At 47.4% G+C, this 71,177-nt stretch overlaps 5 protein-coding genes across 5 annotated transcripts; 1 reads left to right on the forward strand and 4 right to left on the reverse strand.

The window, feature by feature from the left end:
• Window positions 1-31,514: 31,514 nt before the first annotated feature.
• Window positions 31,515-32,109, reverse strand: LOC125549109 (defensin-like protein 81). The gene is made up of 2 exons (XM_048712596.1): window positions 31,970-32,109; window positions 31,515-31,888 (listed from the first exon to the last, which is right to left on the reverse strand). Exons 1-2 carry the CDS (start codon window positions 32,085-32,087, stop codon window positions 31,683-31,685), a joined length of 324 nt encoding a protein of 107 aa, XP_048568553.1. The 5' UTR covers window positions 32,088-32,109; the 3' UTR covers window positions 31,515-31,682.
• A 17,559-nt stretch (window positions 32,110-49,668) lies between these two features.
• Window positions 49,669-52,463, forward strand: LOC125545903 (psbP domain-containing protein 7, chloroplastic). The gene is made up of 3 exons (XM_048709961.1): window positions 49,669-50,316; window positions 51,539-51,761; window positions 51,991-52,463. The coding sequence occupies exons 1-3, from the start codon at window positions 49,995-49,997 to the stop codon at window positions 52,307-52,309; spliced, it is 864 nt and encodes a 287-aa protein (XP_048565918.1). The 5' UTR covers window positions 49,669-49,994; the 3' UTR covers window positions 52,310-52,463.
• Window positions 52,413-53,675, reverse strand: LOC125545901 (probable esterase PIR7A). Its single transcript, XM_048709960.1, has 2 exons — window positions 53,090-53,675; window positions 52,413-53,011 (listed from the first exon to the last, which is right to left on the reverse strand). Exons 1-2 carry the CDS (start codon window positions 53,618-53,620, stop codon window positions 52,583-52,585), a joined length of 960 nt encoding a protein of 319 aa, XP_048565917.1. The 5' UTR covers window positions 53,621-53,675; the 3' UTR covers window positions 52,413-52,582.
• Window positions 53,589-54,759, reverse strand: LOC125545900 (probable esterase PIR7A). The gene is made up of 2 exons (XM_048709959.1): window positions 54,239-54,759; window positions 53,589-54,132 (listed from the first exon to the last, which is right to left on the reverse strand). The coding sequence occupies exons 1-2, from the start codon at window positions 54,737-54,739 to the stop codon at window positions 53,722-53,724; spliced, it is 912 nt and encodes a 303-aa protein (XP_048565916.1). The 5' UTR covers window positions 54,740-54,759; the 3' UTR covers window positions 53,589-53,721.
• Window positions 54,760-61,164: 6,405 nt separating this feature from the next.
• Window positions 61,165-62,020, reverse strand: LOC125547155. Its single transcript, XM_048711145.1, has 2 exons — window positions 61,864-62,020; window positions 61,165-61,822 (listed from the first exon to the last, which is right to left on the reverse strand). Exons 1-2 carry the CDS (start codon window positions 62,018-62,020, stop codon window positions 61,230-61,232), a joined length of 750 nt encoding a protein of 249 aa, XP_048567102.1. The 3' UTR covers window positions 61,165-61,229.
• Window positions 62,021-71,177: the final 9,157 nt, after the last annotated feature.

A 71,177-nucleotide genomic window follows, 5' to 3' on the forward strand; every position in this document is an offset into this window, starting at 1 on the left:
GGATACCGATATTTTCCGTAAGTTTAGCACTAAATATGGACTTGACTCTGAGATAGTAGCTTCTTTCTGTGAATCTTTTGCTACTTATGTTGATCTCCCTAAGGAGAAGTGGTTTAAATATCATCCTCCCATATAAGTAAAAGTAGCTACACCTATTAAAGTTGAAGAAAAGACTGTCACTTATAATGATCCTATTGTTCCTACTTCTTATGTTGAGAAACCACCTTTCCCTGTTAGAGTAAAGGATCATGCTAAAGCTTCAACTGTTGTTCGTAAAAGCAATATTAGAACTTATACGCCTCCTGAGCAAGTTAAAGTAGAACCTAATATTGCTATTGTTAAAGATCTCTTGTCTGATAATATTGATGGGCATGTTATTCAGTTCGAAGGTGAAACTGCTAGAATTGCTAAACCTTGTGCTAAGGATAAACATAGACCTGTGGTAGGCGTGCCTGTTATTTCTGTTAAAATAGGAGATCATTGTTATCATGGCTTATGTGATATGGGTGCGAGTGCTAGTGTTATACCGCATACTTTATACGAAGAAATTAAGAATGAAATTGCACCTGCTGAGTTAGAAGGTATTGATGTCACAATTAAACTTGCCAATAGAGATACTGTTTCACCAATTGGAATTGTTAGAGATGTTGAAGTCTTGTGTGGGAAAACTAAATATCCTGCTGATTTTCTTGTTCTTACTTCTCCACAAGATAGCTTTTGTCCCATTATATTTGGTAGACCCTTCTTGAACACTGTTAATGCTAGTATAGGTTGCGAAAAGAATGTTGTTACTATTGGCTTGGATGATATGGTTCATGAGTTTAATTTCTCTAAATTTAGTAAACAACATCGTGAGGAAGAATTACCTAGTAAGGATGAAATTATTGGTCTTGTTCTATTGTCGTACCTCCTAGTGATCCTTTAGAACACTATTTGCTAGACCATGAAAATGATATGTTCATGAATGAAAGAAGGGAAATATATGAAGTATTCTTTAAACAGGAACCTATTCTGCAACACAATTTTCCTGTTGAAATTTTAGGGGATCCTCCTCCACCCAATGGTGATCCCGTGTTTGAGCTTAAACCGTTGCCTGATAATCTTAAATATGCTTATCTTGATGAAAAGAAGATATATCATATTATTATTAGTGCTAACCTTTCAGAGCATGAAGAAGAAAGATTATTGAAAACTCTGAAGAAGCATCGTGCTGCTATTGGATATACTCTTGATGATCTTAAGGGCCTTAGTCCCACTCTATGTCAACATAAAATAAATTTGGAAGCAGATGCCAAACCAGTTCGTGATCCTCAACGACGTTTGAATCCTAAAATCAAAGAAGTGGTAAGAAAATAAATACTCAAGCTTCTGGAGGCAGGTATAATTTATCCCGTTGCTGATAGTCAGTGGGTAAGTCCTGTCCATTGTGTCCCTAAGAAGGGAGGTATTACTGTTGTTCCTAATGATAAAGATGAACTGATTCCACAAAGAATTATCACAGGTAATAGGATGGTAATTGATTTCCGCAAATTAAATAAGGTTACTAAGAAAGATCATTACCCCTTACCTTTTATTGATCAAATGCTAGAAAGATTATGCAGACATACACATTACTGCTTTCTAGATGGTTATTCTGGTTTCTCTCAAATACCTGTGTCGGCTAGAGATCAATCAAAGACTACTTTTACATGCCCTTTTGGTACTTTTTCTTATAGACGTATGCCTTTTGGTTTATGTAATGCACCTGCTACCTTTCAAAGATGCATGATGGCTATATTCTCTGACTTTTGTGAAAAGATTTGTGAGGTTTTCATGGACGATTTTTCCGTCTATGGTTCCTCTTTTGATGATTGCTTGAGCAATCTTGATCGAGTTTTGCAGAGATGTGAAGAAACTAATCTTGTATTAAATTGGGAAAAGTGCCACTTTATGGTTAATGAAGGTATTGTCTTGGGGCATAAAGTTTCTGAAAGAGGTATTGAAGTTGATAATGCCAAGGTCGATGCTATTGAAAAGATTCCATGTCCCAAGGACATCAAAGGTATAAGAAGTTTCCTTGGTCACGCCGGATTTTATAGGAGGTTCATTAAGGACTTCTCAAAAATTTCTCGGCCTCTGACTAATTTATTGCAACAAGATATAACATTTGTCTTTGATGATGATTGTGTAGAAGCATTTGAAATACTTAAGAAAGCATTAGTCTCTGCACCTGTTGTTCAACCACCTGATTGGAATTTACCCTTTGAAATTATGTGTGATGCTAGTGATTATGTTGTAGGTGCTGTTCTAGGGCAAAGAGTTGATAAGAAATTAAATGTTATTTATTATGCTAGTAAGACTCTAGACAATGCTCAAATAAATTATGCTACTACTGAAAAAGAGCTTTTAGCAGTTGTATTTGCTTGTGATAAGTTCAGACCTTATATTGTTGATTCTAAAGTAACTATTCACATTGATCATGCTGCTATTAAATACCTTATGGAAAAGAAAGATGCTAAACCTAGACTTATTAGATGGGTTCTCTTGCTACAAGAATTTGATTTGCATATTGTTGATAGAAAGGGAGCTGAGAACCCCGTTGCAGACAACTTGTCTAGGTTAGAGAATGTTCTTGATGACCCACTACCTATTAATGATAGCTTTCCTGATGAAAAATTAAATGTTATAAGTACTTCTCGTAGTACTCCATGGTATGCTGATTATGCTAATTATATTGTTGCTAAGTTTATACCACCTAGCTTCACATACCAGCAAAAGAAAAAGTTTTTCTATGACTTGAGACATTACTTTTGGGATGACCCACATCTTTGTAAAGAAGGAGTAGATGGTGTTATTAGACGTTGTGTACCTGAGCATGAACAGGAATAGATCCTACGCAAGTGTCATTCCGAGGCTTATAGAGGACACCACGCTGGAGATAGAATTGCACATAAGGTATTGCAGTCTGGATTTTATTAGCCTACTCTCTTCAAGGATGCCCGTAAGTTTGTCTTGTCTTGTGATGAATGTCAAAGAATTGGTAATATTAGTAGACGTCAAGAAATGCTTATGAATTATTCACTTGTTACTGAACCATTTGATGTTTGGGGCTTTGATTATATGGGACCTTTTCCTGCCACTAATGGATATACTCATATTTTAGTTGTTGTTGATTACGTTACTAAGTGGGTAGAAGCTATTCCAACTAGTAGTGCTGATCATAACACTTCTATTAAAATGCTTAAAGAAGTTATTTTTCCGAGGTTTGGAGTCCCTAGATATTTAATGACTGATGGTGGTTCAGACTTTATTCATGGTGCTTTCCGTAAAATGCTTGCTAAGTATGATGTTAATCATAGAATTGCATCTCCTTATCACCCACAGTCTAGTGGTCAAGTAGAGTTGAGCAATAGAGAGCTCAAATTAATTTTGCAAAAGACTGTTAATAGGTCTAGAAAGAATTGGTCCAAGAAACTTGATGATGCATTATGGGCTTATAGAACTGCATACAAAAATCCAATGGGTATGTCTCCGTTAAAATGGTTTATGGAAAAGCATGTCACTTACCTCTCGAACTAGAAGATAAGGCATATTGGGCTATTAAAGAGCTCAACTATGATTTCAAACTTGCCGGTGAAAAGAGGTTATTTGATATTAGCTCACTTGATGAATGGAGAACCCAAGCTTATGAAAATGCCAAGTTGTTTAAAGAAAAAGTTAAAAGATGGCATGACAAAAGGATACAAAAGCGTGAGTTTAATGTAGGTGATTATGTATTGCTATACAACTCTCGTTTAAGATTTTTTGCAGGAAAACTTCTCTCTAAATGGGAAGGACCCTACGTTATCGAGGAGGTCTATCGTTTTGGTGCCATAAAAATCAACAACTTTGAAGGCACAAATCCGAAGGTGGTAAACGGTTAAAGAATTAAACATTATATCTCAGGTAATCCCATAAATGTTGAAACCAATATTATTGAAACCATAACCCCGGAGGAATACATAAGGGACACTTTCCGGAACGTTTCAGACTCCGAAAAGGAATAGGTATGTGGTACGGTAAGTAAACCGACTCCAAAACAATTTTTAAGGCAATATTTCTCCGTTTTGGAATATTTAGAAAAATAGAAAAATAAGTAGCAGTCCGGGAAGGACACGAGGGCCCCACGAGGGTGGTGGGTGCGCCCTACCCCTCTGGGCGCCCCCCCCTACCTCGTGAGCACCTCGTGTGCCTTCCGGACTCCGTTCTCTTTCACGTTACGTCTTTTGGTCGGTAAAAATTCTCTATATAACCTCCCGAAGGTTTTGACTCCCGTATCACGCAAATTACCTCTGTTCTTGTTTCGAGCTGTTTTTCTGACAGATGTAGGTTATCATGACGGCCCCAAGCGCTTCCAAGGTCAAGTTCTTCGAGAAGGTCATCAACCCTTACCTCGCGGAGGTGCTGCGACACCCTCAAACCATTGAGTTGCGTGATGGGTTGCTGCACATCCGCGATGAAGAGGGACCAAAGGGGACCGGAAGCATGGAGACAAGGCTCGAAGTAGTGGAGCAACAAGTTTTCAAGTGCCAAGGGATGGTGGAACGGGGACTCAACTCTCACCACATGATGATCGCGAAGTTCACTAGCAACCACAAGTTGGATGCTGACAACATCGGGGAGACTATCTTCAAGCTTCATGAGAAAATCGAGCACCTCCAAGCCCAAACCTATGACCTGCAAAAACCAAAACTGTGAGTATGAATATAGATTCAAAAGGATGAGTTTGGCTGCAGATTTGAGGACCCCGGAGACTCGATCATCTTTCTATGATGGAGAACCTATGCCTTGGAAGATGGACGCAAGGCCCGCATCATCTACAACACCTCCACCTTCTTCACCGACAAAGGAGATATAATCACATGGGTATGGGCACTCCCCTTGGCAACTGCCAAGCTTGGGGGAGGTGCCCCGGTATCGTATCACACTACTAGGAAAAGGGCTATAGATAGGATTGATACTAATAGCGCACCATGGAAGCAGTGCGCCACTACTATATACTAATGGCGCACCGGTTGGTGATGCGCCATTAGTGTGGAAGACACTAATGGCGCACCAGAAACAGGGTGCGCCACTAGTATTAAATTAACTTTTTTTTCCATTTTTCCATACATACTAATGGCGCATCAGGTCGAAGTGCGCCATTACTAGTTCTAAGTAGTAATGGCGCACCAAGCAGACAGTGCGCCATTACTGTAAAAAAAAATTTATTCTTTTTTTTGCAAAACTACTAATGGCGCATCGTTTCACAGTGCGCCATTACTAGTTTAAACTAGTAATGGCGCACTATTACCCGGTGTGCCATTAGTATATATATATATATATATATATATATATTTACTTTTTTGCAAAACTACTAATGGCGCACCACCTGCAGGTGCGCCATTAGTAACCAGGGTTACTAATGGCGCATTTGCTGGTGGTGCGCCATTAGTAACCTGGGACCCCAACAAGATATTTTGGATAGCCCCACACCTACCCACTCACTTTCCCCAGTTCATTCCCTCCACCTCCTTCTCCAAGCTTTCGGCCATCTCCTCCTCCTCACCTCATTTCCACCATAGATTCATCAAAATTAAGTGGTGAAATTACCTTTTTTTGATAGGTAAGTAAGGGGAAAGCTATATTCATGATGTAGATCTACTTCTTTTCTCCCTAGCTCGCTCCAACAACGTGCACTTTTTGGGGCCTAGCTAGATCTATGTATGTTTTTGGTGTTGCATGTGTTTGTGGTGTTGCATATATGTTTGTGTTTGAAGGTGCCGGTATTTGAAATGCGATAGTTGCCAATATTTTGCCGGAATGTTTTGTTTCATTTCCGTTTCGGCGAGAATTTTGGCACTATGCATTCTTTTTGGTCCTATTTTTAGGGAAGGTCATGCCAATTTTTTTCTTGGTTCTAAAATATCGTTTTGCTCTACACCGCAGGCGACCATGGTGCGCACGATGACTGAAGGCATCGTGAATAGGTTTTTGAGCTCCGCGAAGGCCGAGATGCTTCAAAAGAACGAGACAGAGATAAGATGTCCGTGTCGAAGATGCAAGCTGAAGAGCCTTATTGCGGACCCGGATTACGGGCAGGTGTGGGACCACCTGCTCTTGCGTGGTTTCATGGATGGCTATCGGTGGCAAGGTGATGAAGATGACTATGAAGTCGTCCATGGGGGCCGGGCAAGAAATGAGGAAGGGCAACAAGACAAGTACCACGGCGGCGAGGGCGGGCAAGAAGACGAAGAATCTCCAGGACATGATCACGACGGTGATGCTGTACACAGTCATCATGTAGAAGATGTCATACATGATGATGAGGAAGATCAAGACGAAGGGCATGATCATGAAGATGAAGATGCCGGAGCAGACGACGATGGAGGCTGGGTGCAGGACCCTCATATTCAAGAGCTGCTTCTCAAGCAGACGGATAACGCAGGAGCTGCCGCCCGAGAGAAAGCCAAGCTGGATCAACTGGAGATAGACGTGGTTACTCCATTGTATGAAGGATGCAGGACCGAGGATACCCGCCTGAAAGTAACGCTCATGGCTCTGGAGATGAAGGTAAAACAAAAAATGAGCGACGCATGCTTCGACGACAACATGTCATTCTGGCACGAATGTCTTCCGAAGGGGAACAAGTGCCAGACCAGTTTCGAGGAGGCGAAGAAAATCATGTGTCCTCTGGATTTACCGCACGTGAAATACCATGTGTGCATGAACAATTGTATCATTTATCGGGACGAGCACGCGGAGTCTACCATATGTCCGGTGTGCGGCGTCACTCGATACAAGAAGAGGAAGAAAGCTCCTCGAAAATCGGTGCGGTACTTTCTGATCACTCCTCATCTGCAGCGGTATTTCCCGGACCCTAAGGTAGCAAAGCTCCTGCGTTGGCACGCGGATAGGGAGGAGAAGAAGCGGGAAGATGACGGAAATGATCCGGAGATAAATAAAAAAGACAAGATGCTGAGTCACCCTAAGGATGCGAGCCAGTGACAAGCGTTGAACTTCGAATACCCAGAATTTGGGAAGGATCCAAGGAACATCGTGCTGGGCGCGAGCACCGATGGAGTCAATCCGTTTGGCAGCCAGAGAAGCACACATAGCACCTGGCCTGTGTTTGTGTGGATCTACAACCTTCCCCCCTGGTTGTGCATGAAGAGGAAGTACATTCACATGAGTATGCTAATTGAAGGGCCGAAACAACCAGGGAACGACATCAATCTGTATCTGGGGCTGCTGAAGGAGGAGCTAGACACGCTGTGGAAAACGCCAGCCAATACGTGGGACGCCGCAGAGAAAGAATATTTCCCTATGAGAGCCGCACTGCTCACGACGGTGCACGACTATCTCGGTTACGGATATCTCGCGGGGCAGGTAGTCCACGGATTTTCTGGATGCGTAAGGTGCATGGATGACACAACGTATCGCCAGCTAGATAGAGATCCGGGGTCTTCGAAAACCGTGTTCATGGGACATCGAAGGTGGCTTCGCGACGATGACCCGTGGAGGAAACGCAAGGATCTGTTCGATGGTGAAACCGAACCCCGAAAACACCCGTGTACGAGGAGCGGCGAGGAAATAGATGAGCTGTTGAAAAATTGGAAAGACTGCCCACTGCCGGGAAAGAAGCAAAAGGCGCCAGAGCCGGGAAAGAAGCGAAAGGCGCCAGAGCCGCTGCTGAAGGTATGGAAAACGAGGTCTGTTTTCTGGGACTTGCCGTACTGGAAGATCCACCGTGTGCCTCACATCCTTGATGTCATGCATATCACGAAGAACGTGTGCGAGAGTCTGCTTGGTACCCTGCTCAACATGCCAGAGAGGACCAAAGATGGGCCGAAAGCAAGGGCAGACTTGAAATCAATGGGCATCAGGTAGGAACTTCACACTAATGATGATGATGATGATGAGGCGAAGCAGGACATAGAAAGTCGTCGCAAAGGCAAAAAGGCCAAGAAGACCGGAAATGACTACCCTCCCGTGTGCTTCAGTCTAAGTCAGGAGGAGATCGAGCAGTTTTTCACCTGCCTCCTAGGAGTAAAACTTCCTTACGGTTACGCGGGGAAGATAAGTAGATACCTAGACCCAGCGAAGCAGAAGTTCAACGGGATGAAGTCTCACGACTGTCACGTGCTGATGACGCAGATACTTCCAGTTGCAATCCATGGGATCATGGACGCGCACGTCCGTGAAACGCTATTTGGCCTATGCAACTTTTTCGACGGCATCTCTCGGAAGTCGATTGGCGTGAGGCAACTCAGAAGGCTACAGGAAGAGATCGTGGTGATACTATGTGAGCTTGAGATGTACTTCCCGCCCGCATTCTTCGACGTTATGGTGCATCTGCTGGTCCATATCGTAGAGGATATCATCCAACTCGGGCCGACGTTCCTGCACAGCATGATGCCGTTCGAAAGGATGAATGGTGTCATCAAAGGATACGTTCGCAACATGTCACGTCCAGAGGGAAGTATAGCCAGGGGCTTTCTGACCGAAGAGTGCATCTCCTACTGCACTAATTATCTAGGCATCGAGAACCCCATTGGTCTGCCCGTCAACAGGCACCTCGGCAGGCTCGCTGGATGGGGTCACCGTGAGGGTCGCCGTGAAATGCATGTCGACTTCGAGCGTCGACTCGCCGACTTTGAAAGAGCAAACCTAGTCGCGCTACAACACATAGACGTGGTCGATCCTTGGGTGGTAGAGCACAAAACCTTTATTGAGAAGACGTACAATGACCGAGGCCAACAGAGGACGGACGGAGATATACTCAAAGAGCACAACTCATGTTTCACGCGTTGGTTCAAGCAGAAGCTTCTGTCGTACCCTTTACATGAAGATTCTTCCGCGGAAGAACAACTCATATTCGCCTTGTCACAGGGCGCCGAGCACAACCTGATGACCTATGAGGCGTACGATATCAACGGCTACACATTCTACACCGAGGAAAAGTACATGAAGAGCGATGGTTATCAGTACTCCGGGGTAACAATGGAATCCTACACTGGTAACGACAAGGACAGATACTACGGAAGGATCGAGGAGATCTGGGAGCTGAGCTACGCTGGAGAGAAGGTCCCGATGTTCCGTGTCAGATGGGCCAAGAGCGTCCTAAAAGAAGACCGGTATTTCACCACCATGGTTATACCCGAAGCCAAATCCAAGACCGCGGGCGCAAACGTCACCGCGAAAAATGAGCCATGGGTACTAGCTTCCCAAGTGGACCAATGCTTCTTCATTACCGACCTGTCAAAGCCTAGTCGTGTTGTCGTGAGGAGAGGCAAAAGGAAGATCATCGGAATGGATGGAGTAGCCAATGAGCAAGACTTCGACAAGTACGGCGACCCGAAGATCGAACATGACGACGACGATGAAGTAGCAGCATACACCACAAGAAGAAGCAGGACCACCCTACCTAAAGGATGTCCGTTCCACAGAAGAACTCCATTTGCAAAAAAGAAGGGCAAGAAGATTGTGAACAGATAGCTAGCTAGCTAAGATCGATTGTATTTAAATCGTAGTCTTCATTTCTCGATTGTATTACATGGGCATTTTTTGAACTCATGAATATTTTTAAATTTCATGGGCACTTTTCGAATTCATGAATATTTTTTCAAATTTGATGAATATTTTTAAATCTCGATCGCTATCCCTCTTCATCTCGATCTCGATCCCCCCCCCCCCGCACCCTCCCCCGCTAGCTCCACTGCCGCCGACAACCCACCGCACCCTCCCCGGCCCGCTCCACCGCCGCCGAACACCCCCACACCCTCCCCCGCTAGCTCCACCGCCGCCGACGACCCACCGCACCCTCCCCCGCTCCACCGTCGCCGCCGACCCACCGCACCCTCCCCGGCCCGCTCCACCGCCGCCGAGCACCCCCATTTGATGATATTTTTTTCATATTCATAAAAAATTATTACTATTTTTATAAAAAAATATTAAAAAATAGCAACAAATAATAATAATAATAATAAACATACTAATGGCGCACCGCTCGTGTAGTGCGCCATTGCTATCTAAAAAAACATTCTAATGGCGCACCGCTCTGGTAGTGCGCCATTGCTATATAAAAAACATTCTAATGGCGCACTGCTCTGGGATGCACCATTGCTATCTAGAAAAAACATTCTAATGGCGCACCGCTCGGGGGTGCGCCATTAGTAATCTTCCCCCCTAGCTCTACCTAGCCCGACCCCTTCGTCCCTCCCTCTCGCCAGATCTAGCCCCCCCCCCCCCGTGCGCTGCCCCGCCCCACGTTGCCGCCGCCCCTGCGTGCGCCGCCACCCCCACGCCCCCCACCAATGCAGCTCCGCCATAGCCGACGCCTCTGCGACCTTGCCGTCGCCGACAGCCTCCCTGCGTCGCCCCCTGCCCTACGCCGCCTCTACCTCAGTCCGGGAACGGGGTGCAGGACGACGACCGTGGCCGCCGGCCTCCCCACGACCAACCGAGGCGCCCAGGAGGCCTCCCCGACGACCAATCGAGCCATCCCTTCGACGCCGCCGCTGCCAACCCCAACCCTGACCCCAACCCCTCCGGCGACCGGCCGCGCCCACCCAGGTACCTCTCCTCCTTCCTCCTTCCTCCCTCTCCACCCTTCCTCCCCATTCCATCCCTCCCTCCCCTCAACTGTGTCTGTTATCTTCTGATGATATTTGACAGCTTATGGATAGAAATGCATATTTCAGTGTTTATAGCTATTAACACTTGCAAGTTACTGCACTGCTAGCTAAATTCTGGTTAGTAAGTCTGTATCCGCCTCCTGTTGAAATTTGGTGATGTGTGTGGCTGTCTAAGTACCTACACAAAATTCCCCATGGAGAAAATGATATAGCTCCTCCTACAACATGTATAGATCAATCAGTTCAGTTCTAGTGCTGCTGGACTTTTGCACCATACAAAAATGTACTACTAGTTGAAAATCTTTACTTGAGAGAGCTTCATAAGTAGAAGGTTCCAAAGAATAAAAACCAATACTAGCACACTAGCACAGTAGTACTGCCACCTCCCAGTAAACAGCAGGGTCTCTGATCAGCAATGTAGTTAATTAGTCAGGGCCTGAAAGCCTGCAAATGCATGTACACACAGGTAGGGAATGTAAGATGAAGCATGTACTTTACCAACTAATCTAATGGGCTGGCACAAAGTGAAAACCAAAACAATAGTTAATCAAGCAGAGGTAGATTAGATTAGATGGCAAAAAGCACAAATGTCCCTGCCTATCCATTTTTTTCTCAAGTTGAGCTGGTAAGTTTCAGATGTTCAATGATGTTGTACGAAAAAATTGGATGAAGAAAGATGTGTGTGGCTGCCTGAGAGAAGTATTTGCACAAACAAATTATAATTAATGTGTTGATGAAATTTTGGGTTTTCAAATTGGAACCAAAAACCAACCCATACCTTTAGACTCTTTTGGAATTTCCCGAACATTTTTTTGTTTGTTCCCTTTCACTGTTTGGGGACTTTTGACTTCAGAATGAACCTTACTAAGATTCAATTAAGACTAATTAACTGCATTTGATGTCACTATATTCTATGAATAACTTCAGTTATGATCTGTACTGGAAAACTTCAGTTAAAACTCATTTTTCAGTTAACTCCTTACAGTTCAGATCATATTTTGATTGTCAATAATAGTGGACTTTTAAGGCTTTCTTAGAGGCAATACTAGTGGATTTTAGGCTTTTTTACATGCAATAATAGTGGAATTTTAGGCTTTTTTGGAGGAGTGTGTTTCATGCCGGCCTACAGTGATGAATTAGTCAGAGGATTGTGCCTTAGGATTGTGCCAAAGCTACCCATTGTATCTATTTGCTTGTCCTTCAAATAGGGGCAAGACTATTACAGAAAAATTACTTGCAAGCATATTGTGATTTACTTGCAAGCATATTGTGCCTTAGTTACAGAAAAATTACTTGCAAGCATATTGTAACTATTTTCACTCTGTCCTGAAGGTTTTTGACTACAGAATCTGTGGTGACCCACACTCTGTTGGTTCACACTCATTGAGTTCGCTCGTGAAGGGCCGCTGCTGCTTGAGGCCCTTGAGAGGCCCTTCGTGTCGTGATGATTTTGCAGGTACCCCGAGAGGCCCTTGAGTTTGCCGGAATGTCGATTAACTTCCGTTCCGGCAAATTCGGGTACTCCATATGTCCTATTTTCAGCAAAGGTCATGCTGAAATTTTCCGTGAATTTTAGCATGACTTTGCTAAAAATCGGACATATGAGGTACTTGCTACTAATGCATGGGCCGGGGTATCTTAGTACTTAATTAAGTAGGATCAACTGCCCCTTTATTCTTGCTGTATTAAACCATAGGTGGCAATAGAGCCAAGTGATTAGTGCCAAGTGATTAGGCCCAACCTAGGGTGCCTCAGCATCGATAAACCCTAAATGATGAAAACTTAACTTGGCTGCCCCGGATGCCTCGGTGTCAATGAGAACCTAAATGATGTACGCTTAGGCTTTTAGGGTGCCTCGGCATCGACAAACCCTAAATGATGAAAGCTTAGGATTTTTGGGTGCCTCGGTGTCGACAAACCCTAAATGATGAGACCATGATCTTGTTCCTTGACAATAACCAACTTTTTGACCAAACTTTTTTCCTATTTAGAGCGAAACATGGCCCACAACGATGAGGCCGGTGGTTCGGGCAGCAAGCAATTCTGGGAGCTGTCCCAGGAGATGGAGGAACAACCTCACCGCTATGAGGACGCCACGGAAGACACCGATCCTGATTACACAACCCCTAGTGGCGTCGGGGATGACACCACTGATGATGGCGGCGCACACACAGATGGCAGCCAACCGAAGAAGCAAAGGAAGGACCGGCGCCCGAATGCGCTCCACACCGTCAAGGAGGAATTCACTCAAGTGGACTCCGACGGGAATCCAACGGAGCCCAAACATATAGTCAAGGGGTACTCGGTTCAGCTCGGGTGCATTCTCCGGAGGACCGGGGGAATTTGCGCAACCTCCTCTTCACGAAGCTGCACGAACGATACAATTTCCCCGCCGAATTTGAAAACACACGCCTCTCAGGGAATAAAGTGAACAGTGCCGCCCTCACGAAGATGAGCACGGCCCTGTCTACTTGGAAAAGCACGGTGAAGAGAATGATTGATAAAGATGATAGTTATGAGAAGATCAAGGCGAAATATCCTTTGATGAGCGAAGATGAGTACAAGGAGTTCAAGATCAAGTGCGAGAGCAGTGCAACCTCCGAATCAAGTCAGTGGGGGAAAGAAATGCGGTAGTTGAACTTAGGGGAACACAAACTCGGTCCCGGCAGTTACAGAGTGGCGGAGCCTATATGGGACAAGGAGGACGTGGAGCGTGACGAACAAGGCCTACCGCCCCGCTTCGAGAAATACAGCGGTGACAAGCAGACTAGGAACTATGTCAGGGCCCGGTACAAGGAGGACCCGATAACAAAGGAGCTTACCACGGATCCGAGGACCAGGGCGCTTGAGCTTCTTCTGGTAAGGAATACACCCCCGCGTAATTAGCTCCATATGGTTGCACTCTAATTAATCCCCAATATTTCTAAATGGTTCACGTTCCTTTCGCAGGACACTGAAAGCAGTAGCGCCGGGTCGTCTAAGAGCTCCCCTTTCGACACCCCTTTAAATAGGGCGTTGAACGTAATGAAAAACAAGGATAAGCTCACTAAGCCGACGTCAGCTGGTCGTGTGGCCAGCAAAGGCTTGTCCACAAAATTGGGGTCATACTATACCGCTGGTGTGCGGAAGGAGAAAAAGACCAGCTCGGAAAGCCAGACGCACGAGGTTGAAGAACTCAAGGCACAAGTGGCGCGGATTCCAGAGCTTGTCCAAGAGAAAGTGCAACAACAACTTGGAACGACGCTCAACGCCATGGTGCCTACGTTGATTCATGGGCTGACGACGTGGATTGCGGGCGGCCAACAGGGGCCTCCCCCGGTTCCCAGCTTCACGGCCAGCAACTCGCACAGCGCGCAGGCGGCTCCATTGGTGTCTCCTACGGCGGCACCATTGGTGTCTCCGGGGGAGGCGGTATTCGTTTCTCCGGCGCCGGCACGGGCATTGGAGCTTAATGCACCAGGGTGTACGCCGGCCGGCACCTCTCCAGCAAGCGCCCTCTCCGTCAGTTGCACGCCCGCCGTTGGCGGTGCCTCGACATTAGCCGAGCTCGACGGCATCATGGTAACTAAGCCTCTCGGCCGATGACTTCATCTCCTTGCCTTTGACTGGGCATCCCTGACGCCCTGTACATGTTTTCGCAGGGCACCGCCGACGTTCCTTGCACTCTTCTGCACTTCGTGGGCGCCGAGTTGGTCGATGTCGCCAAGGGAAGAATCGTTCAACCGGGCAACCCCATGTTCCACGGTAATCCGATGCCACCCACAATGTATAGGGTTGAAGTGGTTCGGGTGCTGCCAGGCTGCGACGAGCTGTTACCTCCGATTCGACCCGCTGGGGCCGACGAAGAAGATGAGATGACCCTCAGCACCTGCGTAAACTGGCCCCTGCTTTGGCCGAAGAGCCAGATTCGTTTGGGGCGGGGGACACCACCCCATAGACAAGACCGCCAGTCGTGCCGGCGCCAAGCCATGGCAAGAATGCCGCAACGCTACCGGACCTGCCGAACATCCCTATGGCACAGGATCCGGACGGCGACGACAACGCCGACGGTACATTTACCAAAGTTGATAAGTACTTTGCCGAACATGGGTACGCTGATGAGTTCTGCGGGCCTCTTTCTCAAGAACCCAACCAAGACGACCGTGATCTAGCTGGTACGGCGGAGAAATCCAATTGCAATAGGCGTCGTCTGGTGTTTAGTTCTCAGGACATGCCTCCAGCTCGCGCCTTCACCGAGCCTCAGATAGCTGAGGTGCGAAATATTATCAGCCCCAACACGCTCAAGAAGGCGGTCTGTGAGCAGAACTCGGTCCCATTACAAGAGATCAATAAGAAGGGACAGAAACGAAAGACTAACAAGGGCGCTGGTGCGAGCCAGCCGGCACCGAGTTCGATCCGTGCTCAGCACGGGCCACCTTCACCTAAGGATATCTCGAGGAGGGTGCATGTGGCGGGTAGGGTGATGCTACCACCAAATATGCTGAATGCTGCAACCGGTGCTATGCGGAGTCTGCACGATAGTGTTCTTTCTTTGGAGAAGCGGCGTCTCAGAGAGAAAGATGTGGCATACCCGGTTTTCGTGGCCAAGGTGCCAGAGGGCAAGGGCTTTGTGGATGGCGACATCAGGGGTACGATCGTCCTGCGGTTTGATGACATCTTTGCTATGTTTAACCTTCATCCGCTACACTACACCTTCGTTCGGCTGTTTTCGCTGAGTATGGAGATGCGGATCATTAGAGACAAGACCCCGAACATCGTGATAGTCGACCCCTTCTACATGCGTGCCAAGCACTTGAGCAGCGCTGGGGACCGCCAAGTTGCGAGTTCACACCTCGAAGGCGTCATTCTGGCAAACCCAGATAAGGATAACTTCCGTGTGGCTTACTTTCCCGAGTAAGTCATCCCTTAACCGCCCCGTAACATATGATTTCTTAGATTTCGATCGTTCTTTTTTTTTCTAACATTCCGTGTTCTGTGCAGTGACACACATTGCACACTCATCCTCTTAAGCCCGAAATATTCCATGGCCACGTATTTAGACCCGAACCGTAACTCCAAGATAGACTACACAAATGTCAAGAAAGTTCTTGATGATGTTCTCCCCGCCTACGCCAAATCTGGAGGCACCTTCACCAGGGTAGTTCGTAAGTACGGCATGTTGGGGAACGTAGTAATTTCAAAAAAATTCCTACGCACACGCAAGATCATGGTGATGCATAGCAACGAGAGGGGAGAGTGTGATCTACGTACCCTTGTAGACCGACAGCGGAAGCGTTAGCACAACGCGGTTGATGTAGTCCTACGTCTTCACGGCCCAACCGATCAAGCACCGAAACTACGGCACCTCCGAGTTTTAGCACACGTTCAGCTCGATGACGATCCCCGGACTCCGATCCAGCAAAGTGTCGGGGAAGAGTTCCGTCAGCACGACGGCGTGGTGACGATCTTGATGTTCTACTGTCGCTGGGCTTCACCTAAGCACCGCTACAATATTATCAAGGATTATGGTGGAAGGGGGCACCGCACACGGCTAAGACTATGATCACGTGGATCAACTTGTGTCTATGGGGTGCCCCCTGCCTCCGTATATAAAGGATCAAGGGGGAGTGCGGCCGGCCAGGAGGAGGGCGCGCCAGGAGGAGTCCTACTCCCACCGGGAGTAGGATTCCCCCCCTTTCCTAGTTGGAATAGGATTCGGGAAGGGGGAAAGGAGAGAGAGAGAGAAGGAAGGGGGGCGCCGGCCCCCTCTCCTTGTCCTATTCGGACTAGGGGGGAGGGGCGCGCAGCCCAGCCCTGGCCACCTCTCCTCTCTTCCACTAAAGCCCACTAAGGCCCATATACCTCCCGGGGGGTTCCGGTAACCTCCCGGTACTCCGGTAAAATCCTGATTTCACTCGGAACACTTCTGATATCCAAATATAGGCTTCCAATATATCAATCTTTATGTCTCGACCATTTCAATACTCCTCGTCATGTCCGTGATCACATCCGGGACTCCGAACAAACTTCGGTACATCAAAATGCATAAACTCATAATATAACTGTCATCAAAACCTTAAGCGTGCGGACCCTACGGGTTCGAGAACAATGTAGACATGACCGAGACACGTCTCCGGTCAATAACCAATAGCGGAACCTGGATGCTCATATTGGCTCCCACATATTCTACGAAGATCTTTATCGGTCAGACCGCATAACAACATACGTTGTTCCCTTTGTCATCGGTATGTTACTTGCCCGAGACTCGATCGTCGGTATCTCAATACCTAGTTCAATCTCGTTACCGGCAAGTCTCTTTACTCGTTTCGTAATACATCATCTTGCAACTAACTCATTAGTTGTAATGCTTGCAAGGCTTATGTGATGTGCATTGCCGAGAGGGCCCAGAGATACCTCTCCGACATTCGGAGTGACAAATCCTAATCTCGAAATACGCCAACCCAACATGTACCTTTGGAGACACCTGTAGAGCACCTTTATAATCACCCATTTACGTTGTGACGTTTGGTAGCACACAAAGTGTTCCTCCGGCAAACGGGAGTTGCATAATCTCATAGTCATAGGAACATGTATAAGTCATGAAGAAAGCAATAGCAACATACTAAAGATCGGGTGCTAAGCTAATGGAATGGGTCATGTCAATCAGATCATTCACCTAATGATGTGATCCCGTTAATCAAATAACAACACTTTGTCCATGGTTAGGAAACATAACCATCTTTGATTAACGAGCTAGTCAAGTAGAGGCATACTAGTGACACTCTATTTGTCTATGTATTCACACATGTATTATGTTTCCGGTTAATACAATTCTAGCATGAATAATAAACATTTATCATGATATAAGGAAATAAATAATAACTTTATTATTGCCTCTAGGGCATATTTCCTTCATGGCAAGCACATGTTATCACACAATACGAAGTTCTGCTGCGTCAAGCAGCCGCTTGGCGGTCAGAAGGAAGCCTACTACGCCCTCCATCACATGCGGGCGATCGTAAGGGACCATCATCAACTTCTGCTACCAGATAATCTCAAAGATTGGGCCGCGAGCTTGTCGGCAGTCCAGGACGCGGACCTCAGACAAGAATTCTTTCGCATCTAGTCGGAGTTTGCGGACATCATCCATCAAGATGTCCTTCATACCTCGGGGCAGTTCTTCCTCAGATATCAACCGTCCAACAGTGAGATATATGAAATGCTACAAATGCAGGGTGACAACGACCGTGATTTCATGACCATCACGACAGACGGCGGCTTCATCCACGTTCCTGTCCGATGAGTCGAGTCGAAAGTAGTGATGTGTGGTTCTGAAACATTGATTGGCTCATGTTGTAATTATACTTTAATGAATTCGTATGTCTCTTTTGTTTGGACATTCGTTCAACTTAGATGTAATCGATGCTATTTATTAGTAGGACCATGAATCGTGCTATTAATGTCTTGCTTTTCTCTTCCGATCCTTTTGTTGCATACTTACATATTGCTTATGTATTGTCTGTTGTTTGGCTTGTGCATAGAGATGCCGTCGTATGTCGTGTACAAGGGTAAGGTTCCCGGAGTCTACGACGACTGGGAGGAGTGTCGGAGACAGGTTCACCGTTTCAGTGGTAATAGTTACAAAGGGTACACCACTAGGGCGGAGGCCGAATGTAGATACGCCCGCTATCTAGAGGGAGAGAGGAGGGAGCGTTGGAGGAACCGGATGAAGACCAGTTTGATCACGATGATGCTCATCGTGATGACCACAGCTCTCTTCTATGTGATGGTAGTTTAGATGGTCGATATCGACTTGTAATGTGAAGGCAAACTCGATACTCGCGGTCTTGAGACTTGTAATGTTTTATCTTTGTTCGGTCTTTTGAATTCGGAGACTAATATGATGAATTGTATTCGGAGACTAATCTTCTATTGTATTCGATGAATCTGATGTTGCTGTGTGCTGCTGTCTATATTCTGTCCAATAATATATTTTGTAACCTGTGCAAAAATTAGAAAAGCAAAAAAAATAAAACCTAATATTCATACTAATGGCGCACCACACAAGACACTAATGGCGCACTGTGATCATCACACTAATGGTGCATTAACTGCTGGTGCGCCATTAGAATGCCAAAGCACATGGGTGCATATGGCCCCCTGGGAGGCATTCTAATGGCGCACTGCAGGCTATACTAATGGCGCACTACGTGGTGCGCCATTAGAACACCAGATGCTAATGGCGCACCGGTGGTGCGCCATTAGAATTTAATTCTAATGGCGTGATGCCAGTGGCGCACCGGTAGTGCGCCATTAGAAGGCAAATTCGGTGCGCCACTAGCATGCCTTGTCCTAGTAGTGTCACCATCACAACTCCTATCTTTATCATTTTTCTTAGTTCGATCTTATTAGTAGTATCTTGATCTAGTAGAATAAAGTTTATGGCATGGTCTAGTTTTGAGTTTGCTTTATGATGTCTCTTTGTAATCGAGTCCATGAGCTATATATAATAAAGATTAGTGTTGAGTCAAGGGCTTGATTATTTTGCCATGATCTTGCGTGAATAAAAGAAAAGAGAAAAAGAATAAAAAGAAACAAAAAGCCCATATTGATCTTATTGAGAGTAATGACTTCACATAGAAAGAGTATGATGATTAAAAGTTGTTGGGAGTTGGCAGACATAGCTTTGGTCATTGTTGCAATTAATAGGAAGTAATAAGGAAAGAGAGGTTTTCACATATAGATATATTATCATTGACATCTTTTATGATTGGGAGCACTCATTAAAATATGACATGCTAAAGAGTTGATGTTGGACAAGGAAGACAACGTAATGAGTTATGTCTTTCTTATATCTGAGATAAAGTATGTTGTCATGGATCCTCTAACTTGTTGAGGTTGCCTTTCCCCCTCATGCTAGCCAAATTCTCAGCACCAAGTAGAAATACTACTTGTGCTTCCAAATACCCTTAAACCAGTTTTGCCATGAGAGTCCACCATATCTACCTATGGATTAAGTAAGATCCTTCAAGTAAGTTGTCATCAGTGCAAAGCAATAAAAATTGTTCTAAATATGTATGATTGATTGGTGTGGGAGAAATAAGCTTTATACGATCTTGTGATGTGGAAGTAATAAAAGCGACAGCCTGAATAATAAAGGTTCATATCACAAGGGGCAATATAAATTGACGTTCTTTCGCATTGAGATTTTGTGCATCCAACCGTAAAAGCGCATGGAAACCTCTGCTTCCCTCTGCGAAGGGCCTATATTTTATTAGTATCGTCTACCTTATGCAAGAGTCATGGTGATCTTCACCTTTTCTTTTTCATTTTATCCTTTGGCAAGCTCAGCATGTTGGAAAGAACATGATATATATATATATATATATATATCTAATTGGATGTAGGGGAGCATGAACCATTATTGTTGACATTACCCTTGAGGTATAAGGTTGTGGGGCAAAACTATAAGCCCCTATCTTTCTATGTGTCCGATTAAAACTTCATAACCACAAGTATTGCGTGAGTGTTAGCAATTATGAAGGACTAAATGATAGTTGAGTATGTGGACTTGCTTTTTAGCTCTGACATAGACTCTTTCCGATGTTATGATAAATTGAAATTGCTTCAATGACTGAGATTATAGTTTGTCGGAGCCCAATAAGGTTTATGATTTATACTTTTGCATTGTGAATAGATCATCACTTCAACATAAGTAATCATATGACAAAATCTATATATGTTGTTGTTATGAGAATAATCATGATGCCTTCATGTCCGTATTTTATTTTTATCGACGCCTCTACCTCTAAACATGAGGACATATTTATTGTTATCGGCTTTCCGCTTGAGGACAAGCGAGGTCTAAGCTTGGGGGAGTTGATACGTCCATTTTGCATCATGCTTTTATATCGATATTTATTGCATTATGGACTGTTATTTCACTTTATGTCACAATACTTATGGCTATTCTCTCTTATTTTACAAGGTTTACACAAGGAGGGAGAATGCCGGCAGCTAGAATTCTGGGCTGGAAAAGGAGCAAATATTAGAGACCTATTCTGCGCAACTCCAAAATTCCTGAAACTCCATGGAACATCTTAAAATAAATAAAGAAAAATCCTCGCCAAAGATGAAGGCCAGGGGGCCCACACCCTGCTCACGAGGGTGGGGGCGCCCCCCTAGGGCGCGCCCCCTACCTTCTAGGCCCCCTGGTGGCTCTCAGACGTCCATCTTTTGCTATATGAAGTCTTTCAATGAGAAAAAATCGGAAGGAACCTTTCGGGATGAGACTCCGCCGCCACGAGGCGGAACCTTGGCGGAACCAATCTAGAGCTCCGGCAGAGCTGTTCTACCGGGGATACTTCCCTCTGGGAGGGGGAAATCATCACCGTCGTCATCACCAACGCTCCTCTCATCGGGAGAGGGCAATCTCCATCAACATCTTCACCAGCACCATCTCATCTCCAAACCCTAGTTCATCTCTTGTATCCAATTCTTGTCTCAAAGTCCGGGATTGGTGCTAGTAGGTTGCTAGTAGTGTTGATTACTCCTTGTAGTTGATGCTAGTTGGTTTATTTGGTGGAAGATCATATGTTTAGATCCTATATGCATATTATTACCCCTCTGATTATGAACATGAATATGCTTTGTGAGTAATTACGTTTGTTCCTGAGGACAAGGGAGAAGTCTTGCTATTAGTAGTCATGTGAATTTGGTATTCGTTTGATATTTTGATAAGATGTATGTTGTCTAGCCTCAAGTGGCGTTATGTGAACGTCGACTACATAACACTTCACCTTTATTTGGGCCTAGAGGAAGGCATTGGGAAGTAATAAGTAGATGATGGGTTGCTAGAGTGACAGAAGCTTAAACCCTAGTTTATGCGTTGCTTCGTAAGGGGCTGATTTGGATCCACATGTTTCATGCTATGGTTAGGTTTACCTTAATACTTTCGTTGTAGTTGTGGATGCTTGCAATAGAGGTTAATCATAAGTGAGATGCTTGTTCAAGTAAGAACAACACCCAAGCACCGGTCCACCCACATATCAAATTATCAAAGTATCGAACGTGAATCATATGAACGTGATGAAAACTAGCTTGACGATATTCCCATGTGTCCTCGGGAGCGCTTTTTCTATTATAAGAGTTTGTTCCGGCTTGTCCTTTGCTATAAAAAGGATTGGGCCACCTTGCTGCACTTTATTTACTTTTGTTACTTGTTGCTCATTACAATTTATCTTATCACAAAACTATCTATTACCACTTATTTCAGTACTTGCAGAGAATACCTTGCTGAAAACCGCTTATCATTTCCTTCTGCTCCTCGTTGGGTTCGACACTCTTACTTATCGAAAGGACTATGATAGATCCCCTATACTTGTGGGTCATCAACGAGGCGGAGAAGGAGTAGGCTGGCTGCTCGGGCGTGCCGGCGCAGGCGAAGAAGGAGGCGGAGTGCCACCACGCGCCGAAGAAGGAGGCTGAGTGCCCTGATCACTCACCGGAGGAGGAGGCGGAGTACCCTGACTCGCTGGAGGAGGAGGAGGAGGTGGATGCGTCCAGTTCGGAAGGTTGATGAGCTCCTTCCGCCATAGGCATGGAGTCTTCAGTGAAGAACCCAGTCGAGTCTCCCCTTCACCGGTAGGGTGGTCAAGCTCGAGGTCCTCAAATCCGTCCGTTATTTCATCCACCATCACCCTAGCATATCCTTCTGGAATCGGCCGGCAGTGAAAAGTTGCGCCAGGTTCAGGAAGTGCAACAGAGCCAACAGCCTCCTTGACTTTCAAATTCTTCCATTGCGTCATAAGGTGTCAATTTTGAGACTCCGTGATTAAGTCCACAGGGTAGCTAGCAGGAGCCGTGAAGACATGCTCCAGCTGCTGCATCTCGGTGGAAGCCACGCTGCTTCTCCGCTGAGATGGCGGGTTAGCTTCGGGGGAAGCTTCGGCGGGTCGGTTGTTGCGATCTACTTCTCGTTGCTCCATCGCTTGTACCCTTGCGTGCAGCGCCTGAGTTTGGATCTGCTCCACTTTCTTCCTCCTCTCCTGGCATTTGTAACCGCCTGCGTCCGGAAACCCAGCCTTCCACAAAACGAAGCCTGGCGTGCCTCGTGTTCGTCCAGGGTGCTCAGGATTCCCGAGGGCCATTGTGAGCTTGTCGTTCTCTCTGTCTGGAACGAACGTCCCCTCTTGCGCTGCGGCGATATACTCCTGAAGCTTCGTGAAGGCTATTCGCAGTTGCTCGTTCGTCCAAACGCACTTCCCTGTTACAGGGTCCAAGCTTCCGCCAACCCCGAAGAACCAAGTACGGCAACGGTCTGGCCAGTGCAATGTCTCTGGTTCGACCCCTTTATCAAGCAGGTCATTCTCACCCTTGGCCCACAATGGTCGGGCTTTGAGGTAGCCACCTGACCCCGTGCGATGGTGATGCTTCTTCTTCGTAGCATTTTTCTTGTTTTTCACTAACATCTTCTTAATCTTGTCTGATGTCTTGTGGGCCACAAATGCGGGCCAGTGATCTCTGATCTTCTCATACCGGCCGGTGAATTCTGGTGTCTTGTCGTTGTCGACAAACGATGTTTTCAGCTCATTCTTCCACCTCCTGAATAGTTCTGCCATCTTCTTAAGAACATGAGACTTGATCAATTGCTCTTTAACTGGCTTCTCCGGATCCTCCTCTGTCGGTAGGGTGAAATTTGCCTTCAGCGCAGTCCAAAGATCATCTTTCTACATATCAGAGACATAAGACACCTCAGGGTCTTCATTCTTAGGCTTTAACCATTGGTGGATACTGATCGGGATCTTGTCCCTAACAAGAACCCCGCACTGAGCAGCAAATGCTTCCTTTGTCCAGATGGGTTCAATCGGCATGCCATCACGCGCGATTGCTGTGATCTCAAACCTTTCATCTGAGCAGAACTTTTTCTTCGGGCCTCATCTCTTTATCGAAGTTGTGCTCGATCCAGAGGGCTAGAAAAAAGAACAAAGACAAGAGTTAATTAATATGTGTACATATACCAAAACAATGAATGCATCAATTAGCTAGTCAGCACAGGCTTAACTAATATTTATACCTGGCCGGACTCGGTTCGGTCACCAGAGCCGTCATCACGGTCTCCTTCTTGCACCGACATTGGGTCACCGGAGCCGTCATCATGGTCTCCTTCTTGCACCGGCATTGTGTCACCGGAGCCATCATAATCATAGCCTGCTTCTTCACCCTGTCCTTCCAGACCATCGGTTTCGTTGAGAAACGACATGACGGCATCACTTCCTTCTGCGATTATGTCCCCCAACACCGCTTCTGTTGCTTCGTCTCGGGGGTGCAACATAGTTTCTGCAAATATTTACAACATGGCAATTATTATTCAAACATGACAGATGGATATATTGGTGGCAAACGTAGAACTAGCTAGCTAATCACAATAAGGAATCATATTAGTGGCCTCGACGCTGCTTCTATAGGGTTTGAGGTGGCCTCGGCAATGCTTCAAGGGTTTGGGGTGGCCTCGACGACAACACTCTTTTAACTTGGTAAGTTTAGGTGTCCTCAAGAGATTTTGTCGGGTAGGGGCCCGGCGGGAGGGGGTAGGATACCGACATCGTTTTTTTCTAGGGTTTGGGTGTCCTTGAGATTTTTGGTCGAGCGAGAGGGCCGGGGGTAAGAAATAAAATGAGGAGAAGCTCGAAGAAAAAAAGAAAAAAAAGAGGAGAAGAAGAAAGGAATAGAGGAGAAGAAGAAAAAATAGAAAAATATTATATTCTATTTTTTCTTCTTCTCCTTTATTCATTTCTTCTTCTCCTCTTTTTTTCCTGTTTTCCTCTTCTTATTTATTTCTCCTCTTCTTCCTCTCCTCTCCTTCTCATTTTCCTTTTCCGTCTTCCTAAACTAAACATAAACTAAAATAATACTAAAACTAAACAAAGTTATCGGGACGGGGTATATCGACAACGACATACCCGATAAAAAATAAGAAGACGAAGAAGAAATAAAAAGAGGAGAAGAAGAAAGGAATAGAGGAGAAGATCGAAGAAAAATCTATTTTCTCTTCTTCTCCTCTATTCCTTTCTTCTTCTCCTCTTTTTTCCCTTTTTTCCTCTTATTATTTATTTCTCCTCTTCTTCCTCTCCTCTTATTCTCCTTTTTCTTTTCCTTCTTCCTAAACTAAACATAAACTAAAATAAATCCTAAAACTAAACGAAGTTATCGGGGCGGGCACACGCATGGGCATGTGGAGCAGCAGGTGTGCTCACAGGGGGTGGCAGGGCACGACGGCCGGCGTCGGGGCAGTTGGTGTCGAGGGCGTCGGCGGCGGCGAAGTTGGCGGCGTCGGGCGGCGTCGGGGCGGAGGACGGGCGGCGGGCGGCGGCAGGGCCAGGTGCGGCGTCGGCGACGGCGACGAGAGGAGCGGCCTGGCGGCGTCGGGGGAGAATGGGAGCAGTTGGGCAAATTTTTCTAAGTGTGGGCTTATATAGTCACACCTTTTGTCCCGGTTCATAGCACCAACCAGGACCAATACCCCCCTTTGGTCCCGGTTCGTGCCACCAACCGGGACCAAAGGTCTCTTTTCAGCAGCCCAAAGGGCGGGAAGCGGAGGCCTTTGGTCCCGGTTGGTGGCACCAACCGGTACCAAAGGGGGCATTCGATGCCCCCCTTTGGTACCGGTTGGTGCCACATGCCCCCCTTTGGTACCGGTTGGTGCCACCAACCGGGACCAAAGGCCTCATGCTCCCCGTGGCCAAAACTTTAGTCCCACCTCGCTAGTTGAGAGGGGCGCGGAGTGGTTTATAAGCCCCACTGCCGCACCCCTCTCGAGCTCCTCTCGATTGCAGGCTTATGGGCCTAATTGTCACTGCTATGCCTGATGGGCCTACTGGGCCTTCTGCGGGCCTAAATCCTGGCCCATCATAGGGTTTCTAGTCGTATTCAGGCCATGGTGGCCCAGTAGTTGGCACTTTTTTATTTTTTTTGTTCCTTTATTTATTTTATTTTCTTTCTACTTACAACAAAAAACTTACTGTTGCTATTTTTATTTATTTTATTAAAGTTTATTTATTTTACTTTTATAAAGTTTATTTTGTTTCTACTTCTTTATTTTATATTATTTTATTTATTTTGTTTCTACTTATTTATTGTATTAAATTTTAATTTGTTTTATTTTGTTTCTACTTATTTATTTTATTAAATTTTATTTTATTTTATTTCTACTTATTTATTTTATTAAATTTCAATTTATTTAATTTTGTTTCTACTTATTTATTAAAGTTTATTTTGTTTCTTTCTACTTTTCATTTTTTGAACAGAAAATACTTTGATAATTTCCGTGGCATGAATTTTATATAATTTTAGTTTAAAAAATACTAGAGGTTTATAAAAGCTTTTTAGATCATTCCTTTTTCTATTAGAGTTTTATAAAAAAATTTAGTTAATTTTATTTTTGCATGGTATCATCATTTCATCCTGATAGCATGTGCAAGAAAATAGAGAGGGTTACGGCAAAAACTGGATGCACTTCGTGTACAAAACGAACAATCTCTTTCGAAGTATAAGGGTTTCATACGGAAGCCCGTGTGTTACAAAGGGATTTCATTTTTTTGAACTTATTTGAACTTCAGACTTTTTCTGTGTTCAAAATGCACCATTCAAAGCCACATCATCAATTTTCAACCCTTTCTGACTTCATTTGTTATTTTTCATTCATTTACTGATTATTTTGAGCTATAAGACCCTGAAATTAAAAAGCATTTCAAATGAAATCTGAGAAGGTTGAAAGTTGGCATGGTATCATAATTTCACCCACATAGCATGTGCAAGAAAGTAGATAGGGTTACGGCAAAAACTGGATGCACTTCATGTACAAAACAGACAATCTCTTTCGAAGTATGAGGGTTTCATACAGAAACTCGTCTGTTACAAAGGGATTTCATTTTTTGAACTTGTTTGAACTCCATAGTTTTTCTGTGTTCAAAATACACCATTCAAAGCCACATCATCAATTTTCAACCCTTTCTGACTTCATTTGTTATTTTTCATGCATTTACTGATTATTTTAAGCTATGAGACCCTGAAATTGAAAAGAATTTCAAATGAACTCTGAAAAGGTTGAAAGTTGGCATGGTATCATCATTTCACCCACATATCATGTGCAAGAAAGTAGAGAGGGTTACGGCAAAAATTGGATGCACTTCGTGTACAAAACGGACAATCTCTTTCGAAGTATGAGGGTTTCATACGGAAACTCGTCTGTTACAAAGGGATTTTGTTTTTTTGAACTTATTTGAACTCCAGACTTTTTCTGTGTTCAAAATGCACCATTCAAAGCCACATCATCCATTTTCAACCCTTTCTGACTTCATTTGTTATTTTTCATGCATTTACTGATTATTTTGAGCTATAAGACCCTGAAATTGAAAAGCATTTCAAATGAACTCTGAAAAGGTTCAAAGTTGGCATGGTATCATCATTTCATCCACATAGCATGTGCAAGAAAGTAGAGAGGGTTACAGCAAAAACTGGATGCACTTCGTGTACAAAACGGACAATCTCTTTCGAAGTATGGGGTTTCATACGGAAACTCATCTGTTACAAAGGGATTTCATTTTTTAACTTATTTTCCATAGTTTTTCTGTGTTCAAAATGCACCATTCAAAGCCACATCATCAATTTAGTACATATAGCTCTCATGAATAGATAAGTGACCAAATTAATAGAAGTTCATCATCACATTAAAAACAAAGTACATACATAGTTCTCATTGAACAACATATAGCTCTCTAGAGCATATAGTTAAATCATACATTGAAACTATGTAAAACCTTTCAATGCAAAAACAGATGCGATCATAATCACAACCAAGGTAAAAATTGATCCAACGGCATAATGATACCAAGCCTTGGTATGAATGGCATATTTTCTAATCTTTCTAATCTTCAACTGCATTGCATCCATCTTGGTCTTGTGATCATCGATGACATCCGCAACATGCAACTCCAATATCATCTTCTCCTCCTCATTTTTTTTTATTTTTTCCTTCAAGTAATTGTTTTCTTCTTCAACTAAATTTAACCTCTCGACAATAGGGTCGGTTGGAATTTCCGGTTCAACTACCTCCTACATAAATAAAATCTATGTCAACTTGATGGGCATAATTGTCATAAATAATAAATGAACCAAATAGTTATAAAAGTTAAGATATACCACATCTGAATCATAGCCAGGACGAGGGCCTACGGGGGCGGATACCAAAACCATCGCACTATATAATAACAAGCAATAATAAAAGTAAGAAAATTAGACAAGTATCTATCTAAAGTAAGAATTTTTTTTCCTTTCAAAAGAAGATAAGAAAGAGGCTCACCATGATGGTGCAGGCGATGAGATCGGCGCGGGCAATCGATGGCGGTGAAGACGGGGACGGGACGTGACGGACCGCTAAACCTAGACAAATCTCGGGGAAAATGGAGCTTGGAGGTCGAGCTTCGAGAGGAGAAAGCTTAACTAGCGTGGCTCGGGCATTTCATCGAACACCTCATGTGCATAGGAGGTGAGCTAGAGCACCCAAATGCCCTCTCCTCGTCGGCCAGAAAAAACAGAGCACTGTGGAGTGCTCTTCTGCGGCGGCGGGGTATATATAGGCAACTCATTTGTCCCAGTTCATGGCTGGAACTGGGACTAAAGCCTAGCCTTCTGTCCCGGTTCGAGCCAAGAACCGGGACCAATGTTTGTGGCCAGGAGCGAGGCCCATTGGTCCCGGTTCGTGCCTAGAACCGGGACAAATGGGTCCATACGAACCGGGACCAATGCCCACGAGGCCCCGGCCGGCCCCCTGGGCTAAAGAACCGGGATGAATGCCCCCATGGGTCCCAGTTCGTGACTGAACTGGGACTAATGGGCTTGCCCTCCCCGAACCAAAGCCCTATTTTCTACTAGTGTATGTTCACCACCGACCAGGAGGTCCAACTTGATTGCACTCTAAAAAGTAGGCTACCATGTTTTAACAAATGTGAAAGAGGTGGGGTAATGTATAAACATGAAAAGCAACACCATGCTTCAGATCTATTCATCAAACATAATATTATTAAAAGAAATAAAAGTAATAGAAATTGCACGAAAGTCCATAGAGCATCTAGCGAGGATTAGAGTCATTTTGGAGCAACACGAAGGTGCACCGCCATCATCGCCCCCACCCCCACCAGAGCCGGACAAACCTTGTTGTAGTAGAATTATATATTCAAAATAAAAGAAAGGACATGTGGCTCTCTCTCTCGCATGGTTCAAATAAAAAAGAATTGTTTGCTCAAGGCAAGATATAGCCTACCAAAACGTTATATATTTATAGCTAGGGGAGGGAGTAGTATAGGGCGTGTTTGGTTCCAGTTTGCTACAGTTCTTGCATAGCATGTCCATCTCCAGCCAGCCAGGTTCTTGAAATGCAGCAGATGCAACCTATTTGGTTGCCTATATCGCATGAAGGGGCACTTACCCCCTACTGTTTGGTTGCTGTTTTTGTGCTTAGGGTGTGAGCAGATGCAAACTCCAGCTGTTTGGTTGCAAACAACGTTTGCGTTCTGCTCACCCTATTCAAATGTGGTGGCCTTACCACCACATGATCAGCACAACAACAAGCACATATGTGATCAAACAAAGGAAGCAACCAAATGAAATCAAACAAAGCAAGCAAGGAAATGACAGCAAACTACTTAAGATTAACAGCAGGGGCATCCTCCTTCCCTGCTCCACGCCAGGGTGCTGCTCCTGGACAAAATATGAACAAGTTCCCAGCACAAGTACCATAAGTCTAGCCACACACCATAAAAGTTCAACACTAACACCTTACTTAACTTAACTACATAGCATGCTCAATGTCACCAACGCAGTTGTGCTTGCTGCAACGAAACCTGCACATGACCGAGGAGTCGTGGTTGTAGATCTGAACCTTCAGTCTGAGTCCTGAGATGCGCACAACGACGAGGTCGCCGGGGACGATCCGGTGGCGGCGGCAGAAGTAGTTCCAGCCCCGGCCAAGCACCATGTGCCCCTTGAAGTTCTGGACCTGCACCCAGAACACGCACCGCTTGTTCGCCGACAGCCTGACCACGCGCGAAAGCTGCTTGATGACCAGCCATGTGTTCATCACCTCCACGAACTTGCGAGGGACGACAAGCATGGCGGGGTCCTCGTTGTCCTTGATCTGCTGGTAGAAGCACAGCGGCTCCCAGGCCCCTCCTCGTGGCCCTGCCTTGGAGAGCGTCCCCTTGAACGAGGCAGGCTCATGAAGGTGATCCTGCCAGGCAGGTCCACCGTCCTGAGCCACCTGTTCATGGGGATGAAATCCTCGGCGCCCTCAGCTCCGGCCACCACCTGAGCTCCTCCACCAGCCACATCCCAGTCATTCTTAAATATCTTGTCAGGTAAGATGACAAGTATTAGTGCACAAACTCTTTGCCAAATGCCACCGATTAGTTGCACTAGCACTACAACAAATGGCACTGATTGGAAACATTTTCCCAAGAGCAAATGACACGGATCAGTGCACAAACTCTTTGCCAAATGCCACTTATCAATGGCACTTGCTCTTGGGAAAATTCCACTGATCAGTGTCACTGATCAGGAGACTTTCCCAACAGCAAGTGCCACTGATTAGGAGACTTGTCCAACAGTAAGTGCCACTGACCAGTGCCACTTGCCCATGAGCAAATGGCACTGATCAGTGCACTATCCTAAGCATGGAAACATCTAAAAAGAGCACTCATTAGTGCACTATCCTAAGCATGTTAACATCTATCTGTCTGTCTTATTAGTGAAGCCTCATACGCCCGGGCGGGTCATCCGGTCACGATTTTTTGACCCAAACGGGCCTCTCAAACGGCCCTCATACGCTTGGGCTGACCGGCACCCCCCTTATCCAGCCCAAACATGGGGCGGATATGGGGGCGCCTGGGCCCGCCCGTCACATCGGACTGGGGTCCCAACCAGAAACGCCCTCAAACCCGGTGGTCCGAAGCTCATCTCCTCCGTCGGACCGGTGGCGCCGCATGGCGCCGCTCCGGTGGGCCACGTAATGCATTGCCCGGCTATTTAAGTCGACCGGCGACACCGAAACCCTACCATCGATCCACATTTCCCCCTCCTATCCGTTGCCGTCGCCACTTTCCACTCCACCTGTCCGCCTACTAGCCACGCCCCCACGCCGCCAGGTAAGGAGCGATCCCTTTCTGACGCATGAGCACCGGCTCGAGCTCCTTGAGCAGAACCGGGCTAGGCGCGAAGCCCGGAATCGCCGCGGGGCTACCTCTGGATGCAGTTGATCCGGAGAAGGAGTTGGAGGAGGAGGACAAGGAGGAGGACGTGGGGGACGCTGGCGACGAGGATCTGTAGGTGGAGCAGCGGGCCATCCTTAATTCCCTCCGGTCGGAGTCGGTTGCGGAGGCAAGACGCCACGGAGGAGGCGAAGATGTTCGCTTACGTGGATGAGGTCGAGCAGGAGGAGGATGAGCCGGAGCCCTCCTACCCGCCCGTCCAGCTGGCGCCCCGCACCGTCGTCGTGGACATCTCTGACGACCAAGAGTAGCTAGGGTAGTACGTCGATTTAGTATGTAGGATTCCTTTTGCATGCTTTGTATGAATTTAGGGGATGAAATATGAGTGAGATGGATGCAAACTCGCTAATTTGAGGCGTGCCCGGTCCGTGCCCGCGAAAACGCCGGTCGCGTCTGCAGGCGTTTAAGGGACCGAATTTATCAAGTCCGGTTATAGATACTCTAACATAACTAATAAAAACACCTAAAAAGGGAGCCCTCCTGCCGGCTAGAATTACTGGGGTGCAGTATCGATTAACCTTATCCACTAGATTACGATGATGTGACCTTGTGTATGCAATTTGGTGGACAATTCTTGGTCACTGAGAAATAGCTAGCAGTTCGTTCCAATAAATTACAAGAACGGTTCTTTTTGCCATCAATAGGCAGGCACGCACACGGTCTGAAATGAGATTTATTTATTTCAGCAACCACGCATGCACGCATCCATACTACTAGTACATGGCATGTACGCTAATAATGTAGACTACTATCCGCACACGAAGCTCCTCCTGCGTGGCTGCAGAGCCTCGGGACAGTTCTTCTTGCAGCAGCAGTAGAACAGGAAGGGGAAGGCGGCACAGAAGCCCGAGTCGTACCCTTCCGCCTGGCATGGCTTGTTACAGGTGCCATGCTTGGCGCACAACCCCCCGCGCCACGTCTCGCTAATGTCGTCGCAGGTGTATACGGATACGGCTGCACCCCATGACCGGTTGCCACGATTAGCCAAGAATTACGGTCAACGAGAGAAAGAATGAAAAAAAAATTATCACGTACGAGGGCGGTTGGCAACGGAGTCGGGGTTATCCCGAGCGCAGTTAGCCATGGCGATGATCAGCAGATACACACTCAGCTTCACTAGTAAGCTCTTCTTCATCGCCCACCATGCTCCCATGGCCGTGCCTATGCTTTGTTTGGTTGCTTGTCCCACCTTCCAATATCCACATATATATAGCCAAGATGTGATCCATGTATATTCTAGGGGTTCAGAGGTGCAGCAATGCGTTGGATTTATGCCACCATAGCTCTCCTCGATTATCTAATAATTTCCTTACGGCTACAACATTAGCTTTCTTCAAATCACACCTAGTCATAGCCAAATTTATTTCACAAGATATCTATGGCTTACGTACGTACTACATCATTTCTTTAGGATATATGTACATATCTCCCGGTTCTTGTTTCTTGCAGACTACAAAGAGATGTACGATGTTTGGCATGGTCAAACTTTGTACCATGTATCCCGAGCATTCATCCTATAGCTACGAGATATATGTTTGTGGGATAGTGTGGGTAGCATCTATCTATCTGTGTGTCTATCTGCCTATCTATCTGTTTGTTTGTCTGTCTATTTATTCTAGGGTCCGAATAACTGCCACACGTGTGGCATAACACCCACCCGACCACACGACTCTGTGTGGCATATCCGCAGGCAGCCCACACGACGTTGTGTGGGTGAACATTGGACTGCCCACACGTGTGGCAGGAAGGCAGCTGGACCGAACGAATCGTTCGGGACGATCGCTCTCCCCGCCCGCATCGCTGCCACCACCCGAACGTCCATCCTATCAGCCCTACAGGCCTTTTCTATATTGGTCCCTACAAGCTTAGTAAAGAAAAAAAGCCTAGGTTTTTCTCTGTGACAAAAAAAGCCTACGATGCCATCCAACAACTTTAAAAGTGGGAAAAACTATGTGAATTTCCAGAAAAGTTGCCACTACGTTTACGACTTGCCATCATGTTATTTTTTACAAAAATGGCAGGGTTTACCAAAACATATTAAATTGTCAGGGCATAAAGAATATGTTACAGAAAATGACATGAACTAAAATGTTCTACAGATCATCATCCATACACTATAAGTTCCATGATGCATGTTTCGGAAAATGACATGAACTAAAATGTTATATTAGATCATCATCCATACACTATAAGTTCCATGATGCATAGGCTATATTTGCCATGAGCCATGGCAACTTTGTTGAAAAAATGTTCTATATATCATGATACATAGACTAAAAAATGCATAGACTTTCATGGCATGATAAACAAATAAAAACACAGTTTTGTTGTGATAATAAAGCCCCGATTTACCATCCTATGAAAACGGAAAGATGGATTAGCCATAATACATAAGAGTGACAAACAAACTAGTACTAAAAAATCCCAATGTTCAAACCGAAAAAATGTCAGTCGTGCCTACAAGCAAAATTTGCCATGGTCAAAAAAAGATGTTTTTTATATTAAGTAAAAAGGAAAAGTTCATGGCAATTTGCATCTGTATCACGGGGGCAGAAAAAAATGGATTAAAAAATTTGTTTATGTTTCCGTGCCAATCAAACAACACAAAAATGATTAAAAATTGCCATGGCAAATGCATATACAAATTTGTCGTGGGACTTTTTGTCAAAATTGCCATGCTTATATATGATTTCTTTGCCATTATTATGAAATAATAAAAAAAAATATCAAAAATTGCCATGGCAAAAACATGTTCCATGGTATTTTATCAAAACTTGCCATCTTTGTTTAATTAATTTGCCGTGTATATAAAACAACACGAAAACAAAGATCAAAAATGTAATGGCAAAAGCGTATTCTAATTTGCCATGGAATATTTAATCAAATTTGCCATGCTAATATAAAAAAAATTACCATTAATGTGAAAAAAATACAAAAATGATCAATAGTTGCCATGGCAAAAGCATGCTGGAAATTGCCATGATTGTGAAATAATAATAATAATAAATTGACATGGCAAAAGCATGTTCAAAACTAACCATGCTATTTTATCAAAACTTGCCATCTTTGTGTAATTAAATTGCCGTCTATGTGAAACAACACGAAAAGAAGATCAGAATTGCCATGGCAATGCATATTCTAATATGCCATGGATTTTTTTTATCGAATTTGGAATGCTAATATAAATAATTTTGCAATATTGTGAAATATTACAAAAATGATGAATAGTTGCCATGGCAAGGGAATGTTCAAATTTGCCATGGCATTTTACCAAAATTTGCCATATTTGGTGTCATTGATTTGCCATGTAACGGAAATAACACAAAAAATTGTCAAATTTGCCATGGAAAAAATGTATATTTGAATACCATGGCAAATGCATATTCAACTTTTTGTGGGTTTTTTTATCAAATTTGCCATGCTTATGTATAAAGAGTTGCCATGAATGTGAAATTATACAAAAATTGTGATGGCAAAAAGCATGTTCAAACTTGCCATGGTGTTTAACCAAGACTTGCCATCTTCTTTGGTATTAAGTTGCCGTGTATGTGAAACAACACACAAAAAATCACCATGAACATGGCAACATATTAAACTACATTTGCCATGCTCTCATAGAACTCAAATTGCCATGTTGCAAAGAAAAACATGGCAACACAACATATATTTACATGGCAACACAACCCTTTTGTTAGTTCTGTGGCAACACATCATGGAAAATCTAAAAAGTTGAGTTGCCATGGCAACTAAAAACGAAAAAGATTGACATTTTGGTAAAAGTAACACGGAAAATTTGAATGTGTATTTGCCATGGCAAAAATCTCCATCATTTCTTTGTGCTATTTTATCCGTGGCAAATTTGTTAAACATTTTTCCATGGCAAATTGTTGTAAATTCATGTCATGGCAAATTGTTCTAAATTTATGTCATGGCAAAATCTGTATTTTTTTCCATGACCAACACTCTAGTTAGCCATGGCAAATTTGTATTTTTTTCACATGACAAACAATCTAGTTTGCTCAAAGGTAAATTTGCCATGGCAATTATACCATCTGGATGAGGGTAAATGTGCCACCTGAACTAACTTGCCTCTTCAAAAATTAAGATGGCAAAAATGGTAGAGGCATACTAGAAAAGCCATAGGACAGATGGCAAACATACTGTATGTGCTGGCCCATACATGCAATGGTGGAGCTCGCCGTAGAAAACTCGCGGCGGACACCTGCGCGCCCATGGTCGGGCCCATGGGCACCCGCCGCATCTGGAAGCACCCCGCCGTCTTGAGGCCGCCGCGCCCGGAGAGAGCCAGCCCGGAGATAGAGGGGGTGACCTCCGCCCGCCGGCCCACCCCCACGACGGAGACAACGAGGCCCAATCTGGTGGAGCTAGCCTTTTCCCTAGTAGTGTCACATAAAAATTCAAACAAATGCCATGTTTTCAAAAAAAAACAAAAAAAATCATGGTCGTCATCATTGAGGACGACTCCTGGTCGGCATCTTAGTCGATGTCTAGGCCAGGGGAGGAGCTACATTGCCATGGTCAAATGAAAAGTAGCTTATGCCGTGTTGCTAAAGGAAAAGAATATTGCCATGATCCTTAAACTACATTTGCCATGCTTGAACTTAATTTGCCATGGTGCAAATAAAATTGCAAATGGTATCTATTTTTGAAACATGAGTAAATCTAATGTTGCCATGGTCCCGTTAAATTTCCCATGGTCCCTTCAAAGAAGAAAATTTGCCATGTTGCAAAAAAAGGAAAGAAAATTTACCATGGTCCTTAAAATTGGAAATTGCCATGCTCCGAAAATTGCATTTGCCATGATACACACACTAAGTTTGCCATGGTCCTGTTCGAAAACAAAATTTGCAAGGTTGTAAAAGAAGGAAGAAAATTTACCATGCTACATGAACTACCGTTGCCATGAAAGATGCACTGAGATTGCCATGGTCCCATTGAAAAAGGAAAATTTGCCATGTTGCAAAAAAGAAAGAAAATTTGCCATGCCCCGTAAACTACATTTGCCATGATACATACACTAAGTTTGCCATGCTCCCATTCAAAAAGAAAATTTGCCATGTTGCAAAGAAGGGCGAAAAATTGCCCTGCTCCACGAACTGGCATGAAAGAAGATTTGCCATGGTCCCTTTCAAAAATAGAAAATTTGTATGAGGCATAGACTAAAAAATGCCATGATCCATACTATAATTCCCATGATGCATGAACTAAAAAATTGCCATGGTCCCATTCAAAAAGAAGTTGCCATGTTGTAAAAAAAATAAGAAGAATTGTTGTGGCCCCGTTTACAAAGTTCAAAATCAAGTATGAGCAAGAAAAATTGCCATGGCAGATTCGTATCAAGAATTGCCGTGTTTCGTATGCTGAATGTAGCCCGTGTAAAAAAACACAAAAAGTTGGAATCAAGTATGAACGAGAAACTTCCATGGCAGAATTGTATCAAAAATTCCTGTGTTTTTTTAATCAAATTTTACATGAAAATTGCCAAGAATGTGAAGTAATAAAAAAATTGATCAAATGTTTCCATGGCAAATGCATGTTTCATTTTGCGATGTTAGTTTCAACGAAAATGCCATCTTTTGCGTAATAAAATTGTCGTGTATGTGAAAATAACACAAACAAAATGATCAAAAACAAATTTCCATGGCAAGTGCAAAGTCAAAATGCCATGGCACCTGTTGGGGAACGTAGTAATTTCAAAAAATTTCCTACGCACACGCAAGATCATGGTGATGCATAGCAACGAGAGGGGAGAGTGTGATCTACGTACCCTTGTAGACCGACAGCGGAAGCGTTAGCACAACGCGGTTGATGTAGTCGTACGTCTTCACGGCCCGACCGATCAAGCACCGAAACTACGGCACCTCCGAGTTCTAGCACACGTTCAGCTCGATGACGATCCCCGGACTCCGATCCAGCAAAGTGTTCGGGGAAGAGTTCCGTCAGCACGACGGCGTGGTGACGATCTTGATGTACTACCGTCGCAGGGCTTCGCCTAAGCACCGCTACAATATTATCGAGGATTATGGTGGAAGGGGGCACCGCACACGGCTAAGAATATGATCACGTGGATCAACTTGTGTCCTAGGGGTGCCCCTTGCCTCCGTATATAAAGGATCCAAGGGGGTGCGGCCGGCCCTAGTAGGAGGCGCGCAGGAGGAGTCCTACTCCTACCGGGAGTAGGACTCCCCTCCCTTTCCTTGTCCAAGTAGGAGGGGGAGGAAGGGAGAGAAGGAAAAAGGAGGGGGGCGCCGCCCTCCCTCCTTGTCCAATTCGGACTAGGGGGAGAGGGGGCGCGCAGCCTGCCCTGGCAGCCCCTCCTCTTCTCCACTTTAGGCCCATGAGGCCCATTAACCCCCGGGGGTTCCGGTAACCCCCGTGCTCCGGTTTTATCCGAAACTTCCCCGGAACACTTCCGGTGTCCGAATATAGCCGTCCAATATATCAATCTTTATGTCTCGACCATTTCGAGACTCCTCGTTATGTCCGTGATCACATCCGGGACTCCAACTAACTTCGGTACATCAAAACTCATAAACTCATAATATAACTGTCATCGAAACCTTAAGCGTGCGGACCCTACGGGTTCGAGAACAATGTAGACATGACCGAGACACGTCTCCGGTCAATAACCAATAGCGGAACCTGGATGCTCATATTGGCTCCTACATATTCTACGAAGATCTTTATCGGTCAGACCGCATAACAACATACGTTGTTCCCTTTGTCATCGGTATGTTACTTGCCCGAGATTCGATCGTCGGTATCTCAATACCTAGTTCAATCTCGTTACCGGCAAGTCTCTTTACTCGTTTCGTAATACATCATCTCGCAACTAACTCATTAGTTGCAATGCTTGCAAGGCTTATGTGATGTGCATTACCGAGAGGGCCCAGAGATACCTCTCCGACAATCGGAGTGACAAATCCTAATCTCGAAATACGCCAACCCAACATGTACCTTTGGAGACACCTGTAGAGCACCTTTATAATCACCCAGTTACGTTGTGACGTTTGGTAGCACACAAAGTGTTCCTCCGGCAAACGGGAGTTGCATAATCTCATAGTCATAGGAACATGTATAAGTCATGAAGAAAGCAATAGCAACATACTAAACGATCGGGTGCTAAGCTAATGGAATGGGTCATGTCAATCAGATATTCACCTAATGATGTGATCCCGTTAATCAAATAACAACTCTTTGTTCATGGTTAGGAAACATAACCATCTTTGATTAACGAGCTAGTCAAGTAGAGGCATACTAGTGACACTCTGTTTGTCTATGTATTCACACATGTATTATGTTTCCGGTTAATACAGTTCTAGCATGAATAATAAACATTTATCATGATATAAGGAAATAAATAATAACTTTATTATTGCCTCTAGGGCATATTTCCTTCAGTCTCCCACTTGCATTAGAGTCAATAATCTAGATTACACAGTAATGATTCTAACACCCATGGAGCCTTGGTGTTGATCATGTTTTGTTCATGGAAGAGGCTTAGTCAACGGGTCTGCAACATTCAGATCCGTATGTATCTTGCAAATCTCTATGTCTCCCACCTGGACTAGATCCCGGATGGAATTGAAGCGTGTCTTGATGTGCTTGGTTCTCTTGTGAAATCTGGATTCCTTTGCCAAGGCAATTGCACCAGTATTGTCACAAAAGATTTTCATTGGACCCGATGCACTAGGTATGACACCTAGATCGGATATGAACTCCTTCATCCAGACTCCTTCATTTGCTGCTTCCGAAGCAGCTATGTATTCCGCTTCACATGTAGATCCCGCCACGACGCTTTGTTTAGAACTGCACCAACTAACAGCTTCACCGTTTAATGTAAACACGTATCCGGTTTGCGATTTAGAATCGTCCGGATCAGTGTCAAAGCTTGCATCAACGTAACCATTTATGATGAGCTCTTTGTCACCTCCATAAATGAGAAACATATCCCTAGTCCTTTTCAGGTATTTCAGGATGTTCTTGACCGCTGTCCAGTGATCCACTCCTGGATCACTTTGGTACCTCCCTGCTAGACTTATAGCAAGGCACACATCAGGTCTGGTACACAGCATTGCATACATGATAGAGCCTATGGCTGAAGCATAGGGAACATCTTTAATTTTATCTCTATCTTCTGCAGTGGTCGGGCATTGAGTCTTACTCAACTTCACACCTTGTAACACAGGCAAGAACCCTTTCTTTGCTTGATCCATTTTGAACTTCTTCAAAACTTTGTCAAGGTATGTGCTTTGTGAAAGTCCAATTAAGCGTCTTGATCTATCTCTATAGATCTTAATGCCTAATATGTAAGCACCGTCACCGAGGTCTTTCATTGAAAAACTCTTATTCAAGTATCCCTTTATGCTATCCAGAAATTCTATATCATTTCCAGTTAGTAATATGTCATCCACATATAATATCAGAAATGCTACAGAGCTCCCACTCACTTTTTTGTAAATACAAGCTTCTCCAAAAGTCTGTATAAAACCAAATGCTTTGATCACACTATCAAAGCGTTTATTCCAACTCCGAGAGGTTTGCACCAGTCCATAAATGGATCGCTGGAGCTTTCACACTTTGTTAGCTCCCTTTGGATCGACAAAACCTTCTGGTTGCATCATATACAACTCTTCTTTCAGAAATCCATTCAGGAATGCAGTTTTGATATCCATCTACCAAATTTCATAATCATAAAATGCGGCAATTGCTAACATGATTCGGACAGACTTAAGCATCGCTACGGGTGAGAAGGTCTCATCGTAGTCAATCCCTTGAACTTGCCGAAAACCTTTTGCGACAAGTCGAGCTTTGTGGACAGTAATATTACCGTTAGCGTCAGTCTTCTTCTTGAAGATCCATTTATTCTCAATTGCTTGCCGATCATTGGGCAAGTCAACCAAAGTCCATACTTTGCTCTCATACATGGATCCCATCTCAGATTTCATGGCTTCAAGCCACTTTGCGGAATCTGGGCTCACCATCGCTTCTTCATAGTTCATAGGTTCATCATGATCTAGTAGCATGACTTCCAGAACCCGATTACCGTACCACTCTGGCGCGGATCTCACTCTGGTTGATCTACGAGGTTCAGTAGTATCTTCTTCTGAAGTTTCATGATCATCATCATTAGCTTCCTCACTAACTGGTGTAGGTGTCACAGAAACAGGTTTCTGTGATGTACTACTTTCCAATAAGGGAGTAGGTACAGTTACCTCGTCAAGTTCTACTTTCCTCCCACTCACTTCTTTCGAGAGAAACTCCTTCTCTAGAAAGTTTCTGAATTTAGCAACAAAAGTCTTGCCTTTGGATCTGTGATAGAAGGTGTATCCAATAGTTTCCTTTGGATATCCTATGAAGACACATTTCTCCGATTTGGGTTCGAGCTTATCAGGTTGAAGCTTTTTCACATAAGCATCGCAGCCCCAAACTTTCAGAAACGACAACTTTGGTTTCTTGCCAAACCACAGTTCATAAAGCGTCGTCTCAACGGATTTTGATGGTGCCCTATTTAACGTGAATGCGGCCGTCTCTAGAGCGTAGGACTCCACTCCCTTTCCTTGTCCAAGTAGGAGAGGGGGAAGGAAGGGAGAGAGGAGAGGAAGGAAAGGGGGGCGTCGCCCCTCCCTCCTTGTCCAATTCGGACTAGGGGGAGAGGGGGCGCGCGGCCTGCCCTGGCAGCCCCTCCTCTTCTCCACTTTAGGCCCATGAGGCACATTAACCCCCCGGGGGGTTCCGGTAACCCCCCGGTGCTCCGGTTTTATCCGAAACTTCCTCGGAACACTTCCGGTGTCCGAATATAGGAGTCCAATATATCAATCTTTATGTATCGACCATTTCGAGACTCCTCGTTATGTCCGTGATCATATCCGGGACTCCGAACTAACTTCGGTACATCAAAACTCATAAACTCATAATATAACTATCATCGAAACCTTAAGCGTGCGGACCCTACGGGTTCGAGAACAATGTAGACATGACCGAGACACGTCTCCGGTCAATAACCAATAGCGGAACCTGGATGCTCATATTGGCTCCCACATATTTTACGAAGATCTTTATCGGTCAGACCGCATAACAACATACGTTGTTCCCTTTGTCATCAGTATGTTACTTGCCCGAGATTCGATCGTCGGTATCTCAATACCTAGTTCAATCTCGTTACCGGCAAGTCTCTTTACTCGTTTCGTAATACATCATCTTGTAACTAACTCATTAGTTGTAATGCTTGCAAGGCTTATGTGATGTGCATTACCGAGAGGGCCCAGAGATACCTCTTTGACATTCGGAGTGACAAATCCTAATCTCGAAATACGCTAACCCAACATGTACCTTTGGAGACACCTGTAGAGCACCTTTATAATCACCCATTTACGTTGTGACGTTTGGTAGCACACAAAGTGTTCCTCCGGCAAACGGGAGTTGCATAATCTCATAGTCATAGGAACATGTATAAGTCATGAAGAAGCAATAGCAACATACTAAACGATCGGGTGCTAAGCTAATGGAATGGGTCATGTCAATCAGATCATTCACCTAATGATGTGATCCCATTAATCAAGTAACAACTCTTTGTTCATGGTTAGGAAACATAACCATCTTTGATTAACGAGCTAGTCAAGTAGAGGCATACTAGTGACACTCTGTTTGTCTATGTATTCACACATGTATTATGTTTCCGGTTAATACAATTCTAGCATGAATAATAAACATTTATCATGATATAAGAAAATAAATAATAACTTTATTATTGCCTCTAGGGCATATTTCCTTCAGGCACATGGAGTAATAATGTCGTGGTACATGAAAAAAAAGATAGATTTGCCATGTTATATGAGTTCAATTTGTCATGATAGTAACATTGAAATTGCCATGTAGTTAGTGTGTAGCATGCCAAATTCTTAAGTAGGAAAATGTACATACATATGGGTGAGTTGCCATCTACCATGAAACGAACAGGGCAAAACTAGACTGATTGAACATGGGGGAGTTGCCATGTCTATGTTTAGTACCATTACAGAATGATGGGTTGTGGTTGGCATGAAGATGGCAAACATGGCAAAAAGAAACAGTTCAGCCATGGCAATTGATGGGTTATGGATCTGATGAAGTTGCCAAGCATTTAGTACAATAGCATACCAATTGCTTGGTACCTGTTAACAGGCATAACAAACATGAAAAATGGCAAATTTCAGGCTTTTATAGAGAGTGATTTGCCATGTATTTACTCAGAAATTTGAAAAAAAAAGGATGTGTTGTGGTTTGAAAAACATGGCAAACAACACAAGTTTTTACAGTTCCACACATAGGGCAAGTTGCCATCTATTTATTCAGTAGAATGGCAAAATGATGAAAGGGCAAATGTAAATGCATTGACTGCCGTAGCATATGGCATATGGCATATCAGAATACATGGCAATTTTTAGCGCCAAACAGTAGGATAGTTGCCATGTATTTATTTAGAAGCATGGCAAATTGATAAGAAATGGAATTGTAGACACATTAACATCAGTATGAAAATGGAAGATCACACAAAAACACATATTTTTGCCATGGAAAATACTCCAGAATTTTGACATGGCAGAAGCTCATAGCAACTCTGTCCCATGGCAATTATTCGTAGCAAATTCGGCCATGGCAACTACTATATAATTTTGCCATGGGAATTACTCCAGAAATTTGTCATGGCAACAACTCATAGCAATTCTGCCCCATCAGAACTACTCATAACGAAAACTGCCATGGCACCAATTGATCCAACATTCAGTTTGACATGTTATTTGAAGTATTCTTGACATGTTGTATAAAATTTCAGAATTTGCCATGTTTTACAAAAAAGTCGTGTGTTCAAAAAAAGAGCAATCCTACATTTTCCATGTGACCAAACAAATTGTGGGAAAAATTTGTACATGATACATGGAATTTGCCATGGCAAAACACATTCTGTAGCATCTATTCAACAATGTATGAATTTACTATCTGATGCTACAGAAAAATTGCCATGGTTATGTTAGTTTGAACATTGGATTGATGAGAAAAACAAATTTGCCATGGCAAAAACATTCAGTATAATCTATTTCAACTCATGTGAATTGCCATAAGATCATATAAAAAAATTGCCATCATGTGGACTAGTCATATACACGAATTCTGCTATTCGAGCCAATGGACCAGCGACTCACCGGCAAGAGCGGGCATGGCCACGACCTCCTCCATGGGGTGGCCAGACGTGACGCCGGTGACGGGATCCAAGGTGAGGACGAACGTCGCCGTAGAATGCACGCGGAGGAAGGGAATCGACGGATGCGAGGCTCCTCCAGCGTGGATCCCGCGGCAGCTCCTCTTCACCGTCGCCGCTGCCGCCATTCCTCTCCCTGCAGCTCCTCCCCCGTTGCGCACGGGCACTCCCCTGCGGCAGCTCCTCCCCCGCTGCGCACGTGCACTCCCCTGCGGCAGCTCCTCTTCACCGTCGCCGTCGCTGCCATTCCTCTCCCTGCAGCGGTTCCTCCCCGCCACGGCTCCTCCATCGTGGCTCCTCCTAGCCGCAGCCCAATCCCGCTGCGGCTCCTCCATCGCGCAGCGAGCGCGCCCTTCCTCCTCCGCTGCGCCTTCCATCGCCGTCTGCCGGATCCACCTCCTATTCGCCACCGCTTAGGGCCTCCGCCCGCCACCACTCGGGACCTCCGGTCGCCGTCGCCCAAGGCCTCCGTCCGCCTCTGCTCGGGGCCCACGCCCGCCACCGCCAGGGGCCTCCGCCCGCCTCCGCTCGGGGCCTCCGCCCGCCACCGCCAGGGGCCACCGCCCCGCCTTCGCTCGGGCCTGCCGTCCGCCGCCGCCTGGGCCATATTGTGTGTGGTGTGCGGGTAGGTGGGGAAGAAGGTGAGGCGGAGTGGGGAAAGAAGAAACGGAGTGAGGACGTGCGGCATAGTTTGTCCAGGTCCGGACGTGCGGCACAGTTTGTCCAGACCCGGACAAGGCTGTGGGATGACGTGGAACGTAAAGTGCTTCAAGAATCGTGCAAAATGATCCAACGACAGATGACACGTGTGGGCGGGATGCTACACACCACACGTGTGGGCGTTAACATTTCCGTTATTCTATCCTTTATCTATTTGATCTGTCTATCTATTTATTTATCATTATATACTAAAAGCAAACTACAGGGTCTCATAGAGGTATCACATTAAGTCACACCACCCAAATTAACCTAATCGTTGAATCTTAAATTTGTGGCTAGACTTTCATGCAGAACTATTAGTCATCTAACCATGTCAATGTAATCACGTTCATGATTTATATTGATCTACTGTATATACTAAAAGCAAAATACAAAGTATCATTGAGGTACCAAGTTAAGCCACATCATCCAAATTAAGTTAACCATTGGATCTAAAATCTGTGGTTAGATTTCAATGCAAGTTTATTAGTCATCTAACCGTATCGGTGCAAACATGTTCACCATTTGTATTGAGAAGGTTATATTCATATACGAATGTGGTCGACAGGGTGTGGAAACGGATTACCCATAAGACATATCTATTTTGTATAATACAAATCTAAATATATTGTAAAAGAAAAATACAGGGTCTGATAGAGGTACCACTTAAGCCACAACATTCAAATTATCTTAATTGTTGGATCTAAAATATACAGAAAGCGAATACGGTACTAAAGAGGTACCACATTAAGCCACATCATCCAAATAATCTAATCATTGGATTCAAAATTTGTGGTTAGATTTTAACACAAGATTAGTAGTCAACTAACCGTGTCTATATACCAGTTTTCACAATTTATATTGAGAAGGATACATTTCATATACAAATGTGGCCGACCAGACATGGAACCTGATTACGTTTTTGCGCAAAAGGATCCAGATCTATTATAAAAGTTCATAAGAGTACAAAGCACCCCAAACATAATCAAAATTTCATTGAGAACCCTACACCACCAAACGACCACTACCTCCGTCAGTATGAGCCACCGACGCACCGTTGTCGCCGCTCCACTATTGAAGCCGGCTTGACCTTATCGATGATAATCGAAAAGTCTTCGTGCGGATGCCCCTAAGGATCAAAGCCCGATAGCCGCAGTCGTCGCCATTGACCCCTCTTGACATATCTTCCTAGAACAATAGTTGCGTTCTGAAAAAAAGAAAGAAAAGGAAACTACATATCTTAGCTAGCTAGAACATAGTGCCGTCGATAAAGATGTGTCGGGATATGAACTGATCAATACATGTATGTAGCCAAGTATGCTGATATACGCATATGTGTGGCCAAATATACAACTCTATTAAAGGGAACAATTTTGCTAAAGCTCATCTAGATGTGCTTTAAATATTGCACATCTAAGTCATATGTCATTGATTTTATACTACGATTCATGCAATCATTTTTTTTATCTTTTTCATTTTTCTTTTTAATTTGATTGATTCACTTAGATGTGCAATAATTAGGGCACATCTAGATGTGTCCTAGACACGTCCAGGACACACCTCGGAACCACATATCAAATTTATGTTTTAGACATAAGAATGTATTAGCCATGCCACGCGTGGCGGCACACTGCCTTCTGAAACATTATGTGCGAAATTATGTTTGCGGTGATGTTAAACTAAAGATCGATTTTGCAAGCTGACCTTTTTTTTTTGCAAGGGGATTTTGTAAACTGATCGAATGGCCCATCTTTCTCTTCTTCCTTTGCTCACTTTTGTTTATCATTTTCTCTTTTATCTCCCTCGCTTCTTTTTACCTCCCGCCTTTTAAGTATCATCTCCTATACCATCCTCGCCTTCGTCGATGTCACCACCTCGGCACATCCTATTCGGCCACTGCCTGCACTGGATCAAGCGTTCGTCCTAAGCTCCCTTGGCTCCGATGAACCGCTTAACCCCGGCGACCTAATCACATCAACCTTGATCCTGACCGCTCCAGTGTGGTTTCTTCCCCACACCAACGGTTGCTACATGTCATGCATCAAGGGCTCCACCTCGTTGTTCACCACCGACCAGGAGGTCGAACTGGATTGCACTCTAAAAAGTAGGCTACCATGTTTTAACAAATGTGAAAGAGGTTGGGGTGATGTGTAAACATGAAAAGCGACACCCTTTCGTCTATTCATGAAACATCATGTTAGTACAAAAAATATAGGAAGTAACAGAAATTGCACCAAAGTCCATAGAGCATGTAGCAACGATTACAACCATTTTGGAGCAAGATGAAGGCGCGCCTTCATCACCGCCCCTACCCTCACCAGAGGCGGACAAACCTTTTTACAGTAGAATTATATTCAAAATAAAAAAACATGCAGCTCTCTTGCATGGTTCAATTTTTTTTTTGCTTGCTCAAGACAAGATATAGCCTTACCCAAAACATTATAAATTTGGGTAACATTTGTAGCCGGCGGACCGGCTCAACATTTGCGCCGGACGCATGCTGACCACGCGATTAAAGTCGATCACGCGTCCATGCGAGGCTGCTGCTTGTGTCCCCTGCTGACCCACGCGCGATGGGGCCCATGCGAACATAAGGCCAACTCCACCGCGCGACCCTAAACGGACGTTTGTTTTGGCCGGATTTTGTCCCTTTGGGGCGCCGATGGGTTCGCCCGTGTCCGCCTCTGTCCGTTGGATCGTGCGTGGGCCCACCACGCGGCCGCACCCCAAAACTTGTCTGTGTTGGACGTGTTTAAAAAAACATAAAAACTTAAACAAAATGACTTTAAAAGGTAAATCAACGCAATTTAAAAAACTTAAAACTTAAGTTAGGGTCCATGGCCACAAAACGGCCCAGTTTCACGTCCAACTTGACATAATTAAATATAAAAAAGAAAAAAAAACAGCCGCCGCCAGCGCGCTCGTGCCCATGCCCGTCGATGTCGTCGCCGTCTTCAGTGGCCGTCGGCGTCGGCGTCGTCGCTGACGAGGTCCACGTAGGCCGGCGGCGTCCAGAGATGGGCCGACGGTGCGTGGTAGACGGGGGTGGGCTGGACGGCGGGAGGTGCCTGCACGACCTCCTCCCGTGGCGACGCCTCCCGCTCCGGTGACCGCGGCGGAGTGGCACACCAGTTGACGCCCAGGGCGGTGGCCATCTCCGGAGCAGTGCAGGACCAGCCCCACCCCTGGCCCAGCAAGCCCGGGTGGAACGCGGCCACTGGCTCCTCCTCCATCGCCTCCTCCCTCCTCTCCTCCACCATTTGCAGCTCGGGGAAGGCGACGTCGCCGGCGGCAGAGAGTGCCATCGTCTCCTCCAAGCCGTCCCATTGGCGCTCGTCGTGGGTGTACATGGAGTCGTCCATGACACGCTGCACGAGCCGGGCCTCCTCCTCCGCTGTCATGCGAGGAGGTGGAGGTGGTGACGGAGACAGGGAAAGCGACGACGTGGGTGTGAGGCCGCGCACGCGCGTACGCCCGCGCACCTCTCGACGTGGTCGCCGCGGCCCCGACACCGTGCCGGCGAAGTATGAAGCGTGGCGCGTGTCGTGCTCGTTCCGGAGCCACGTGTCCCAGAGGGAGGGATCCGGGGCGTACCTGGCGTCGTGGTACAGGTCGTCGGGGAGGAGGCGGCGGCGGCGCTCGATCTCGTCGCAGCGCGCGCGGCCGCTTGCCGGCACAGGCGGGATCGGGACCCGGTCGGCGCTGAGGTGCCAGCCGTTGGGGAGGTGGACGTCGCTCCACGGGACCGGCGTCCTCATCTCCCAGTACCTCCGGCACACGTCCACCGCAAGGTACTGCCGGTCGCGCTCGCCGGTGGGCCTAGGGTTGATGGTGAAGGGGGCCAGCGCGGGGGCTCGACGGGAGGAGCGCGGCGGAGACGCGGGCTCCTCCTTCTTCACGGAGCCGCGGCGGCGCCCCGAGGAGGAGCCGACCTCACGATCGTGCTTCCACTTGCGGTTCCAGAAGCCCATGGTGAGGTGGCCGGCCGGCGAGCTCGAGGACAATGGAGGGCTAGGGTTCGGGGCTGTCGGGTTTCGAGGAGGCCGCGGGATGACGTGGGCCAGTGTGGACGACGACCGGTCCACGCTTCCCACTTAAAGAAGGACGGCGACCTTCCGATGTGCGGATGACAGGTGGGGTCGCCCGCTCGTGCGCATTGATGTGGGCGGGTGGGAGGTAGGTGGCCGCCTGCCACGCGGCCCCGACGCGGACGAAGCGCGCGTCCGTTTGGTGTCCGTCGCGACCCAAACCTGGCGCAAGTTTGCGCTCGACATGGGTCGGCCCGGACACAAAACGGATAAGATGGATCCGGACCGTCGTGCGCTGGGCCGCATCGTTTGTCCCTTTTACCTCAAACGGACGGGACCGGACAGGATGGGGTCGCGCGGTGGAGATGCCTGAGTGACGGAAGGAAACAAATATCTTTGCCTTGCTCCTCCATCTTATCTCCTCGACCGCTCAGACCCTCTCTCTCTCTCTCTCTCTCTTCCCATTACTCGTCCGCCATGGTTGCCACCGATGAGCGCGGCGTGGCGCTCGCACCAACCTCCTCTCCCCGTCTCGGCGCCGTTCATTCCCACGGTCGCTTTGCGTCACTCTCCGCCCCAACCTCCTCTCATGCCTTGGTACCGAGCCACAGCCATGGCGGCCTCTCCTCGCCCCTCCTCCTCCCTCCTTCATGGCGGTTACGCGTGCGGGTGGTTGTGGACGAGGAAGGAGATGCGCGACGCCCCGACCAGTGGCTAGATGTTGGAACCATGTCGCAGGCGAGCTCCATATGGAGAGGGGCGTTGCTGGAGCGTCGATGACATCATGCAACCATGGGCGCGACATGGGATGCTGGAACCGTGACGCCCAAATGCTGGAACCAACATCCGTCCTTGCTGCAATCAACATTTTTTTTGCTGGAACCGACTGCTCCAGAGCTGCAACGGCACGCCGCCGTTTGCTGGAACTGGCACTCCGGGGAGCTACAACCGGCTTTGCGGAGAGCTGGAACTAGCAGTGCGCGGTGCTACGACCGACAGAGGTGTAGCTGGGAGAGAGGTATTTTTGCTGGAACCATGTGTCAATTTTGCTGCATCCGGCAATATTTTTGCTGGAACCAGTGATGAGACCAACACGAACAGGGGAGCTACATTGTTGATTTTTGCTGCAACCGGTAACGTAGAGAGTTGCATCCGGCAATTTGTTTTGCTACTACCGTTGATGGACAAGAATGACGGGGGAGCTGCATCGACCTTTGTTTTGACGGCGTATGACGGGTGAGTTGCAACCGGCGAAGACGGCGAGCAAGATGCAGAGGCGTGTGGCATGCCGCGTTCTTTTTTTTTTCTTCCCGCAAGATGTGCAGAGGACGAGGGTGGGGGGGGGGGGGGGGGGGGGGGGGGGGGGGGGGGGGGGGGAGGGGGACAGAAGATTTGTGCGGGATCGCACGGTTGGTCACGCACATATCGGGCCGCTAGCGACAGACCGGCCGAAAGTTAGGCCGGCGCACCGGCGCCTATCGGTGCCCTTATATATTTAGGCAGGGGGAAGCAGTATAGTACGGTAGATTGACTAGTAGCACCACAGTTTTTTCTTCCGGGCAGAAACGAGCTTAGAAAAAGACTTTGGAGAGAGATGTAGTACGTACCCATCTGTCCGAAAGTTTGAGGAAAGGCCGGTCGGTGCGTCGTAAAAATCAGCCTTCGTCAAACGCGGAGCGCGACAAATGGAGGCGAAACTCATCCCGCACTTAACCACCGGCCCGTGCACGCCCGCGTCCCGTGCGCGTGTCAGTCCAGTCCAACGCCACCCGGATCCGATCTCGTCGGATAGCTGCGTGTGCTGGACTCAGAACCAAGAAGCGCTCGCTCCATCGGCCGCCAGCCGGCCACGCAGTCCCATTCCCATTCCCACTCCCAGCGAAGCTCCGTCCGCCCGCCGGTGAAAACGTCTCGCCAGAATAAAACACGCGCACCAGCAGCAGTTCGGCAGCTCACCAGACAAACATTCTTCCTCCCCTCTCTCCGTCGCGTGGCTCCGGTCACCGCGCGCGCCGCGACAGACAAAGAAGGCCAAACCGACCGGAGGCCGCAATCCTTCCCGTTCCACTCGGCGATGGACACGGCGGCCGCGCCGAGGCGGCACCAGCAGCACCCGGCGCTGGGCGGTGGGCGGCGTAGGGGGCGGCGCGGGGGCGCGGCGCCGGTGCGGTGCTCCGGCTCGCCGGCGCAGGAGTTCGCGGCGCTGGCGTCGGTGTTCCGGCGGCGGCTGGTGGTGGGGGCGAGCACGGCGGCGGCCGCGGCCGTGGGGGCCAACTTCGGGGGCGTCACCAGCTTCCTCCTCGGCCTCTCCCCGGAGCTCGGCCGCTCGCTCCGGCTCGACGTGCTCTACCCCGTCGGCGGATTCACCCGCTGCCTCGACTCCGACAGCGGATTCGGTACCGACTTCCCCACCACCAGTAGCTTAGTTTTGCTTCTTCTGCTCGTTTATCAACAGGCAACAATCATTCATGTATTCATGCTCTGTGACTGAGTGCATTTCTGAATTAGAATGCGTGGTAGCATTGGCAACTCAAGATTTGTTCAGAATGAGATTAGCAATTACACACTTCACACCGAGACTTTCTCACCGCACGTTTACAATGCTTGACACTGATAGCATTAGCAACTCGAAGCACTTCTCAGAATAAAATTGGTAGGAGTAACCAGCCACGAAAGAGGAAAAAATAAATGTGTCGATTTGAGAAAAGCTGATTTGACTGGCATTCTGGCAAATTGGTGTTCGGTCCGGGTTGATGCTCCTGCCATCAGCCACCAAATAAAATTCAAGGTAACCCTGGTTGTGCATGTTGCTATCAAATTGCAACTTTATGCCCCCACCAAAAAAGCACAAAAACTAGTGATGCCAAGAAGGTGTGTTGTGTTCACATCCCACCCACAGAAAAATGAAGAAAAGCGTGTAAATTCGGAATTATTACATCGGCATATTCCATGCTCACTTGAAGAGAGAAAAAAAAGACAGATTAGATTAACCAGGCCTTTTTCTTCTGGTTGGTTCTGGAATTTGACATCGAAGGGCAGAGAGGCACCTTCAGTTTAGACATTTCCCTGCATTTTCTTCCAAAAATCGAACCCTGTCCTTTGTGCCACAAATTAGCCATCTCCTTGTTCTGGTTGGTTCTGGTCTTCTGGAATATGGCATTGAGGGGCAGAGGGGCACCTTCAGTTAGACATTTCCCTATATTTTTTTTCTACTGAAAAATGATTTTGGTCCTTCGTGCCACAAGCATGAGTGGCTACAAAAAATGTGGTCCTTGCAGCTACAGCCCACTACATCCATCTGCTATATCATGCCTCCAATGGGATTGTATGGGTAGATTATGAGCTATCTGGCGCTGCATTTAGGGCCTGACACCTGTGCTCCATGTCATCTTGACCGATCGTCTATGCCATCTGGTTCTCAACAAGATAACAAGTTTTGGTGGTTTGTTCTGTCGAATGTTTTCCCTGGCTGAGAAGGATACCACAAGTGTGGATCCTTCATCTTCTTTTTTAGATGTGTCAATAACATTTATCATCTGCAATATCTTCTGTGAAGTAGTGTACATATGCCGATTTATGCCAGATTATTAACTTTAAAGTCTCTGAACTCCTCTGCAGAGTTCATCTATCCAGCAAACTGGGTTGGAGACCAGACAATACTATACAATCAAATTAAGAAAGCAGAGCTGCAGAGATCACTAGACCCTCCGCCGTTGACAAATGGGAGTTCTCCATCTCGACCTCGGAACGTCAGTGGACCGGTGGCGGCTTTTGGCCCTCCGGGATCCAACGGGGAGCTCAATGTCAGCGTCATTGTGTCGACCGTTCCACAAGACTTCTCGTAAGTATACATATATGTGATTTCGGTTTCTTATTGAAATGAGCATTAGCATTTCTATCTTAGCGAAGGAATCTTCCTGCTGCTTTAATAGTAAACTTGAGTTCATGTTTGAAACATGATCATAAAATTCCTGTCACATTAACGAGTTACTCTTCCACTGAAAATGAGTAGAGTGTACCGCTATTATGTCATAGTGTTCTCTAAAGTAGCATTGAAATTCTTGGAACAGGATCGAGTCTTTCGGCGGTCCTAAAGATGTTGGGGAAGTGGTGCTGAGAAGGATCGCAAGGACAAAACGGAACCCAGATATCAGTGCTACTCTTATTGATGCTGCATTGAGAGAAGACACCGTGAACAATGTGAAATACTACAAGCTGGAGTTCCGAGTCGAAAGCCCTTCCTTCCGACGGCACAATGTAGCGGTGTGCTGCGCGAGAGACGGCAAACTGTACACCTTGAATTGCCAGGCGCCGGAGTCGGCATGGAGATCGGTTAAGGAAGAGTTCTTTGCGATGGCGGATTCCTTCAGCCTAATGGTTGATGTTTGATCTTGTAGATACACACACAGTTTTGTATCCGTGATTCTTGGACCTTTTATCCACTAGCCTGTAACTTCCCTTGTGAATTTCACGGTTTCGTTTAGCTGAGAAGTAAAATGTAACATAAATAAATATTGAAGCGGAAGTGATAAATATTTCTGTATCATGGTGTTCTTTGTGACATCCATGTGTGAAGTTTGAACTCTGAACGAAACATCTCTGATTCCTCTGAAGGAATTATTCAGAATTTATCCGTAACTGAAGATGAACTTTGCTGCTGATTCAGATGTACTTGTCGGCTATCTCCACGAGGAGATCCGAGAGCTCCCTGGGCTTGGAGAACATGGGCATGTGATCGGCCCCCTGGAGCCCCCGTACCTCCGTGCCGGGGCTCCACGATGCCATCCGCCGCTGGAACTCCGGCGACCACGAGACGTCCTCCTCGGCGATGATGTACACGCGGCTCACCGCGCCGTACCTCTCCGCCGTGAGGACCTCCTCGTTCATCGTGGCGTCGTCCACGAACTGCCGCGACGGCCTGACCAGCATCGTCGCCAGCGTCAGGTCCTCCGGCGGGCTGAGCTGATACAGCCGCTGCGCCATGTACTCCGGCCCCAGCAGGAACGTCTTGCAAGCGCGCTCCGGGTCGTCGCCGCCGGTGGTCTCGATCACGCTGTCCATGAAGAAACCCGGGCCCCTTTCTTGCGCAAACTATAAAATCGAGTGTGTTAGGATCATGGAGGCAGGTGGCGTAGGGGTGTGGATCGAGTGGGCGCGCGCGGCGCTCACCTGTTCGGAGACGAACTTGAGGGGCTTCCCGGCGGCCGGCATGGCGGCGGAGGCGAAGACGGCGACGGCGACCCTGTCCGGGTGCGCCTGCATGGCCAGCGCGAGGCTCTGGCCGCCGTAGCTGTGGCCCACCAACACCGCCTTCTCCCCGGGCGGCAGCGCCGCCAGCGAGTCCAGCAGCGGCCGGCTGTACTCCTCGAACGAGCCCACCTCCTCCGCGCGCCCTGGCCTGGCGCCGCACGCGGCCATGTCGAGCGCGTCGACGCGGTGGCCGGCGGACCGCAGGGCCATGGCCACCCTGTACCAGCTCCACGCGCCGTGGCAGACGCCGTGCACGAGCACGAACCGGTGGCCCCGCGGCCGCTCCTCGCCGGCCGCGCTCTCCATCCGGGCCAACGAACTCTCCTGGACTGGATCGCGACACAAGGAGGACAAGTGCGGTGGTAGTCCACGCCACATGATCACGTCCATTTCTCCACTTTTGTACGAGTGGTGGTTGTGCTGTACGAAAAGTATTTTTGATTGTGACATGGCTTTGGAATAATGTACTGCTAGTCCATTTCTACACTTCTTTAGCTGTCGCCGGCGAACGGCAAACGGCAGCCAGTACCGGCGATGAGCTGATGGCTAGCTCAGATGTACTTGTCGGCGATCTCCATGAGGACCGCGGCGAGCTGGTGGGGCGTGGAGAGCATGGGCATGTGGTCGGCACCCTCGACGGCCGCCACCTCCACGCCGGGGCAACGCGAGGCCATCCGGCGCTGCGACTCCGCCGCCCACGTCGCGTCCTCCTCGGTGACCACGCACGCGCGCCTCACCGCGCCGTACCTGTCGGCGGTCAGGACGCTCTCCGTCATCGCCGCGTCGCCGAGGAACCACCGCGCCGGCCTCACCAGCGCCGTCGCCAGCGCCAGGTCCTCGGCCGGGCTTCGCTGGTACAGCCGCCGCGACAGGCGCTCGGGGCCCAGGAGAAACGTTTCCGCCGCGCCGATCACCGCGGGCACGCTGTCCGTGGCGGCGTCCGTCGCGGTTTCCTCCATGATCTGGAACGAAATGGCAGAGAAGATTCAAAAGATTGTCATCGATCGTATCGATGGATCTAACCAATCGAGTGGAAGATCACGTCAGTACTAGAAGTTCAGTCGGTACCTGCGAGAGTAGATGTGACATGGGGCAGCCGGCGGCCGGCATGGCCGCGGCGACGAAGACGGCGACGGCCACCTTGTCCGGGTGCGCCTCCATGGCCAGCGCGAGGCTGTAGCCGCCGTAGCTGTGGCCGACGAGGACCACCTTCTCACCCGGCGGCACCGCGGCCACGGCGTCGGTCAGGGGCCGGCTGTACTCGGCGAACGAGCGCACCTCGTCGACGCGCACCGGGCTGGCGCCGCACGCAGCCAGGTCGGGCGCCGTGACGCTGTGGCCGGCGGTGCGCAGGACGGTGGCCACCCTGTACCAGCACCACGCGCCGTGGCAGAGGCCGTGGACCAGCACGAAGTGGCGCACCGGTTTCTTCATGACGGTCTCCATCTGTGGAACTCCACTTGTGCATAGAACGGTAAGATATACGTCGTGCAACATGTTTTTTCTTTCAAAAAATGATCGACATATAGTATTAAAAAGTTCACCGGAAGGACAAAGCATATCAAACATAATATAATTACATGGAGATTGCAAGATCATCGAACGACCACTATCGCTGCCGACGCGCAGCTGTCGCCGCTCCCTTACTGGAGCCGGCTTGATCATTGACACATAAGCGGAGCAGATGTGGCTTGGACAAAAGTGAATGTTTTCGAAAAATAGGGACAAAACAACCGAATGAGGCACAACTAGGAACATTAGATTTAGTATCCCTTTTTTCTACCATAACTATTGACATATGAGAGAACTCCAATTCTAGGAAGCTTACTATCTCAACTAGAGAGTAACGTGCTTTTTTTTTTTTGAGAAAAGGCATGCGTCCGACTTTATAAATAAAGCCATAAAGCATGTAGCAACCACAAACACAGATATGTATCACACACACCCAAGCCCCAACGACGGGCGAGACGACAGAGAAGAAAGTCAAGTACATGGCTCCCTCGCCAGTACACGGCACGCAGGCCGGAAGAGAAAGATCCCACTAAAACTAAAGCAACCGGCCCAAAAAAAGCAATTAAGCATCCTGCTCTTGTCTGCATAACTGAGACGCCGTCGTCCAGATTTTGTAGATCAGCATAGAGAGCGCCTCTTGGTCGTCGACCTTAGCCAATGATTTCCACTGCTGCAGGAAAGCACACGATTTAAATAAGCAGTCAACGGGTTTAGCCGGAAACACATGCTCGATAGTAAATTTGTTCCTAGTCGTCCACAAGGACCAGCATAAAGCTCCCAAGCCCACCCAAAAGATGCGCCTGGAGACGCCGGAAAGGTTGTATGCCGAGTTACGCAACTCGGCAAAGGAGGCAGGGCCCAAGAAACACGGAGCCAATCCCGCACGCAACTCCAAATGAGCTTAGCCAGGTGTCAATGGAAAAAAAATGTTCCATGTCTTCCACATCACCGCAAAGGGCACAGAACTGGGAGCCTGGTCCATTTCTTTTACGAATTTGATCAGCCGAGGGCAACCGGCCTCGGAAGTCTTGCCACAGGAAGATTTTAATCTTAGGGGGAATACGGTCCTTCCAAATCTGGGAGAAATGATTAGTAGGCGTGCCACCAACAAGCTTAGAGTAAAGAGATTTAACAGAAAAACGTCCAGAGGTAGACAGCGGCCAGAGCACCGAATCCCTGACCGTCGAGAGCGTAGGGAAGAGGGCAGTAAGACGTTGCCAATCTTCGAACTCTATAGGCGACAGGGAGCGACGGGAGGCCAGGTTCCACCCCTGGGAAGCTAACTTCGTAATAGAAATATTTGGATCAGAGCAGTAAGAGAAAAGGGTAGGGAAGGTCACCGAGACAGGTGAGTCTCCACACCACCAGTCTAGCCAAAACCTAATCGAGGAGCCGCCCCCAACAACAAACTTAACGAAAGATTGAAAAACATGTCTACCTTTGACCAAAGACTTCCAAAACTGAGAACCACCACGCGGCAGAGCAAACATCGGGCTAGAGGACGGGAAATATTTAGCCTTAAGAATCGACATCCAAAGGGGTTGATTCTCAGAACTCATAATCTTCCACCACCATTTAATCATCAGGCATTGGTTCATGATGGAAGTATTAAGAATCCCTAACCTCCCAAGGTTTTTGGGCCTACACATCAACTTCCATTTAACAAAGCGGTATTTGCGACGATTGTCCGCCGCATTCCAGTAAAACGCCCCACGGTGTTTATCAAAACCAGCATGAATCCCAGCCGACAAGAGATAGAAGCCCATCAGAAACATGGGGAGGGAGGAAAGACAAGCATTAATTAGAGCCACTTTACCCGCATTCGTGTTATATCTACCCTGCCAGGGAAGGACCCCGTTGCCCACCTTTGTGACCACCGGGGCAAAATCTTTGGCATGAAGCATGTCCGGGGAAATTGGCAGGCCCAAGTATTTGAACAGAAAGGAGCCCAGCTTACAATTGAGAAGGTGTGACACTCGCACAGCTTCCGACTCGTCCACACCAGTAACAACCACTTCACTTTTGACAAAGTTAATCTTAAGCCCCGACATCGCCTCGGAACATAATAGAAGAAACTTGAGGTGAGCAAGGCAGGCATCATTCAGCTCAACCATAATAATAGTGTCGTCCGCGTATTGGAGGTGGGTCAGACCATGGGGAATAAGGTTAGAGCTAACCAGAGTAATGTGCCCGCAAGTAGCTGCCCTAGAGAGCAAGCGAGATAAGGCATCCGCAACGAAGTTGAACAAAATGGGCGAGGCAGGGTCTCCTTGCCGCAGGCCCCTACCGTTGGCAAAGAACTTGCTAACCTGACCGTTAACATTGATGGCAGTGTGGCCTCCCGAGACCAACTGCATAATTCTATGGACAAGGGGCCCCTCAAACCCTTTAGCCAATAAAACTCTACGTAAAAAAGGCCAACTCACCAAATCATAGGCCTTCTCAAAGTCTAGTTTAAGAATCACCGCTTTCGCATTACGAATCTTAAGGTCATGAACGATTTCATGCAGGCAAAGAAACCCGTCTAGAATGAAACGACCCTTAATGAAAGCCGACTGAAAAGGGCTGATGGTACGGTGGGCAATGGGGGAGAGGCGAGTGGCTAGCCCTTTGGCCGGAAACTTGGCGAAGTTATTAATAAGGGCAATCGGCCTAAATTGCGAGATTAAGTCCGCGCCCTTGACTTTAGGTATAAGGGTAATGACAGCGTAGTTAAGGCGAGAAATATCCACCGTACCCAACCAGAACCCTTGGATAATTTTACAAATGAGAACCCGCAACTGCGGCCAGAATTTTTTAAAGAAGGGGATAGAAAAACCATCTGGCCCAGAGGCAGCGTTCGGGTTAGCCGAGCTAATCACCTGCCAAATCTCCTCGTCAGATAAAGGGACCATCAGGCCCAAATTTCCGGAGAAATCCTAGAGCCCTCATCCCAGAAACCAGAACAGATGTCAAGCCCGGGGTCCGACTTAGAGCCGAGGAGATTGGAATAGAAGCCAACAATATGATTCATAATGAGGGACTGGTCCGTGATTCTGACACCGTCAATCAACAGAGTGTCAATGAAGCATCTGCGGCGTCTGCCATTAGCGGTTGCAAAGAAATACGCCGTCATAGCATCCCCCTTCAAGGTCCAATTAAGGGCACCTCGTTGGCGCCAGTAAATTTCTGACTGTTGGTGTAGCAACATCAAAGCGTCTTCCAGGGAGTAACGAGTAGCCCACTGAGAGGCGGAGAGACCAGACGTGTCAGCAGTGATCAAGATCCCAGAGTTGAGATTCAAGGGAGTCTTTGTCTCTACGAAGCTCAGCCGCCCTATTCCGAGACCACCCCCTTAAGAATTTACGAAGCTCATAAGACAGTTTGTGCCACTCATCCATGGGGCCAAAGGAGCGAAGAGGAGAAGAAAGAAGACACAAACACCCTATCCAGCACCGACCGGACAGGAGAGGATTGATGGTTAGACCAAGTTAACCGCGCCCCCACCCTAGGGAGCTCACGAAGCGCGCAATTACTAATGAAATCATTAAAAGCATTGGTGAGAGGCCAAGAGAAATTCGAACTGTTCTTGTCGGCCAGAGAGCGTAACAAATTGAAATCACCCCCAATTAAAAGAGGAATATTGCTGGTTTCAATCTTAATCGAAAGTTCATCCAAAAAAAGAGGTGCAAGCGAGTGATCCACGGGGCCGTAAACCACCATAAATTCCCACAAAGTGTTCAGCTGACGATGATCCACACAGCTAGCCCAAAAAATGCCATGATCAAAAGCAATGAAGTCAAACACATGCCGCTTGGACCCAATCAAGATGCCCCCAGAATGACCCGAAGCAGGGAGAAAGTGCCAGTCAAACCTATCCATCCCAGCCAGCGCAGAAAGTTCAGAAGGGGAAAAGGATTCCTTAAACGTTTCGACCAACCCTAAAATGTCAATATGTTCACCACAGACCAAGTCATGAATCTGGTCTCGGCGCCCCCCTAGCACCGAAACCATGAAATATTCCAGAAGAGAGCTCTCATTTGAAGGAAAGGTTTTTAATGCGAAGACTCGATCTGCACGGGGCCACACAAGGCTTAGAGCGCTTGGAGCGACCGGTCTTAACATGGGCAGGGGGGCAGACGACTAGCCACAACCATTTGTCGCATCAACCACCCCGGACTGGCCCTGAACCCTAGCAAGGCCAGCAACACTCGCGGCCTCCAAGGCCCTAGCAATAGCAGCCTGGGCTGCCTCATAGTAACATGCATTGTACCGTGGAGTTTAACTTGTGAAAATAATTATATGTTTTCTCCGAACACAGATTCATATTCTGCGTCATGATTGATACTATATTTTATCATGCCGTGATTCATACTCTATTTTTACCGCGCCGTGATTCATATTCCGTGAATAACGCAGAGATGGTTGAGCAAACACGGAAAACCACGGGATTTGGGCCAATCATGTAGGACGATCCTATTTGTTTTGCGGAGGTTCTTTTTGGTTTCTGTCAATTATATTTTTCTCTTCTTCTATCACCTTTTTTATTTTTATTTTCTTTTAATGTTTGATTTGAATTTGTTTATTTTTTTAAAAAAATTGAATATTTTTAAAATTTATGAATACCTTTTCCAATTTGAGAATATAATTTAAATTCATAAACATTTTTTTGCGGAAATGATCGAGCAAACGCGGAAACCCACAGGCACGATTGGCCGGTCATGTACGATGATCCTTCTGGTCTTGGGAAGTTGCATTCAGTTTATTTCTTTTCCTTTTTCTCTACTATGTTCTTTCCTTTTTTTTCTCCATATGTTTTTTATTTTCATTTTTGTATTTACTTATTATTTTTTATTTTTTATTTTCATGTCTCCATTTTATAATTCATGAACATTTTTAAATTTATCAATACTTCCTTAAATTTATGAACATACTATAAATTATTGATTTTTTTATAATTTGTGAAATTTTAAAATTCGTTGGTATTTTCCATTTTTTTGAAATTTAAAAATTTCAAGGATTTTTAATCTGCAAATATATTTTTACCATATCAAAAATTCATAATTTTCTTTTAAAAGTCATATTTTTAATTTGAATATATATTCATTCTCATGAACATTTTTGAATTTGTGATGTTAAATAAAATGATGAAAATTCTGACAAAACGATGAGAATTCTGACATCAGTTGTATAACATTTCAGACTTTTTTCTTTATGAACTTGAATTAAATCCAACATCAATTTAAAGAAACTGAACAAAAAGCTTGAAGATAGCTCAAATTAGCTGAAATATTTTAACTGAAATGCAAAATTACCCTTTAAAATGTTGTATTGGAATTGTTAGAAGAGAAAAGATATAGCCGGCTCAAACTAGCTGAAATAGTTTAACTGAAATGCAAAATTACCCACTTAAAATATTGTATTCGAACTGTTAGAAGCGAAAGCTATAGCCGGCTCAAACACACACAATTGGGGAAATAGTTACATAAAAAAAATCCCATTTTTATTAGTAGTAGAGTCACCTGACCATGGGCAACACCACAAAGCTCGACGCTCCGCGCTTCCTCCGGATGGACGATGAATCAGCAATCCATCTCTCAACTTTGCCGGTGATGTGCTCGCCGGGCTTCCCGTTTCCGCCGTCGATAAACATCTCTTGAAGAACCATGGCGTTCTCGGCGAAGAATTTGATCAGCCTGACGCCAAGACAGTCCGCCTCTCCCTCCATCCGGAACTGCAAGCCCACTCTCGTCAACGAGCTCCGTAAGCACTCGAACGAGCGTTGGCTCAAGCCAGGGAGCTCCGAAACCTCGTCGTAGTTAGCGCCGTCGTCGTCTCCTCCGGGCGAAACCGCCGCGGGGTTCGGCGAGACACGGCAGCGGTTGCGAAGGTGGAGGCACTTGTCCCCATCGGCTCGGAACTTGCTTTCCAGGAAGAGGTCTTGGTCGTGCAGATAGTTTGGGTAGTGGTGCTCCGCGGTGAGGTTGATCCGGACGTTACGGAGCGCGGGGCAGCAGCGGAGCAGGTTGCCGATGGCCACCGCCGCCGTCTTGCCTTTCGGCCGGTGCACCCCGTGCAGCTCGAGGCGCTCGAGGACGGAGAAGGCGGGCAGGAGCTCGGCCCGCCTCGCCGAGCTGAGCACGGCCATGTCCTCGAGGGGGTTTATGCTTAGCTTCAGCTCCTTGGCGCCGGTGAAGTTGCCAAGGAATCGCCACAAGGGCTCGAGGTCGCGCGAGCCGATTTTGTTGCCACGGCCATGGCCGAGACTCATCATGTTGAAGTTGAACCTGTCGCCGCGTAGAATTTTATTCCCCCGTTCATCGCGTCCGCGCGGGACAAAATGCAGGTCGGCATGCGCCTAGTCCGGCGGCCGCGGGCTCAGCGAGAATGGCCGGAGGAGCCCCTTGTACCTGAAGCGCCGCAGCCTCGGCGCGTCGATCTCCACGGGGACGGCGGCGGCGGCGGCCTTCTCGGCTTCGATGTACTTATAGTAGGGGCCGTCTTTCTGCGCCCAGTTGCACCTCTCCAGGACGAGCACGGTGGCCGCCGGGAAGCGGAGCAGGGCTTTTTACGGTGGCCGGCATCGGTCGTCATGCTGGGCGAAGACGACGGACTCCAGGCAGACGTCGGCAAGCGCCGGCGCGGCGTCGATGAGGCTCTGGAGGGTGTCGAGCCGCGTGGTGCAATGGCGCATCCGTAGCGACGAGAGCCGCGGGAACACGACGGGAGCGGCCGGCGGCGGCGGGACGAGTTCGCAGCAGTTGGCGAGGTCCAGCAGGCGGAGGTTCTCTGACGGCAGGGTGCCGAGGCTGAGCACGAAGACGCCCACCAGACCGCCAAAGGAGAGAGCGACGTCGACCTCGCCCTCCTGGCGGTCGTGGATGCGGCCGCGGCTGCCGTCGTATTCGACGTCGACGAGGCGGAGCTCCTGCACGCGGCGCGCCGCCGGGTGGGAGAGCAGGCTGGCGAGCACGTAGCCGTCCCGCGCGGGCGACCCACTGTACCTGTCAGGGTCCAGGTCCAGGAACGTCCAGATCGAGTCGAGGTAGCTGTACTCGAGGCGCAGGGCGAGCCTGGTGACGGGGACGTCGGCGGCGTCGAGCGCCGCCACGGCCGCGGACACGAAGGCGTCGCGGCGGGAGAAGAAGAGGGCCTTGGCGGCTTCTTTGCGCTCGTCTCGCCCGTACCGGGAGACTCGTAGCCCTCGACGAACGTCTCGAGGTTCACGGCGCCGGAGGAGTGGCAGAGCGGCGAGCGCCATCGCCGCGAGAGCGCGGCCTGCTTGGCTGGGACGAAGCGGAGAACACGCAGGAGGAGCTCGTCGGGGAGATCAGATAGGCGGTCGACGCCACCGGCCATCGTGCGGCAAGAGCGATGGACGCGGTTGCGATCTCAAGGCCGATGGGATCGGGACTTCGATTAGTAGTGTATACAATGAGCCCTCTGTTTTATTTTAGAACGGAACGGTGGACTTGTAGTCAGTTCCGAGACTGACTGGAGGACGTCCAGAACTGAGGGTGATATTTTTTATTTTTTATTTTGAAGGATCTAAATCATTAGGATTTCTTTCCTGTAATGTGGACTTTTTTTCCTCCGAAAAGGATCAATAAATATTCAAAACTACATCGAAGTCTATGGAACGATCATTGCCGCCGTTAGAACGAGCCGCTGACGCGCCGCTCCAATACGGGGGCCGGCATGGCTTTGTTGATAACAGTCGAGAAGTCTTTGTGCACATGAATCTAAGAACCATCGCACCGGAGCCGTAGTCGTTGCTGTTGTATCCTTGAATCGATCTAAAGAATCTGACACCAAATTTTGTCGTTGCTTACACATGATGAGAATCCCTATTCTCGCAGCCCCGAGGAGGTGGCAGAAATCTATCATGGAGCTCCATCTAATCCATCCCGATGAACGAACTTGAAGATGATCGGAGCCTTAAAAACAAATTCGAAGAAGAAGCGCTGCGCCGCTGCCATCCGTTTGAGCAGCGCCCCTGCAAGGACTAAAACTTTATCTATTTACTAGTCAGAGTCGAGGCATCAGAAATTCCCTCACCGCCACCGACCCTAGGGCTGCATGTGGAGGGAGGCGAGTCCACGAACTAGCCGACGAAAATCAAGGGGAGAAAGGCTTTCGCTAGTTTCTTTACGAGAGGGGAAAGAAAAGCAACGTTCCTAAGTTGTAGACTGTTTGATTCAACGGATTAGAGTCATCAGAAAAAGTTCTTCATATTGTTTTGCACTAAAATTTTCATCCACTTTTTTGTATGAAATTCAAATTTTCATCCACTTTAACATCTTTGTTTTGCACTAGAAAAGCTGAGTGATCGCAAAAGAAGAAGAGAAAAAGGAATCTCAGAAAAAAACCACAAAAGCTGAGAGACACGAGAACGTTTCGTGACCGTAATGAGTTTAGAAGGAGAGAACGCAGGTTATTTCTCAACACGACCAGACCACAGATGCACTTTCGCATCCCGGACGCATCTCGCAGATCGGCGCCGCGCGCGATGGGTCACGTCGCCGACCGCCTGAGCAACCTCCGCGACGGCATGATCGGCCACATCCTCTCCTTCCTCGACGCCAAGGAGGCCGGCCGCGCCGCGGCGCTCTGGTCGCGCTGGCGCGACGTCTTGGGCAGCGTCCGCACCGTCTCCCTGGAGCAGCCGGAGCGGCCCTACTTCATCTACGACCGCGGCAGCATGTACGACCGCGGCGCGGCGCGGCGCCTCATCGCCGCCGTCAATGCCGCCCTCTTTTCGCGCGACCGGCGCTCGTACCCCGCCGCCGCCGCGGTGCCCCTGCGCGCGCTCCGCGTGTCCCTGGAAGGGTACGAGTACGACCCCGACCACAAGTCCAGGATGGACCTGTGCCTCTCCTACGCCCTGAGGCATGCCGCCCCCGAGTTTGACCTCGACCTCCGCTTCGGCCGCGACTCCGCCTGCGGCCGCTACAACCGCTTGGACGCCGGCGATGCCGATGACGATGTCGCCGCCTATAGCCCAGTCGAGGTTCGAGCCGTCGCTGTGAATCCGCCGAGGAAGTCTCCCGATTCCGACGACGACCCCCACAGGGCGCCCCCCGAAGACGAAGAGGAGGACGATGTCTCGTCCAGCGACGACGACGACGAGACGGTTGCTCGACCGTGGAATCGGCCGTCCCTGGAGTACACCGTACTGAGTGGGCTCTTCTCGTGCGCCACGCTGCGATCCCTCCGCCTCGGCTACTGCAGGCTCTCCCCGCCGGTGGCCATCAGGCTGCCGTCGCTCGAGGCGCTCCACCTCACCCACGTCCCCGACGAGGAGGAGCATCTGCAGAGGCTCATCTCCGCCTGCCCGCGGCTCGCGGACCTGACGCTCGAGGCCTGCGGCACGGTGACCGCACTCTCCCTCCTGGACAACGCGCGACTCCGTAGGCTGGCCCTCCGGTGCTGCCACAAGCTGGGCAGGCTCGCCGTCGACGCACCAGAGCTCCATTCCCTGGAGTACCGTGGCGCTGTCCCGGACAACTCATTCCTCGCCGTGCGTGGCAGCCGCGGCTTCCCGGCCGTCACATCGTGCAAGATCGACATCCTCGAGGACGAGGAGGGCACGTCGGAGGAGGAGGTCGCCAATCTTGGCTCGTTCCTGCAACATTTCGCCTCGACCACGAGACACCTCCACCTACGCTCCGCTCGCATGGGCTGCTGCTTCGTGAAACTCCTGGCGTTCCCTTGCCTCCGCCACCTCGAGCTGAACGGAAGTGTGCCGCGCAGCGATGACCCCGTCGCCGTCGCCGCGTGGATGAGCAGCTAGCGTTCTTATGCAGGCCCCGAACCTGGAGCTCCTGTCACTTTTCTTCGAAGCAGCGGCTCGCGTCGACGGCCACTTCGTCGATGCTGGGTACAACAAGGGGGAGCTCCTTGACGCGCACCATCTGCACTACTCCCGGTACGACAGCCTCGACTACGCGCCGGCGGTGGTCCCGCCGTGCCTCGGGAGCCGGGTGAGGAAGGTGGAGTTGCTGCAGTACCAGGGCGGCAGAGCGCAGAGGACGCTGGCCAGGTTCTTGCTCCGCAACGCGCCGGTTCTTGAGCAGCTCTACTGCGGACTCGCGGATGGGCCGGAGTGGGTTCAGAGGGAATTGATGCGCGAGATGGAGGGCTGGGTGGTGAATGCGACGGCAAGCAAGGAGTTCCATTGATGGATTTGCAATTGCAAACACCTTCTGATGGATTCGTGATAATTTAATTAGCAGACTACAATGAATTTAAACACAGTTTAGTTTGGTGGGTGCTAAGGCATCATCCGGCTGATCCTAGGCAAGGGATCAGCCGGGTCCGGAGCTGTTTGATTGCGTAACACGCTGCCGTCCGACTATTCGCTGGTTTCTACACTTAAAAAAAAAGTTGTACGAAATCCTCTTTCTCCTAATTCTCTATAACACTATACTCACTACTTTTAAAAAGTCCGCATTCGATTGAGATCTTCAATTAGAATTGAGTCACTGCATTTTGACCGAGTCAATAATTTCTTAAAGCTCCCTTGTTCAATTCTTTCATACTATACAAACTATGTTTTCTAATTTTTAAGGCCTCACAGTTAATTGAGATACTCAGTTTAAATTGTGTCACCCCGATTTTGACCGGGTCAACAATTTCTAACTCCCATTTAATTCTTTTAATTCACTGTATTCCCCAATTTTGAAACTGTTTCATTCAATCGAGGTATTCAATTTTGAATTCAATTTACTATTTTGATCGAGCCAATAATTTTTTGAATCAATCAACATCAACCGGCCTATAAAACATATGAATCCCGTGCATCCTCCCGCCACCTAAAAGAAGATGCATCGCCGTGTGATATTGTAGCACCAATATACACATAAATATAAGTTGTTTAGCGGATAACATAGAATCACATCATGAAAAGCCCACCAAATCACTGCATTATAAATAAAAATAAAACACACATTATCATCCCCCAGCTAAACTAAATATTTCATCAGTTCCAAAATATAAGGGGTGTTAGTTTTACGGAAAGCCAAATTTCTTTAACTTTGACCAAGTTCAGAGAAAAAATATCGACACCCACAATATTAAAAAAGAAAAGTATGAAAATTTATTTCATGATGAATCTAATCATACCAATTTGATATTATGGATTTTGATATTTTTTAAACAAATTTGATTAAACTTAAAAGGTTTGACTTTTCAAAAAAGTAATACACCTTATATTAACATAATGTTTTTTTAAGAAACCCAACAACAACGACGCAACAAAGCGCGTCTAACCCTTCTAATCTACTACTAATCCATCACGTGAATTCCACTGTGGGGCTCACCCGGCTCATCGAAAATGGTAGACCTATAGCTACAGGTAAATTAACCTATGTAACTAACTTACCTAACCTTCCTAAATTCTCTCCTCCCCTTGAATTCAACACCCGCGGAGGGGGAGGGTAGCGGCTAATCATGGTTCAACTAATTTGGGCCACATCAACACAGAGGATTAATTACGTAGCACTTGTACATAGTTCTAGCAGGACGAGGCTTGCCTGCTCCCTCGACCGCGCGCCCATCCGTGCTCCTTGCGTTTCAATTTCCATCCGACGGCTGCCCTAGTTTCCTCCCCTATGTCACTTTTCGAAGGAAAAAGGATCGTATTTTCTCTTCCCCGTTACTTTCCTGTACTGCCCCGTTTGGCAACTAGATCTCGTAAAAAAAAAGTATGTAGATCCTAGTAAGTAGGTTACATATGTACGTACTACTCCATACCGCCATGGACTTGCCGCCGGTGTTCACAAGCAACCCCAAGAGCTCCAGCCGAGCGCCACCAGGTTCCGTTGAGGAACAGGTCCCAAGGGGTGCACAGGGAAAGCAACACCCACCAGTGATCCTCGCCATCGTGGCTGGCGACCTCGCCGGCGTCATGACTCCTCTCATGTTGTTCTGCGGAGTCCAGGTAGTACGTTGGCACCGCCGGAGTAAAACAAGAGAAGGCATCCACATCATGCACGGTGCAACGCATTGGCGGCCGTATGACTCGGACTGCTCCGACTGCTTTGGTGTCGACGAGGAACTCGAAAACAGAGAAGGGAGCTTCATTGGTCAGAGCACCCCGCGGAACCAGTGAACCACATCAAGAAGCACGGGCAACAGCAGGCAGTGACCCCCGCCGCCCCGCGCCGGCGACCCTGGTCGCAGTGGACGGTGGGGACGGCAAGCTGTAGATGAAGAAGCAGCATCAAGGAGAATCCTTCCTCGCGGGACTGTGACGACACGATGGCGCGGCATCTCATTCCGTCCGTGACGCGCCGGCGACGCCTTCTTCGGGCCGAGTATTAGGAGGGAAGGAAATACGGTGCTTTTTAAGTTGAAAAATAATAAGCGTGAGAGGAAACTGGGGCAGCCTTCGGATGGAAATTCAAAGACACGGAGCACGGATGGGAGCACAGACGAGAGAGCAGGCAAGCCTCGTCCGTTCTAGCATTGCTCCCCGACTCACCTCCTTCAATTAATTGTTGCCACCTAATTACGTAAGAAATTTACGTAGTTATAGCAAAACTCGTCCTCTACCCCACCCCTTCCGACGCATGTCTCCTTTATCTCGGATCTTCCCTCCCTTGCTCTTTCCCTGGAATTTGGCCCATTCTAAAGATGTAATCAGAAGAAGTGAACCGCCTACTGCTAGACAATATCGAACATCGTCATCCTTGCCAACTACACTGAATTGGCATGCTGCAACGCATCATTGTGTCGTCAGCCGTGGCTAGCGGTGCCAGAGCCACCCGCATTCCACAACAACCGTTTTGGTATCACAGCACTCCCCTTGCAGCAAGATGACGCTTCCTCACTCCCCCTCTTGTGGCACGGTGCTTGGAGCACCGGTGGGTTATCCCTATGTAGCATTGGTTGGGTCCCAAACCACTAGTGCAGAGCCGGGCAATACCACCGATTCGTAAGACCCTTTAGTGCCGGTTTGGTAACCGACACTAAATTATGGACACTAAAGGCCCCCCCTTTAGTACCGGTTTAGCATGAACTGGTGCTAAAGGGCAACCACGTGGCACGAGGCAGCTCCGTGCGCGCGTAGGACATTAGTACCGGTTGGTAACACCAACCGGTACTAAATGTTTGGGTGTGTTTTGGTTTTTATTTTTTTATTTTTACTTTAATTTTGTGTTTTCAATTTAATTTAGTGATTATTTTACATTATAATGAGTTGCTAAATCATTAGGTGAATGTACCGCAGATTAGTTTGACTGCATGCGTGGATCCTAACTAAGTCATCAAGTATATGTCATATCCATATTATATATACTTGATCACCTAATTAAGTGATCAAGGTAATATGGATATGGCGTATACTTGATCACTTAGCTAGAATCCATCCAGTTGAAATTAATATGCAGTTTCTTTCATAAATGATATAATAACTCATCATCATCATCATATTAATATAAAAACTCTTGCATCATATATATCATCACCAACGGTTTTCATAGCAAAGATATCATCGAGTTCAACATGGTAATGATATTATAAGCGTTCATTGTTGGAAATATGCCCTAGAGGCAATAATAAATTAGTTATTATTATATCATATTTCATTGTTCATGATTATCGTTTATTATCCATGCTAGAATTGTATTGATAGGAAACTCAGATACATGTGTGGATAAATAGACAACACCATGTCCCTAGTAAGTCTCTAGTTGACTAGCTCATTGATCAATAGATGGTTACAGTTTCCTGACCATGGACATTGGATGTCATTGATAACGGAATCACATCATTAGGAGAATGATGTGATGGACAAGACCAATCCTAAGCCTAGCACAAGATCGTGTAGTTCGTTTGCTAAAGCTTTTCTAATGTCAAGTATCATTTCCTTAGACCATAAGATTCTGCCACTCCCGGATACCGTAGGAGTGCTTTGGGTGTGCCAAACGTCACAACGTAACTGGGTGGCTATAAAGGTTCACTACAGGTATCTCCGAAAGTGTCTGTTGGGTTGGCACAAATCGAGACTAGGATTTGTCACTCCGTGTAAACGGAGAGGTATCTCTGGGCCCACTCGGTAGGACATCATCATAATGTGCACAATGTGACCAAGGAGTTGATCACGGGATGATGTGTTACGGAACGAGTAAAGAGACTTGCCGGTAACGAGATTGAACAAGGTAACGGATACCGACGATCGAATCTCGGGCAAGTACAATACCGCTGGACAAAGGGAATTGTATACGGAATTGATTGAATCCTCGACATCGTGGTTCATCCGATGAGATCATCGTGGAACATGTGGGAGCCAACATGGGTATCCAGATCCCGCTGTTGGTTATTGGCCAGAGAGTTGTCTCGGTCATGTCTGCATGGTTCCCGAACCCGTAGGGTCTACACACTTAAGGTTCGGTGACGCTAGAGTTGTTATGGAAAATAGTATGTGGTTACCAAAGGTTGTTCGGAGTCCCGGATAAGATCCCGGACATGACGAGGAGCTCTGGAATGGTCCAGAGGTGAAGATCGGTATATTGGACGAAGGGTATTGGAGTCCGGAATTGTTCCGGGGGTACCAGGTGATGACCAGCGTGTCCGAAAGGGGTTTCGGAGGCCCCGGCAAGCGTTGGGGGGCCTTATGGGCCAAGGGGAGATGGCACATCAGCCCACTAAGGGGCTGAGCGCCCCTCCCACCCCATCTCACGTAACCAGGAGAGGTGGGGGCGCCACCCCTAGGGCAGCCGCCCCTCCCGGCTTGGGGGGCAAGTTTCCTAGGGGGTGGGGGCGCTCAAACCCATCTAGGGTTTCCCCTGTGGCCGCCGCCCCTCCCCTAGGGAACCCTAGGGCGCCTCCCCCTCCTCCCTTCCCCCTATATATAGTGAGGGAGAGAGAGGGCAGCCGCACCCTTCCCCTGGCGCAGCCCTCTTCCTCCTCCAACACCTCATCCTCCTCCGTAGTGCTTGGCAAAGCCCTGCCGGAGAACCACGAGCTCCATCACCACCACGCCGTCGTGCTGTCAGAGTTTTCCCTCAACTTCTCCTCTCACCTTGCTGGATCAAGAAGGAGGAGACGTCTCCCAACCGTACGTGTGTTGAACGCGGAGGTGCCGTCCGTTCGGCGCTAGGATCATCGGTGATTTGGATCACGACAAGTACGACTCCATCAACCCCGTTCACTTGAACGCTTCCGCTTAGCGATCTACAAGGGTATGTAGATGCACTCTCCTTCCCCTCGTTGCTAGATTACTCCATAGATTGATCTTGGTGATGCATAGAAAATTTTAAATTTCTGCTACGATCCCCAACAGTGGTATCAGAGCTAGGTCTATGCGTAGTTACTATGCACGAGTAGAACACAAAGCAGTTGTGGGCGTCGATTTTGTCAATTTACTTGCTGTTATTAGTCTTATTTTGATTCGGCGGCATCGTGGGATGAATTGGCCCGGACCGACCTTACACGTACTCTTACGTGAGACTGGTTCCACCGACTGACATGCACTAGTTGCATAAGGTGCTAGCGGGTGTCTGTCTCTCCCACTTTAGTCGGATCGGATTCGATGAAAAGGGTCTGTCGTGGAATTGTCACGGCAGATGTCCTTAGTGTCAGGACTTAGTGGCGAGGCTAACGCATCTATGTGGTAGTTTGAGAGGGGTTGAGCGGGACGAGAGACACGATGTTTTACCCAGGTTCGGCCCCTCACGGTGAAGGTAAAAGCCTACATCCTGCTTCGTTGATATTGATGATGATGATCATGGTTACAAGAGTGCTCTATCTTGAGAGCTATTGTCTAAACCTAATTTGTCCAACTTGATGAACTTGTGAATCTTGTCCCCTTTTGGGGAGCCCCGCCCCTTCTTATATATGTTGAAGGGGCAGTTTACATGTGGAGTCCTATTAGGATTAGGACTAGTCTATCTTTAATACAAACCGGATACAAGTACAGGTCTTATCTCCTTGTAAGATAATGTTCCTCATGCCTTTCCTCTTAAACCGGCCCACCGTTAAACGTGAACCGGCCTTCTGGGCTTTGGGCCTTGTCATCCGTCGATCCCGCACGCCGGATCACCAGTGAGTCATAATGACCAGGTGGGTTGCTTGTAAACCGCCAGGTCAGGGCGGGTCGCCAGTAACTCGCCAAGTGTCAGCAGGGTCTTCAGATAAACCGCCAAGTCCGGCCGGGTTAACTTTCGGCCGGTTTACACCGCGGGGTATATCCCCGACATTAGCCCCCAAGTGTAGCTTGGATTTATTCATGGTAAACTTATGCTGCAAAATAAACACAAGAACAAATTTGACAGGTTATGCTCCGGGTTAAGAATTTTTGTAAACAGGTACCTGATCATCCTTAAGTCCTTGTTATTTCCTCCTTCTGGGAAATCCGGGTCAACAGACCAGCTTCATAATCAATTTGCCGACATTGGTTTGTCACCGAGAAATATTGTGAAGAATAACTCCTTTGACTCAGCTCCTAAAGCGCCGGTTTAAGAAATATGGGTCTGAAAATACTTATCTGATATTTAGCCGGTTTGAAGATGTA

This window comes from Triticum urartu, chromosome 3, assembly GCF_003073215.2.
Source record: "Triticum urartu cultivar G1812 chromosome 3, Tu2.1, whole genome shotgun sequence".
Taxonomy (NCBI): Eukaryota; Viridiplantae; Streptophyta; class Magnoliopsida; order Poales; family Poaceae; genus Triticum; species Triticum urartu.

Excerpts from the sequence above, each read along its gene's own strand:
- LOC125547155 (XM_048711145.1), bottom strand. The coding sequence starts at position 62,020 with ATGGCCGGTGGCGTCGACCGCCTATCTGATCTCCCCGACGAGCTCCTC. Across the intron at positions 61,823-61,863 it reads CCTCGAGACGTTCGTCGAGG|CCGCCAAGGCCCTCTTCTTC; the intron begins GCTACGAGTCTC and ends AGCGCAAAGAAG.
- LOC125545901 (XM_048709960.1), bottom strand. The coding sequence starts at position 53,620 with ATGTCACAATCAAAAATACTTTTCGTACAGCACAACCACCACTCGTAC. Across the intron at positions 53,012-53,089 it reads TCAAGTTCGTCTCCGAACAG|TTTGCGCAAGAAAGGGGCCC; the intron begins GTGAGCGCCGCG and ends TCGATTTTATAG.
- LOC125545903 (XM_048709961.1), top strand. The coding sequence starts at position 49,995 with ATGGACACGGCGGCCGCGCCGAGGCGGCACCAGCAGCACCCGGCGCTG. Across the intron at positions 50,317-51,538 it reads CGACTCCGACAGCGGATTCG|AGTTCATCTATCCAGCAAAC; the intron begins GTACCGACTTCC and ends ACTCCTCTGCAG. Across the intron at positions 51,762-51,990 it reads ACCGTTCCACAAGACTTCTC|GATCGAGTCTTTCGGCGGTC; the intron begins GTAAGTATACAT and ends TTCTTGGAACAG.
- LOC125549109 (XM_048712596.1), bottom strand. The coding sequence starts at position 32,087 with ATGGGAGCATGGTGGGCGATGAAGAAGAGCTTACTAGTGAAGCTGAGT. Across the intron at positions 31,889-31,969 it reads CTCCGTTGCCAACCGCCCTC|CCGTATCCGTATACACCTGC; the intron begins GTACGTGATAAT and ends CATGGGGTGCAG.
- LOC125545900 (XM_048709959.1), bottom strand. The coding sequence starts at position 54,739 with ATGTTTGATATGCTTTGTCCTTCCGGTGAACTTTTTAATACTATATGT. Across the intron at positions 54,133-54,238 it reads TGTCACATCTACTCTCGCAG|ATCATGGAGGAAACCGCGAC; the intron begins GTACCGACTGAA and ends ATTTCGTTCCAG.